At 53.9% G+C, this 66,716-nt stretch overlaps 6 protein-coding genes and 1 pseudogene across 11 annotated transcripts in view; 3 read left to right on the top strand and 4 right to left on the bottom strand.

Moving 5' to 3' along the window:
* RPS9 (ribosomal protein S9) overlaps positions 1-4,327 on the bottom strand; it is a 7,499-nt gene extending 3,172 nt beyond the window's left edge. The window contains exons 1-3 of the mRNA XM_082863565.1: positions 4,249-4,327; positions 3,877-3,992; positions 3,538-3,660 (exon numbers count right to left, since the gene is read on the bottom strand). Of these exons, the coding sequence (XP_082719691.1) occupies positions 3,538-3,660; positions 3,877-3,973 (220 nt within the window). The 5' untranslated portion in view covers positions 3,974-3,992; positions 4,249-4,327. The remainder of the gene's footprint in view (positions 1-3,537; positions 3,661-3,876; positions 3,993-4,248) is intronic.
* Positions 4,328-11,150: 6,823 nt separating this feature from the next.
* TSEN34 (tRNA splicing endonuclease subunit 34) lies at positions 11,151-17,197 on the bottom strand. Of its 2 annotated transcripts, none has more exons than XM_082863551.1 (5): positions 17,159-17,197; positions 15,791-16,037; positions 15,290-15,539; positions 14,885-15,142; positions 11,151-11,592 (listed from the first exon to the last, which is right to left on the bottom strand). In XM_082863551.1, the coding sequence occupies exons 2-5, from the start codon at positions 16,031-16,033 to the stop codon at positions 11,405-11,407; spliced, it is 939 nt and encodes a 312-aa protein (XP_082719677.1). In that variant the 5' UTR covers positions 16,034-16,037; positions 17,159-17,197; the 3' UTR covers positions 11,151-11,404. The 2 variants fall into 2 exon arrangements, with proteins under 2 accessions (XP_082719677.1, XP_082719676.1); XM_082863550.1 differs by lacking the exon at positions 17,159-17,197 and adding an exon at positions 16,886-16,968.
* A 320-nt stretch (positions 17,198-17,517) lies between these two features.
* On the top strand, positions 17,518-30,648 carry MBOAT7 (membrane bound acylglycerophosphatidylinositol O-acyltransferase MBOAT7). Of its 3 annotated transcripts, none has more exons than XM_082863539.1 (8): positions 17,518-17,608; positions 18,652-18,730; positions 18,830-18,959; positions 19,591-19,717; positions 21,601-21,760; positions 23,065-23,425; positions 25,197-25,373; positions 29,643-30,648. In XM_082863539.1, the coding sequence occupies exons 2-8, from the start codon at positions 18,655-18,657 to the stop codon at positions 30,028-30,030; spliced, it is 1,419 nt and encodes a 472-aa protein (XP_082719665.1). In that variant the 5' UTR covers positions 17,518-17,608; positions 18,652-18,654; the 3' UTR covers positions 30,031-30,648. The 3 variants fall into 3 exon arrangements, with proteins under 3 accessions (XP_082719665.1, XP_082719664.1, XP_082719666.1); XM_082863538.1 differs by lacking the exon at positions 17,518-17,608 and adding an exon at positions 17,717-17,949; XM_082863540.1 differs by lacking the exon at positions 17,518-17,608 and adding an exon at positions 18,154-18,233.
* Positions 30,649-30,927: 279 nt separating this feature from the next.
* TMC4 (transmembrane channel like 4) lies at positions 30,928-45,269 on the top strand. The gene is made up of 15 exons (XM_082863515.1): positions 30,928-31,008; positions 31,645-31,855; positions 33,758-33,903; positions 34,298-34,530; positions 34,669-34,790; positions 41,375-41,522; positions 42,052-42,219; positions 42,445-42,608; positions 42,871-42,997; positions 43,273-43,370; positions 43,702-43,885; positions 44,264-44,394; positions 44,498-44,653; positions 44,892-44,970; positions 45,077-45,269. The coding sequence occupies exons 1-15, from the start codon at positions 30,945-30,947 to the stop codon at positions 45,143-45,145; spliced, it is 2,100 nt and encodes a 699-aa protein (XP_082719641.1). The 5' UTR covers positions 30,928-30,944; the 3' UTR covers positions 45,146-45,269.
* On the bottom strand, positions 35,211-36,165 carry LOC309977076 (large ribosomal subunit protein uL22-like; annotated as a pseudogene). The gene is made up of 2 exons: positions 36,016-36,165; positions 35,211-35,893 (listed from the first exon to the last, which is right to left on the bottom strand). The product of its transcript is annotated as a large ribosomal subunit protein uL22-like (transcript).
* Positions 45,270-45,742: 473 nt separating the features above from the next.
* LENG1 (leukocyte receptor cluster member 1) lies at positions 45,743-48,846 on the top strand (the record flags this gene model as incomplete). Its single annotated transcript, XM_082863555.1, has 4 exons — positions 45,743-45,874; positions 46,833-47,015; positions 47,682-47,941; positions 48,617-48,846. 4 exons carry the CDS (start codon positions 45,743-45,745, stop codon positions 48,828-48,830), a joined length of 789 nt encoding a protein of 262 aa, XP_082719681.1. The 3' UTR covers positions 48,831-48,846.
* Positions 48,847-48,849: 3 nt separating this feature from the next.
* On the bottom strand, positions 48,850-65,713 carry CNOT3 (CCR4-NOT transcription complex subunit 3). Of its 2 annotated transcripts, none has more exons than XM_082863513.1 (18): positions 65,575-65,713; positions 60,410-60,484; positions 60,226-60,293; positions 59,884-59,958; positions 59,680-59,769; positions 59,341-59,469; positions 59,149-59,244; positions 57,737-57,959; positions 57,512-57,645; positions 56,981-57,037; positions 55,276-55,612; positions 55,075-55,198; positions 53,968-54,166; positions 52,014-52,113; positions 51,725-51,923; positions 51,392-51,524; positions 50,594-50,719; positions 48,850-49,243 (listed from the first exon to the last, which is right to left on the bottom strand). In XM_082863513.1, the coding sequence occupies exons 2-18, from the start codon at positions 60,432-60,434 to the stop codon at positions 49,145-49,147; spliced, it is 2,214 nt and encodes a 737-aa protein (XP_082719639.1). In that variant the 5' UTR covers positions 60,435-60,484; positions 65,575-65,713; the 3' UTR covers positions 48,850-49,144. The 2 variants fall into 2 exon arrangements, with proteins under 2 accessions (XP_082719639.1, XP_082719640.1); XM_082863514.1 differs by having other exon boundaries at positions 57,737-57,956.
* Between the last annotated feature and the right edge of the window lie 1,003 nt (positions 65,714-66,716).

The following is a 66,716-nucleotide window of genomic DNA, read 5'->3' as shown; positions in this document are numbered from 1 at the left end:
AGTAAGGTCCTTGACATATCTTGGAGATTATTTTTTTGGATTTGACCCTAAAGCAAAGGCTACAAAAGCAAAAATCAGGGCTTCCCTGGTGGCACAGTGGTTGAGAGTCTGCCTGCCGATGCAGGGGACGCGGGTTCGTGCCCCGGTCCGGGAGGATCCCACATGCCACGGAGCGGCTGGGCCCGTGAGCCATGGCCGCTGGGCCTGCGAGTCTGGAACCTGTGCTCTGCAACGGGAGAGACCACAGCAGTGGGAGGCCCGCGTAGCAAAAAAAAAAAAAACAAAACAAAAAAAAATCAACAAGTGGGACCACACCAAAAAAGCTTCTGCACAGCAAAAGAAATTAACGAAATGAAAAGGCAACATACAGAATGGGAGAAAATATTTGCAAATCATGTATCTAATAAGGGGTTAATACCCAAAATATGTAATGAACTCATACAACTTAAAAGCAGAAATGATGGACTTCCCTGGTGGCGCAGTGGTTAAGAATCCGCCTGCCAATGCAGGGGACACAGGTTCGAGCCCTGGTCCAGGAAGATCCCACACGCCACAACTAATCCGAGCAACTAAGCCCGTGCGCCACAACTACTGAGCCTGCACTCTAGAGCCAGCGAGCCACAACTACTGAAGCCCAAGTGTCTAGAGCCCATGCTCCGCAACGAGAGGCCACTGCGATGAGAAGTTTGCGCCCCGCAATGAAGAGTAGCCTCCGCTCCCTGCAACTAGAGAAAGCCCACGAGCAGCAATGAAGACCCAACGCAGCCAAAACTAAATAAATCTATAAAAAATTATTTTAAAAACCCAAAAAAACAAACACCTCAATTAAAAATGGGAAGATGATCTGAATAGACATTTTCCCAAAGACATACAGGTGGCCAAAAAGCACAAGAAAAGGTGCTCAACATCATTAATCATCAGGAAAATGCAACTCAAAAACACAATGAGACCTTAAAACTTCTCATCCCAAGAAAAAGTTTTATAACTATAAAACTAAGTGTACCTGAAACTAATATAATAATGAATTATAAATTATACCTCAATTTAAAACAGACATGATATTCAAATAGTAATATAAAAACCTACTCAAAAGTAAACAAAAGTGAGTTTGGGATTATCTACCAGTTTGGGACACTTCATGCCTTTTTGTCCTTACATTAGAAAATAGAAACCTGACAATAATTCAACCTGTATTACTTCAAAAGTATATTTCATATTTACTATTAAAACACCTACATCCTTAAACAATGGGGAGGGTCATCAATACAGGAAAAACCTTATGTGGTATGAAGACAAAAATAACACCCATAAACTGCATCTTCAACAGGATCATGTCCAACTACTAAAAATTGTTACATGGGCTCCATCTGGCCAAAGCATTAACAATCAATCAGTTTTCCTTTTTTTAAGACTAATTTTATCTATCTGTTTATCTATCTATCCATCTATTTACGTTTATTTGGTTGTGCCAGGTCTTAGTTGAGGCAGGCTGGCTCCTTAGCTGCAGCTCGAGGGCTCCTTAGTTGTGGCATGCAAACTCAGTCGCGGCATGCATGTGGGATCTAGTTCCCTGACCAGGGATCGAACCCAGGGCCCTGCATTGGGAGCGTGGAGTCTTAACCACTGGAAGCCCCCCAGAATCAGTTTTTTAAATGTAAAATCCAAACCAATAAATTTTTAAAAAATGTAAGCCAGTGGGCACCTCAGTGGCAAAGGGGCCCTTGTCACTATGGCATGCGGCAAGCCTGTAAGTGCCTTAGTTTCTAATGTGAAAAATGGATGTAATACCTGTCCTCCTTAAGCTGGTGTAAGGAAGGAGTTCACACCTGTAAGGGACTGAATGAACCAGTAAGTCTTTTTATCAGATGAGACTCTCACACCTTAGTGGGAAAGGCTGCAGAACGCCTGAAAGCTTGCAGGCTCCTCCTCCCCCCCCAGGAATCTAAAGAGCTTCATTCACTAGAAAGAGTGCTACCTGATGCTTCCCTCTTGCAACTTCCACCCCGGAAAACCAAATAATCCCTGGACACTGGCCTCTCACACTGCCCTATGCCATCTCTTGGTCACATGACTGCTTATCACCTAAGTTTCTCTGTGATTATCTCTATCTTCAGCAAGCTCCCCCTGAGACCAGAACCAGCTTCGGTCTGTCCCCCAGACTCGGGGATAAAGTCCCACCCAATACCAGTGTCCATGGGGGAGATTCCTCAATTATCATGAGACTGTCAAAGCAGTTTATGGGTCTAGGACAGATAAAAGTGATAAATGTGTGGTAGTTAGTTAAACACGCTCCAAGCCTTTCTCAACCTCTAATATGGATGACCACTCATGCTTAACAGCGAGGATTGTAACAGCACTTCCTTAGCCACAGTTTGGGAGAAAAATCAGACTAGCAACCCTGATTGAGAATAAAAAGTGAGGTGCCCAAGGAAGCCTGGCGGGTTTCCCAGCCCCTCCTGCTTTTCACCAGAAATCAAGATTTGCCAGGGACAGGTCAAATGCAAGTTATCAAGATGACACCTAGGCAGTGGCCAATTTTAGAGGCAACTAAAAACAAGCTGTAGACACTGAGTAAACTTCATGTTGTGTAAGTTTTATCCCAATAAAAACTGTTACAAAAAAATAAACAAGAAAAAAAAAGATACAGAACCACCTACAGCCAAACTCACATCTGTCAGAATCACAAACTGTATGTATGTATGTGTGTGTGTGTGTACATATGTATCTTCCACACCAGGATACAATGTAGAACACACTAACCAAGTCTACTGATTACATCTTACACTTAGACACTGTATCAACTTTTGGTGATGTTCTCTAAGCTTCCCCTGGAATCCTCATTCCATCCCCATCGCTGAACTCACCTGAACTCTGGAGCCTGCCCTCCAGTCCCACCTATGGTGGGAGGCCTCTGACCATTTGCTCATTTGAGGAAGTTATTATCAGTACCTGCTATGAGGCTGCTTGTGCAGATTAAATAATGTACACCAAGAGCTTAGAAAACGGCATTCAGTGACCTTTATATAATACCAGCTATCTTAATATTTTTGCCACTTGACAATCTAAGAGGTCCTACTAAAATTTGATTATGTCAATCATTCCTTCCGAAAGCCCTCCATTAACTCCCCATCTCAAAGTAGAAATTTAGAACTTTAAGAGTCTAAAAGATGATAAAATCTGTCACGTGTACCTTACCACAATTTTTTTAGTCACTGTAATTACTATACGATCTGTACCCTCTCCAAAATCACCTGGAATGTTCTTTCCTGTGGATTTCTGAAATCCTGTTCAGACCTTGAGTAAATGTCCTAGACCACCACGTTAAAGCAGGCAAGTGTACGCAGTAAAGCTCGCTCCCTGCTAGAACCATCCGACATTTCAGAAATTTCAGTCTACTCCCACCCCCAGTGAACAAGACACATAAGCAGCAGTACTGTTTTGCTACACTGTGTACAGCTAGAGCCAGGTGGCCAAGCTTGCTGAGCACTGTTAGTTCTAATCAAGAGGAAACTGAAGCCCAACGTTTCCCATACACACCTTCAAACAGACGCCGCGGGTCTTTCTCATCCAGCGTCAGCAGCTCCCGGGCAGCCTTGCGGATCTTGGCCAGGGTAAATTTGACCCTCCAGACCTCACGTTTGTTCCGGAGCCCATACTCGCCTGCAAAGAATGGGCGAACAAGTTCAGTCCCACGGACTAGTGAAAAGGATTCGTAGTTTCGGGGTACAGAAAATCTAAACAACGAACGATCCCGAATTTGGGGAAGAGGGAGGGGGACACACCGAAGGGATTCCAGTAGAATGAGCACGTGGGCAGCTTCACCCACGTGTTAGCTTCCCCGGCCCGGGAAGCAGAAACCCTGCATTAGTCACTCACCGATCAGCTTCAGCTCTTGGTCGAGGCGGGACTTCTCGAAGGGTCTCCGCGGGGTCACATAGGTTTTGCGACAAACCCAGCTCCGCGCCACCGGCATGCTGGCTCTACTTGCCCGTCTGTGCGGAATGGAGAGTGGACAGTGAGGACTCGGAACAGCGCCTGCGCAGTCCCACAACTCAGCTAGAACCTCGCGGCGCCCAGGAAAATATCGCGAGAACCGTCCCTCAAGCTTTTATAACCGATACCATTCGCACTACTCTACAACCACCTTCATCTCACCTGCATCTTCTTTAGCGAACTCATTAAAGCTCGGATGGTCCGCAAGACCCTACAACCCACACCCGGAATAAAGAACACACCACCACACCTCACCTTCGCGCCCGCTTCGGTAACCGAGAAAGAGGCGCAAGCGTCCCCCGGTCGCGCTCTTATAGCAGCGCCGCCGTCTTGTGACGTCAGCACGCGCAGCGCCCGCCTGCACCAATCAGAAAAGACGTTGGCGGGCGGAAAAAGCAATAGAGACGAGAGGTCGGGCCAGAGCGGCGTGCTAAGTTGGGAGGACCCCGTCTCTAGCTGACAAGGTGTCGGAGCATCGTCAGGTGAGAAGTGAGGACTCCTCTCCGCCCTCGGGTGGTTACTTAAGTGCCGTCAGCTAGCCTCTGAGTCGCGGTATAAAGTTGGAGTATTCACCGCCACCGCCACACTTCAGCCGGCTCCGTCTCTGTGAAAAGATCCCCAGACGGTTGGAGCTGTGCGAAATCAAAGCTCCTTCCAGAAGATAATGTTATATCCATGAATAATGAAAAAAATCATTTTTCATATCAGAATGTCAACCCGAAGCACAGCCAGAAGCCAGTCTGCCCTTTTGAACTCTAAAACAAATCCTCTACTCGTGAAGCTTTGAGCCTTAGGGGAACAGGGAAAAAATAATAATAAAGTAGATCATTTCAGAGTGGTGCTCTGAAGAAAATAAATTACTGATAATGACTGAGGGAAAATGGTACTCCAGATAGGATGGTCAGGGAAGCCTCTTTAAGAAGGTGACTGACTTTTTTTTAACTTAAGACGCAATGATTAAAAGGCTTTGTGCCTCTTTATCAAAGACAGCAGTTTACATCCTGAGGTTTCCTTTGGGTTTCCAGAACAGGGAAAGTGTTCTGACACCTCTTGTTATAAACCTGGAGCAACTTATACATTGTTTTTTGATCTCCTCAGCCAACATCTTCCTCTCAGGATTATTTCCTCTAGTCCTTTCCTCTCTGGGATAATCCCATTCACACCAATGACTTTCTTTATCTCTGTTAGATAATATTTAATGAACACTCTAAATGTGCTAGGCTTTGGGCTAAACACCTTATGGGCTTTTTGTTTTTTTGTTTTTGTTTGTTTTTGTTTTTAATTCGTGTGACCCATGATTTCCATTACTAAAAATAGTAACAGGTAACATTCTGGAATATTTACTATGTATCAGGCCCTGTTCTCAGAACTTTACATATGTTAACTTACTTAATACATATTTAAGGAGGACTCTCAGAGAAGTTGCCCTCCCTGATAGTAATACTTTTACAGATGCTTGCTTAAGGAGCACTAATACTATTATCCTATTTTATAGAGGCAGATACTGAGGCACCAAAAAGTGGTTACAGAACTTGCCCAAGACTGCACAAAGTGGAAATAAATTAAGACTGACCGGATGAGAACAAGCAAAGGCTATCTATTCAGCGTAAGGGAGTCAGTCACCATCACTCATGTTTTGGCAGAGACTCAAAGGCAGGCAGAGGTGTGGGAAAGCTATATAGCAGAAAAAAAGGAAAGGCTTCAGGTGTCCCAGATTGGGGGCTGTCGTCATGGAGAAGCTAGACATGGGCAGACTAGAAGTTAGGTACCCTATGCGATTGGTTGGGGTACATATTTGGCTTTCTTTTCTTGGTCCTAAATTGGAAGTGGGGACAAAAATTAGTAGAGTTGTGAATTACTAATCAAGTCCTGGCCCTTTTGGACCTATTGTTGTAGGGGTTATTATTTGGCCCCTTGGATTGTTACTTCCTACAAGCCTGCCTTATAGCAGCCTGGCTTCCTGAGCTGTTTTTGTTTATTGAAGTATAGTTGATTTACAATATTGTGTTAGTTTCACTTGTACAGCAAAGTGATTGAGTTATAAATACATATTTTTTTCAGATTCTTTTCCATTATAGGTTATTACAAGATATTGAATATATTTCCCTGTGCTATACAGCAAATCCTTATTTTTTTAATCCATTTTACATATAGTAGTGTGTATATGTTAATCCCAAACTCCTAATTTATCATTCCTCCCCCACATTGTCCCCTTTGGTGACCATAAGTTTGTCTTCTATGTCTGTGAATCTGTTTCTGTTTTGCAAATAAGTTCATTTTGTATCATTTTTTTAGATTCCACATATAAGTGATATCATAGAATACTTGTCTTTCTCTGTCTGACTTACTTCACTTAGTATGAAAATCTCTATGTCTATGTTGCTGCAAATGGCAATATTTCATTCTTTTTTATGGCTGAGTAACATTCCATTGTATATATACACCACATCTTCTTTATCCATTCATCTGTTGATGGACATTTAGGTTGCTTCCATGTCCTGGCTATTGTAAATAGTGCTGCAATGGACATTGGGTGCGTGTATCTTTTCGAAGTATGGTTTTCCCTGGATATGTGCCCAGGAGTGGGATTGCTAGATCATATGATAATTCTATTTTTAGTTTTTGAAGGAACCTCCATACTGTTCTCCATAGTGGCTGCACCAATTTACATTCCCACCAAGAGTGTAGGAGGGTTCCCTTTTCTTCACACCCTCTCCAGCATGTATTATTTGTAGACTTTTTGATGATGGCCATTCTGACCAGTGCTGAGCTGTTTATTACAGATAAGGGGTCTGGTTTTCTGGGCAGGCTGCTGCAGGCTGTGGATCAGAGTTCTGTTTTCATATATGATCTGGCCATTGTCTATTTGCATATTCAGTCTCTCAGCAACTAGAAGTCAGGCCAGCATTGCAGCTGGGACAGTCTGGCTCCATAGCCCATGCTCTTCACCGCTGTTTTATGCAACTGCTGTCCAGCAGACTCAGCAGTCAGTATTCCCTCCTCAGAGCAACAGTCCCACTCAATCCTTTCCTTTATGACATCACCCTGCTCTATCCAGATGCTTAGGTTCAAATTCAGCAATCCTCAATTACTAGCTCTAATACCTCAGACAAGTTTCTCAGTCATTCTGTGCCTCAGCTTCCCCATCTATAAAATGGGGGTGGCGACCACACCCACCTCATAGGGTTATCATAAGGATGAAATGATGCAATCTATGCAAATTGCTTAGGATAGTGCTTGGCACCAAGAAAGCACTCAGCGTTAGCTACCGTTATCATTATTATTCTCTCATTGTATTTCTGTATCTGTCAAACTACCTTGCTCTTTTTTGTTTTCTTGTTTACAAGTTAGCTCCCAGACAAAAAAGTTATAGGAGGGCAGGGACTTCCCTGGTGGTGCAGTGGTTAAGACTCCACACTTCCAATTCAGGGGGCCTGGGTTCGATCCCTGGTCAGGGAACTAGATCCCACGTGCATGACGCAACTAAGAGTTCGCATGCCATAACTAAGGAGCCAGCAAGCTGCAACTAAGGAGCCCGCCCAACGCAACCAAATAAATATTTTTTTAAATTTTTTAAAATAAATTTTTTTAAAAAGTCTATAGGAGGGCAGAGACCTCATCTTTCCTGTTTTTCAGTGTCTTAGCACAGGCTTAACATATAAGCTGACAGTCAAAACATTGTTAAATGTATGAATAACTTAACTATACATGCATCATTGGTGTTTCAGAGTTTCCAACAACCCCCTCCTCAGGTTCGATTCATTTGCTAGAGCAGCTTACAGAACTGAGAAACACCTTACTTACTAAAATTAGAGGTTTATTATAAAAGGATATAACCCATGAACATCCAGATGGAAGAGATGCACAGGGCAATGTATAGGGAAAGGGTGATGACCTTCCCCACTCATCATTGCTTTAATTTGCATTCCTTGATGACAGATGATGTGGAACATCTTTTCACGTGCGTATTGGCATCTTTTTATATTCTTTGGTGAGGTATCTGTTAAGGTCTCTGGTCCATTTTTTTAATCAGGTTGTTTTCTTATTGTTGGCTTTGAAGAGTTCTTTGTATATTTTGGATAACAATCCTGTATCAGTTGTGTCTTTTGCAATATTTTCTCACAGAAGTTTTTTAATTTTAACGAAGTCCAGCATATCTATTTTTTCTTTCACAGATCATGCCTTTTAGTGCCGTATCTAAAATGTCATTGATCGTACTTCCCTGGTGGCACAGTGGTAAAGAATCTGCCTGCCAATGCAGGGGACACCGGTTCCAGCCCTAGTCTGGGAAGATCCCACATGCTGAGGAGCAACTAAGCCCTTGTGCCACAACTACCGAGACTGTGCTCTAGAGCCTGTAAGCCACAACTACTGAGCCTGCGTGCCACAACTACTGAAGCCCCCCCCCCCGCCTAGAGCCCGTGCTCTGCAACGAGAAGCCACTGCAATGAGAAGCCCACTCGCCGCAACTAGAGAAAGCCCACACGCAGCAATGAAGACCCAACGCAACCAAAAATAAAAATAAATAAATGTATTAAAAAAGTAATAAATAAATAAAGTAAAATGTCATTGCCATACCCAAGGTCATCTAGGTTTTCTCCTATGTTATCTACCTGGAGTTCTATAGTTTTGCATTTTTACATTTAGGTCGATGATCCATTTTGAGTTAATTTTTGTAAAGGGTGTAAAGTCTGTATCTGGATTTTTTCTTTTTTGCTTGTGGAGGCCCTCAGAATAGTTTTTTTTTTTTTTTTTTTTTTTTTTGCAGTACGCGGGCCTCTCACTGTTGTGGCCTCTCCCGTTGCGGAGCACAGGCTCCGGACACACAGGCTCAGCGGCCATGGCTTACAGGCCCAGCCGCTCCATGGCATGTGGGATCTTCCCGGACCGGGTCACGGACCCGTGTCCCCTGCATCGGCAGGCAGACTCTCAACCACTGCGCCACCAGGGGAGCCCAGAATGGTTTTTAATGAGGAACTTTTGAGAGGGAAGACTCAGGACGCAGGTACTGAGTCATCAAAGTACCTTGTTGTAGAGAGAAGAGAGGTATTGGAGAAATTACAAAACAGGCAAAAGTATAGAGTGTTAGCCAGGCAGGAGTTAGTATCCTAGTTTAAATTAAAATCTAAGCTTAGGGAATTCCCTGGAGGTCCAGTGGTTAAGACTCCGTGCTTCCACTGCAGGGAGTGCGGGTTCTATCCCTGTTTGGGGAACTAGGATCCCACATGCCACACGGTGCGGCCAAAAATAAATAAATAAATAATCTAAGCTTGCAGGACATCAAGAGTCTATCAAGTTTATTCACCAAATAGGGCAAGAAAGAAAGAAGAAATTGGGGGAGGGGTAGAAATTGAGAACCAGAGGTGGAGACTTTCAGCCCCAGAATTTTCACCATGTGACTGTATTACAGTAACGAAATCTATGTGACCAAACAAAGCTACACATTTAAAAAATCAAGATATAGGAACTTCCCTGGTGGCGCAGTGGTTAAGAATCTGCCTGCCAATGCAGGGGACACGGGTTCGGACCCTGGTCCGGGAAGATCCCACATGCCGCGGAGCAACTAAACCCGTGCGTCACAACTACTGAAGCCCACGCTCCTAGAGCCCATGCTCCACAACAAGAGAAGTCACCCCAATGAGAAGCCCGCGCACCGCAACGAAGAGTAGCCCCCGCTCGCCGCAACTAGAGAAAGCCCATGCACAGCAACAAAGACCCAATGCAGCCAAAAATAAATAAATTTATTTAAAAAAAAAAAAAGACTTTGCCTTCTAATGCAGGGGGCACGGGTTTGATCCCCGGTTGGGAAGCTAAGATCCCACATGACTCACGGCCAAAAAACCAACACATAAAACAGAAGCAGTATTATAGCAAATTTAATAAAGACTTTAAAAATGGCTCCCCTGGTCCAGGAACTAAGATCCCACATGCTGTGGGGCTAACCAAACCCGTGTGCTGCAACTAGTGAGTCCATGGGCCACCACTAGAGGGCCAGAGCGCCGCAACTACAGAGCCCCGGCGCTCTGGAGCCCACATGCCACAACGAAAGGATCCCGCATGCCGCAACTAAGACCCAACGCAACCAAAAATAAATAAATATTAAAGATAATAATAATGTTTAAAAAACTGTTTTAAATAAATAAAAATGGTCCACGTCTAGAAAGTCTAAAAAAAATCAATGTATAAATATTGGAAGCTGGTACTGGTAACGTTCTAGTGATTTCTTAAGCAGAAAGGCGCTATATAGATCGTTTTACAAATGCATATTTCATACGTATGTGTTTTAGCTTTTGTAAAAAATTGTGGAATAGAACATACACTTAAAGGAGGATCTAGAATACAAATGTATGGTATAAAAAGTAATTCTCAGGGCTTCCCTGGTGGCGCAGTGGTTGAGAGTCTGCCTGCCGACGCAGGGGACACGGGTTTGTGCCCCGGTCCGGGAAGATCCCACATGCCGCGGAGCGGCTGGGCCCGTGAGCTATGGCCGCTGAGCCTACACGTCCGGAGCCTGTGCTCTGCAACGGGAGAGGCCACAACAGAGAGAGGCCCACGTACCGCAAAAAAAAAAGTAATTCTCCAAACACCTGAATAACACCACCCAAGGCAAGAAAAAGACCACCCCTGACATTCCCCTCCCTACTCCAAATGGCTATCCTAAAACTGCAACACTCGCTTCCTTCTTTTCTTCATGTGTTATTTTTATTTATGCCTTTGCATGCATCTGAAATGTCTTGTAAAAATGTTTTCAAAAGGAAGTTTAGTGCAGTGGAAGAGCTCAAAATTCGGTGTCAGAAAGACCAAGTTTGGGAGTCCCCCGGCGGTCCAGTAGTTAGGACTCCACACTTTCACTGCTGAGGGCCCGGGGTTCAATCCCTGGTCGGGGAACTAGGATCCCACAAGACGCGCAGTGCAGCCAAATAAATAAATTAATCAATCAATTAAAAAAGAAAGACCAGGTTTTAAATCCCAGCCCTGCTCCCTACTAGATGTGTGACCTCAGACAAGTCATTTCCCCGCCTCCAGGCCTTTTCCTCATCTGTACAAGCAGACACAAATGGCCACATTTCCCAGGACTGTCATAAGGATTCAAATCACAAACTCCACATTTATTCAACAAGTTTATTGAGACCTTTTGGGACCTAAGCCCTGTAGGAAACAGAGATGAATCAGCTTTCACACTCAAGAAACTCACAGTTGGAAATAGGTAACTATAAAAACAACACAGCCACTAAGTGCTTTGAATCAGGGAGGGACATGAGAAGGATGTAGTGTTTATAAATCTGGAATCAAAAACTAACTGCCGAGAGAGGCAGGAGGGTGGTCGAGCCTCCCACTCGGAGATGAGCTTGGGACCATCTAGAAAGGCTCTTGCCAAGGACACAGGCACGTGCCCACAGGTCTCTGGAGTTCACTGCAGGCTGGCCCACTGCAGGGATGTGTAGACCACCTTACCGTCAGGCTGCGGAGAGCAAAGCAGCAGTGTCTTTCTGACACTGGTGCCGAGGCGGCCAGCAGAAACCAGGTCCTGGAGTGGGATGGGGTCCCCGGGAGCCCAGCACTGAGCGATGTAGTGAGCATGGAAACGGAGCGGGTCGCCTGGGTGAAGGAGAGAGGCAGGTAGCACTTTCCAGTGGCAGGGAGCTGGAAGACACTGGGACGTCCACACAGAGGACATGGGGATGGTTCCAGCTATCACTACCAGTATTTTAAAAGACACCCCTGGACCTTGGAGGTGGAGCAAGTTGACACACATGTATAGCATAAGCTTATTTTAAAAAACAAAAATGAAAACAAATAATTGAATACATCGTTGTCAGTCAAAGCCATGAGGAACTCAAAAGGGTATCATGTAAATATCCAATGAGAAGTGACTCTAACAGACTAAAAGAAGTAGGAAAACAATTTACAATAGGATGGCGTAACAAAATAGATAGAAGAAAGGAGTCAACAAAATTCTTCTGAAAAGGGCCAGAGAGTAAATATTTTCAGTTTCTGTGGGCCATGCTGCCAACATTCAAATCTGCCACTCTAGCACCATAGCAGCCACAGAGCATATGTAAACAAATGGACAAGGCTGTGTTCCAATAAAACTTTGTTTAAAAAAAACCAGTCAGTGGGCCGGATTTGACCTGGGGCTATAGTTTGCCCCCCGATTAGATGAATGCTTTCAAGTAAAGTAGGACCCTGAGTAGGGCACTGTCCAGAAAACTAAGTAACAGGTAACGTAAATCTAAAAGAGCAAAGCTTCCAGCAATTCTACTCCTGGGTATTTATCTGAAAAAAATGAAAACACTAATTTGAAAAGATACACACACCTCTATGTTTACTGCAGCATTATTTACAATAGCCAAGATATGGAAGCAACCTAAATGCCCATCAATAGATGAATGAATAAAGAAGATGTGGTATTTATACACACACACACACACACACACACACACACACACACACACACGCACACATATACACATACAACGGAATACTACTCAGCCATAAAAAAGAATGAAATCTTGGGATTTTTGACAACTTGGATGGACCTCTATCAGCATAATAGAGAGTATTATGCTAAGTGAAATAAACTAGAAAAAGACAAATACTGTATGATTTTATTTATATGTGGAATCTAAAAAACAAAACAAATGAATAGACATAACTAAACAAAAACAGAGTCATAGATACAGAGAAGAAACAGGTGGTTGTCAGAGGGGAGGAGGGCTGGGGGAGGAAATAGGAAGATTAAGGAGTTCAAACTTTCAGTTACAGAATAAATGACTCACAGGTAAGAAATGTACAGTGTGGGAAATATAGTTAATAATTATGTAATGTCTTTGTATGGTGACAAATGGTAACTAGACTTATGGTGCTCGTTTTGAAATGTATAGAAATATAAAATCACGATATTGCATACCAGGAACTTACACAGTACCATAGGTCAATTATACTTCAAAAATAAACAAAGACATAGAAAAAGATCAGATTTGTGGTTACCAGCAGCAGAGGATGGAGGGAGGGGGAATTGGATGAAGGTAGTCAAAAGGTACAAACTTGCAGTTATAAGATAAATAAGTACTAGGGACGTAATGTACAACAGGATAAATATTATTAACACTGCTGTTCATTATATATAAACATTGTTAAGAGAGCAAATAAATCCTAAGGCTTCTCATCAGAAGGAAAAACTTTTTTTTTCTATTTCTTTAATTTTGTGTCTGTATGAAATGATGGATGTTCACTAAACTTACTGTAGTCAACATTTCATGATGTGTATAAGTCAAATCATTATGCTGTACCCCTTAAACTTATAGAGTGCTGTATGTCAATTATGTCTCAATAAAACGGAGGGAAAAAAATAAATAAATAAAAGAGCAAGGCTGTAAGACCTTCCATCTGAGGGGATGTCATAGCAACTATAAATCAAGGCCCTCCCTGGCAGCTGGGTTTCCAGCAAGAACCTCTCCAGGAGCCAGGCACCTCTCTGGTTGTTATGGTACCTCAGTCAACTGAGAAAGGAGCATCAAAATGCTTGAGAAGTTACCCCAAAATTGTTTTCCAAGAAACTTAGCATCTTTTAACCTCCGGAAGATTTAGAGCTAGACGTAGAAATATGTATTTAAGAGATTCAGACCTTGAATACTAATCTTCAGGAGACAAAGATTTTATGTATATTTGATACATTGAGTATTTATTGTTTTAGAAATATTGACCTATTACAAGTAACAGGTCAGCCTTGTGGTTTAGTTTCAAATGTGTGATTGAATGATTGATTTAAACTTATTTTAATCTGAAGTTTTAGTAAGTCTATTAACAGTGTAAGAATATAAACTTAAAACTCACCCCAGTTATAACTTATTAGACTTAAGTTATTGGCAAGATTCATAACCAGAAAGCTGCAGAACTTAAAAAATATATATATTAAATTTTAAAATGCAGTTTATAATGTTTGAAACTACTTAATTCCTTTTGTAAATGGGATCAAACATGAATTAATGGTCCCCGTAAAATCTGGTAGATTGAAAAAATTAAGTTTTATAAATTGAACTGAAAGCTTAGAAAAAACCTAGAAATTAGCATTTGTGTGTTTAGTCAGTTGACTATTCATTTGCAAAACCAAAATAATCTTTTTTTTTTTTTTTAGCATACAAAAATCATCCCCAAAAAACAGTAGCAAAGTAATTAAACCATGGTTACTTATAGAGAATGGGGCAGGGAAACTGTTCTCAGCTCCTAAATCAGTCAGTTAAATTTTAGTCTGAGAAGAGAATAAGCCTGTCAACTCATCTGCAGGGAACTTAGTGGACAGTCTCCAATGAATGGCTAAGATCTGACTACTTATCAGGCAGTTCTATTTGTTCTTAAGGAGAACAAACAGAGTGATTTTCTGCACTTTTTTTTTAACCTTTAAGTTACACAATAAATTCAAAAATTAACTGATTCATCAAAAGTCCCCCTTACCTATTCCTGATGCAGATTCCCTCCCAGAACTATTAACTATTTGTCTTTGGGCTGGAGCAAATCCTTTCAAGCTTTTTTCCCACTTGCTTGATAGGATTCTCTGGCTACTTAGTACTCCACTTTAAGTTCTTTTCATATTCTTTCACTAGAGCCACAATTTTTAAGACTACTTAAATAATGTGTCTGTAACTGCATAACAGTATAAAATATGATTTACTTTTTACTATACATGTTTTTTATGAGCTGTTCTTCTTTTTTGCCCCCTTTTTTCATTTACTAAACTGCCCTTCAAATGAGCACGGGTTCCCAAGTGTTTCCTGTCCTTCCATGGTTTCAGAGGCTGAGAAAATGAAACCAAAAAAAGAAAAGAAAAATGCAGAATGTAGTGGGATTGTGAAGAAATGAGTGGCAATCAGAGGTCCCAACACAAACTCACCGGGATAGACCAGGAAGTCGCCCCCGAACTTGCCAGCCGCACTGAGGAAGAAGCCTCGCTCCCACAGGTCTCTGTAGATGCTGTAGCGAAGCTCGTGGGCAGGACGGCCAGCGTGGGGCCAGTCTTTGGACTGGACACGCCAGTCCAGGGGCCTAGCCTTGATGGGCCGAGGCCTAGCAGTGGCCAGCTGGATGAGCAGAGCAGACCTGGGCAAAGGAGCCACCCCATTTGAAGGCCCTGGCTGGGGAGAGGAGGAGCCTGGTGGGGGGGGGGGATCCAAGAGAGTTTGGTGAATCCAAGGGGCAAGGTTTTCCCAGCCCCAGGGAGAACCAGCCCTAGATTCCCTGCCAAAATTCCCAAAGATCTCTTCCCTCCTTCCCCTGGTCCCTGGACTCCAACTCCCACCTTCACCCGCTTCCTCATGCTCTCCAGCAGCCTGGCCAGCACTGGCCTCATTCTCTTCTGCAGCTTGGTTCCCACCGGCCTCCTGGCTCCCGCTGGTCCCTGATTTCTGTTCCAGCTTCTGCTTCTTCGCAGCCTGGCCCTCTGCAATCTTCTCTAGGAGCTCCTGACGACGGGTCTCACGGGCCTCAGCTGCCAGAGCACTTTGCTCCTGGAAGCCCTGTTCTTGCTGGCGCTTGAAGGATGCCAATGCCTGAGAAGTAAACTTAGCTGTAATCTCAGGATTCAGGCATGCCCTGCCTTAGGAAGCTAGGAATCCTGACTCCCTGGCGCCTCCCAACCTCGGAGCGCGAACCCGGGGATCCCAGTATCCTACTCTCACAGTATTCCATAATCCAGGACTCCTAGACCCCTCCCACTTCAGGGACCTGTTGTCCCCAGCCTCTTCTCCCGCAGGCGTCCCCAGCCTCTTCTCCCGCAGGCGCCCCCAACCTGCCCCCTTACCAGGCTGTGCTGGCGGGGATCCGGGCGCGGGGCGCTGACTAGGGTTACCGCGCCGATCTCTGCCAGCAGCCGCGCCTCTTCGGGCATCAGCAGCAGCGGGAGGCCCAGGCGCGAGTTCTGGCGGGGTCCGCGGGGCAGGGCGCCGACCGTGCGGCCCCCTACTCCCAGGCGCTCCCGCAGCGCCTGCACCGCCTCGGCCCCCCAAACCAGGGAGCGGCCGTTCGCCACCTCCACCACCAGCATCCTCCTGCGGGAGGCCAGGGGCACAGCAGTCACCCACAGAGCTGCACTTCTCTCGCCGCCCGATTCGCGCCGCGGGGAGGGCTCCCACCGCCTGGCGGGGGAGGGGGGGGGACGGCCTCGGCGAAGCCCCGCCCCTGAGTCTCGGGGGTCGGAGCCTCGCTCAGTGCCGCGTTCGCCACCTGCTGAGCGGGAGGGCCAGGCTCCGCCGCCTGGGCGCGGGACTCCGCCCTCGGGCGATCCCGCCAGGCCCCGGGGCTGACAGAGACGAGGCCCCGCCCCGAGCCGAGCCGCGGGGCCCCGCTGGGGCGTCTCGGACCCCGCGGTCAACATTCTGGTCTGGGCCAACACTGCCATGCCGGCCCACGCGCCTCGGAGCAAAGCCTGCCCCAGCACGGGCCACGCCCCCTTCGAAAGATCCATTTCGGCGTCGCCCTTCGGGTGTCCCCGTCAGGTGTCAGGACCTCCAGAGGCCAAAGCCCCGCTGAGGCCACGCCCTCTTCGGGTTGCTCGGGACTTGGCTCCCCCCCTTTCCGAACCCCCGGGGTTCGGCCTCAGGTCCCCTTGCTCTGAGTCGGGCTCCTAGAATACGAAGCCCCGCCCCCGCCCGAGCGTGACCGGTCCGTAAGTTCGGGAGTCCTCGGCTCAGCCGAACCGCAGCACCGCCCCCTCCCGAACATAAGGGGTTCAGCGTTCGGGCGTCCTCGGCTCCAGTCAATCACATAGCCTGAGGCCCCGCCCCCTCCGGCCGCCCGAGCTCCCCCAGTTGGAGCTCCTGCCCCACGTTCGAACCCCACAGCCGGAAGCCCGGTCCCCTGAACACCCGCCGTCTGTTCTCCGTTCGGGCGGGCTCACCCCACTCGTGAGCGCTCCCTTCAGAATGTGGCACAGTCCTCTGATAGAACCAGCTAGTCACCTCGTAAACACCAGCTCGCAGTCCCGGCGGAGCCACCCCCTTACGTAGCGCGCCACGCGCTGCTTCCTCCACCCCCCCATGCCTACCCCCTGCGTCGATTTCGTCATGCCGCCACCTCAGCGGAGCGGGAAGTCTGGGACCCGCCCCGCAGGGCCGTATCCCTGCCTTCCCCCTAAAGTGAAACCCCCTTGAGCCCGCCCCTCGAAGCGCACCTCCTTCCTCGGTTCCGGGACTTGGAAATGGGAGGCTCCTTACGCTGGACCCGACCCCTTGGCACCACGGCCCGGGGCCCCGCCCCCTTCAGGCCGGGACGCTGTTTGCCACGCCCCCTTGGAATACTCCTGAGCCCCGCCTCTTTCGTGTTGCCTAAACCCGTGGCTCCGCCTCCCTCCTAAACATGAGACTCCGCCTTTCAGCCACCCAGGGTCACTTGTACCCGACTACCTCCGAAGGGAGCAGACGCTGTGGCCCCTCCACATCCGGCCGAAGCTCTTGGCTCCGCCTACATCCGAACAGAGACCTTCAGTAATCGACTACCTCCGAAGAAAACCGAAGCTTGTGGCCCCGCCTCCAAACCGCCTCCAGACTCTGTCCCAAGGAACCTGAAGCGGAGGCTCCACCTCATTCCGAACGCTGAGCTCCAGGCCCCGCCTCTTTCCCAGGTTCGGTCGCTTCCCTCCGTGCCCGAAGCTTCTGGCCCCACCGCTTTCCGAGCCCGAAGCCCCGCCCCTTTGCATGCTCGCAGCTCGGTAGAACCGAGTCCGTGTCCAGCTGCCGACTCGAGCTCCCTGTGCCCAGTCCGGGCTCCTTCCCTGCTCAGCCCGGAGCCTGCCGGGCGCTGCACAGCCGGCCCCGGACCGCGCAGCCCAGCCGGCGCCCCGAAAGAGGCTGGGGACGCGGAGGCGTGCTGGGCGGGGTAGGCGTGGCGGACCCGCGGTGGCCCGCGGGCCAGGACTGCTCGGCTGCTTCCTGCCCGGCGGGCGGCGCGGAGCCGCGGGCCCAGGTGGGTCTGCCACGCCTGGGCCGGGGTGCGGTGGGCGCGGAGTGCGGAGGCGCCCCGGAGACCGGGAGGGGTCTGGACAGTGTGGGGTCGCTGCGGATCGGCGGGCTGATGAGGTGCGGGGGCGGTGCCGGGAGCGCGGCCGAGCTCCCGGGTGGCGTAACCGCCTGTGGCTTTGCCCGGAGCGGATCTGACCCCGCGCTTGGTGCGCGCAACGGGAGTGGGGCTCGGGAGCGGGCCCGCTCTCTGGGTTTCAGACGGGAGAAGGAACCGGAGCTCCGAAAGAGGTGGAGGCTGGAGGCCTGGGCTCCTCTGAGGCCCTCTCGGAGAGGGGCAGGGGGACTGGAGAGAAGGGTTCTCAAAGAGGGAGAGGCTGGGGGATAAGAAGAGAGGAGCTGGATTGCTGGATACTCGAAGGAGGAGGGGGCCGGGAGGTTTGGATTCCTGGGTTCTCAAAGGAGAAGAGAGCTGGGGGCCTGCGTTCTCAAAAGAGGGGTTCTGTGGGTGGCTTCCTGTATCCTCGAAGGAGGAAGGGCCTGGAGGTCGGGATTCCTGTGTTGTCAGAGGAGAGGAGCTGAGGGTAGGACTCCTTGATCCTCGACAACTGGGGACTGGGGGGGGGGTGGATCCTTGAATCCTCGAAGGGGGAGGGGCTGGGGGCCCGGACTCCTGGGTTCTCACTGGGAACCTCTGCCCCTCCCCCAGAACATGTCGCCTGAAGAATGGACATATCTAGTGGTTCTTCTTATCTCTATCCCCATCGGCTTCCTCTTTAAGAAGGCTGGTGAGTCAGGTTCCCTCCCCAGTGGAAAATAAACGGGGGGGGGCCCGGGCTGGGGACCCCTGGAAGGTTCCACGCTTATGCTGTGCCTTCTCCCTGCAGGACCTGGGCTGAAGAGATGGGGGGCAGCAGCTGTGGGCCTAGGGCTCACCTTGTTCACCTGTGGTCCCCACACTTTGCATTCTCTGGTCACCATCCTTGGGACGTGGGCGCTCATTCAGGCCCAGCCCTGGTGAGGATTTGGTGGGGGGAGGAGGGGGAGATGGAGGGGGTGGAGGAAGCGACCTGTTTCCCCCTGGGGTCTTTCTCTGTCTCCATCTCCGGATGTCTCCTGTTTATCTCTAGATTCTCTGTGTCATTTGTCTGGTCTGTTTTTCTTCCTCTCCTGCCTTTTTCTGGGTCTTTGTCCCTGTGTGTTTGTCCTGGTCCTTTACATCCATGTCGCGGATTCAGGAGAGAGGAGGACGTTACTAGTCTGCTGGCGCTGCCACCGTTGGTATTGGTATTCTCTCTCTCTCTCTCTCTCTCTCTCTCTCTCTGTTTCTCCCTCCCTCTTTCTCTCTCCACCTCCCCTCTCTCCCTCTTCCTTCCTCCTTCCTCCCTCCCTCCCTCCCAGAAAAAATGGAGGATTGAAGGGTCTTCACCCTGAAGCCTCTCTTAACCCCCTTCTCATTTTCTTCTCTGTTGCTGCGCATTTCTGTGTGGCTGTCTCAGTCGTGCTCATTCCATACCCCCCGCCCCTCATTTTCTGTCTCTGAAGGTGGGGAGGTGGGGAAGGATTTGTAGCTGGAATCTAGGGGCGGCTGAGGCAAGATGTCCTGCACCCCTGCACCTAGCACAGCACGCCTCTTGCCTTTGCCCAGCTCCTGCCACGCCCTGGCCCTAGCCTGGACCTTCTCATATCTGCTCTTCTTCCGAGCGCTCAGCCTGCTGGGCCTGCCCACTCCCACACCCTTCACCAATGCCGTCCAGCTGCTGCTGACACTGAAGGTCAGACTCCCCTCCAGCCCTCGCTGTATGCCAGTTAACCACCCCAACTTTACCTTCTCCCAGCCACTCCTGTGGGAGGCAGAGGAAGGGGGATGGTCTCTCCCACACACCCCGCCGGGGGCGGGGCTTCACCTCTCAGCTCTTCCCCGAGGTAAAGAAGTATCCAAAGTTACGTAACTGTGGGTGCCGTGTGGTGGCTGAGCTAAAGTGCATCTTTGTAGCAAGCCATTTTTGCAAAGGACAGCCAGCTCTGGGGAGGTAGCACTTAGTTAAGGACACAAAACCAGGACACCACGTCCGGCTCTCCATGACCTGGGAAGATGGGTGAAAACAGATTCCCAGGCCCCACCCCCGGCGGGAACGTAAAGTCGTGCGTTCCTACTATGTGCTACGTATCAGTGAACAGAACGGTCATGTGAGGTGGTGAATGAGGTTTCCTCAGCATCCTGTGTTCCCAGCGGGAGCTGGAGAAAGAGCCTTTCAGGACATAGGGACCAGCGTGTGTGGAGGGGGGCAGGCTGAGTCCCATCAGCAGTGGACGAGCCACATGGACTGTCCGTCAGGAGCGGGAAAGAGCACAGGCAGCCAAGGCCGAACCATGCAGGGCCCCGTTGGCTAAGGTGAGGGGTCCCGACTTCTTCCTGTGAGGGCCCAAGATCCACTGCAAGAGGTTTTTTGATTTGTTGCCAGAAGAGGTGGTGTGACCAGATTCACAGGTTTAAACTGCGCGAGTTGAAGCAGAAAGGGCAAGATGGGGTGACGTGGGACTCTTTTATCAAAGTCCAGCTGACAAACAGTGGTGGCTTGATGCAGGCCTGTGGGGAGGTCAGTCAGGGCCCCACCAGGAAGCCCGGCATTTAGGAGAAATTGAGGGCAGGATGAGGAGAGGTCCTGGGCCCCAGGGCACGAGAGGAGGGGCAGGTAGTGGAGCTGGGAAGGAAAAAGACTTGGGTAGAGCCCCCCAGTTCAAGAAGGTTATCAAGGGTCACGGCCAGCCCAAGGTGATCTTATCAATACAAGGGAATAAAAACCCAAGCCTCACTCTTGCCTTCCTCCATCTCTGCCTGGGGCTCTGTGGCAACTAAACCCAGGGGGAAGCTGGGAGACACAGGCCTGTGGAAGTTGAGCTGGCCTGGGGTCTGTGCGGAGAAGGGTAGAGAGCAGATCTGAAGAAGGAGCCCGAACATATTCAGCCCAGTGGTGGAGGCCGAGCGAGAGGGACAGACTCCAGAGACTTCAGGGATTCGATTCGGGGAGTGAGGAAGGTTTCCAGCCTAAGCAATTAATTGGATGGTGGTGGTATTTGCTGATGGCAGAGACTAGAAGAAGACCCACTTTGGGGAGAGGCTAATACCGTGTTCTACCTTGGATGTGTTCAATTCGAGGTGCCTGGAAGATACCAAGTATTAATGACAAGAGGTAGCTTTTTTCTTTTTTTTTTTGATCTCGCCACATGGCTTGTGGGATCTTAGTTCCCCGACCAGGGATCATCAAACCTAGGCCCCAGCAGTGAAAGCACGCGTCCTAACCCCTGGACCGCCAGGGAATTCCCTAGAGGCAGCTTGATGACCAGGCTTGGGGCTTGGAGGAGAAGTCCCACCGGGTTACGCTGTGGGTGGTATCTGAAGTCACAAACTGCAGGAGAACCCAGAAAGATGGAACTCAGAGAAAAAAGACAGAGGGGTCCAGGAGTGAGCCCTGCGAGAGTCACCAAGAAGCCCTTACTCACGACTAGATGCCCAGAGCTGCCCGTGGAGTAGAGCCTCAGCGCCCATCTGCGCGGGGCTGCAGCAGCTGTTGGCTGCCCAGAGAGGTAGTGAAAGGGAGGTGGGTGAGAGGAAGCCCGGGTCTGACCTGTCCTTCCCTACACCCCTTCCTCCCAGCTGGTGAGTCTGGCCAGTGAAGTACAGGACCTGCACGTGGCCCAGAGGAAGGAAATGGCCTCAGGCTTCAGCAAGGGGCCCAGCCTGGGGCTGCTGCCTGACGTTCCCTCTCTGATGGAGACGCTCAGCTACAGCTACTGCTACGTGGGAATCATGACAGGTGAGCGTGCCCGCCCCGCAGGCCTGCCTCCGCAGCTCCTCACCCTCTGTCTCCATCCTCTGCCTGGAGTTTGGTGCCTGTTCCATGTTCCCACATTCCATTCCAGCATCTGCTGCTCTGAGGTTGAGCATCTATGCCCGAGTCCATGTCTGACTCTCCCGCCTGGTCCCAGGGCCCCTCCGGAGTAGAGACAGACTGTTCTCAGCCTCAGTGATTCCTTATAACTTTTGGGGAGCAAACAGGAGATAAAGGAGAAAGATCTACATCACCCTAACATTTCTGCTGCCCGGGCAACGAGCATTCACAGGTTATGATCCCAGTTTTAGTTTCAGAAAATATTTTTCACTAATGTTGACCTCTTAGAAGGTGTTCATTTTCATAGCAACTGTATTGAGCTATGATTACCACATTCACCTACTTGTAACCACATCCAGCTTGCTGGGTTTTAGTCTGTTCACAGAGTTGTGCAACCATCACTGCCATGTAATTTCGTCAAAACCCTGTACAAAGAGCCGTCGTCTCTCAAACCTCCGTCTGCCCCCATTCCCTGGAAACCACTAATTGACTTTCTATCTCTATATATCTGCCTATCCTGAACATTTATAAGTGGAATCATACAGTGTGTGGTCTTCTGTGACGTGTAAGACGTTTAACACTTCTGTTAACCCCACTCTGCTCCCTCCCTAGGCCAAGAACAGTCTCCTCTTTTCCAACACTGCCCCTCTGCAGCCCCTCCCTGCTCATTGGCCAGAGGGGTCTCATGAAAAGGCATAATGATAAACCAGCACTTCCCTGGTGGGAGAGCCAATACTGGTTTCCTAGCGCTTAGAACAAAACTCAAAGTCCTCATCAGATCCCCCAGGGGTCCCGCCCCTGCCACCCTCTCATTTCTTCTCACACCACTCTTCCTCTGCACATGCACTGCTGCACTTCCTGTCACTCCTTCATACCCAGCTCACCCCCAACCCCATCCCTCCAGGTCCGGTCTGTCTGTCTCCATCTGTCTCCGTGTCTCCATCCCCCTCATTCTCAGGCTCTGTGTCCCTTTCCATAAGTGTCTGTCCCTCTTTATTTCCTGCCGAGTCCCTTGTCCTCCCCTTTCTCCGCTTCCTTGTCCCTTTCTCTCTGGGTTTCATACCCCCACTCCCCTCTCTGCTTCTCTCTCTCCTTCCTCTCTCCCTGGTCCACCTCAGCTCCCGAATCTCTGGTCCATCTTCCCCGTCCCCCAACCCCGCCCCAGACTGGAGCTCTCCCCGCCCCCCACGTGTACCGTGTCTGACCAGCTGCCCTGCCTCCCGCCGCAGGCCCGTTCTTCCGCTACCGCACGTACCTGGACTGGCTGGAGCAGCCCTTCCCCGGGGCCGTGCCCAGCCTGCGGCCCCTGCTGCGGCGCGCCTGGCCGGCCCCGCTCTTCGGCCTGCTCTTCCTGCTCTCCTCCCACCTGTTCCCGCTGGAGGCCGTGCGTGAGGACGCCTTCTACGCCCGCCCGCTGCCCGCCCGCCTCTTCTACATGATCCCCGTCTTCTTCGCCTTCCGCATGCGCTTCTACGTGGCCTGGATTGCCGCCGAGTGCGGCTGCATTGCCGCCGGCTTCGGGGCCTACCCCGTGGCCGCCAAAGCCCGGGCCGGGGGCGGCCCCACCCTCCAATGCCCACCCCCCAGCAGGTCAGGCGGCGGGAGGGAGGTGTCCCAAGACCCGGCAGGCCCAATCACCGCGGGCTGGCCCTGCCCCTAGCAGGGAGGATAGCGGGGAGCAGGGGGGGGCAGGTCTCCCACCTGTTGTCAGCAGAGTATCGCCCTCAGCCACCACAGCCCGCCTTCCCCTGTCCTAAGGAAACAGTAGTCCTGATACGTACGGATTGCCCCCTGTTGCTAGCGCTTGTCCCCCCTTGGGATGGTGAATTGCTCTCTGTTGCTAGGAAAAGGAAGGTGTTACAGCAATCACACGCTGTCCCTCTGTTGCCGTGGAAGCGACACCCCAGTAACCCAGTTGTTCCTGGTTGCTCAGGGTGCCATCGTTGGGCAGTGAGGAGTAGCCCTTTGTTGCTAGGGAGAACATTCCCTAGCAACAGCACTGCCCCTTCCTGCCAGAAAGCTGCTCTTTGTTGCTACGGAAACGGCATCCCCTAAACTGCCCCTTTGTTGCTGGGAGCGAGCACGCCCCTCCCCATGGGATGTCGTCACATAACAGCCTGCTGTTGCCCTCTTTTTCTATGGAAATGGCATCCTTGACCTTGCTGTCCTCTAGCAGAGGGGAAACCATTCCTAGCAACTGCAAGTCGCCTTCCTACTGTTGCCCAGGAAATCCCCTGGTAACTATCAATTAACCTTGTTGCTGGCAAAACTAGCCCCCAGCTCCTTCATCACTAGATAAGTCACACAGCTAGTAACTACAGACCCTGTTGCTAAGGATATGTTGCTCCTGTGTTACTAGGGAAATGGCACTCCTAGCAACCAGGAATGGCCTGTCCCTCTGTCCCTAGCGGTCATGGTCAGCTTTCAGGCTGGGGCTGGGAAAGCAGCCCTTTGGTGTAAATTCTGAGCTACTCCTTCTTACAAGGGTTGGGCAATCCCCTAGTAGTCACAAAGTGCCACCCATTGCAGGGGAGGTGGCCCCCCCGCAGAGTTCCTGCCACTGCCATAGGAGAAGGTATCCCCCAGAAGATGCCAAGCAGGAATTGAAGGCTTTTCTAAACCTTCTGGGCCCCGCCCCTAATGGATGCCCCCCTTCCATTATCGGAAGCTGCCAACGGTTCAGGTGGGCCGAGGATATCCCCCACTTCTGGGGGGGGGTTGGCACCAGTGACCCAGGAACCACTGTATTACTGGAGATGACCCTTATAGAACAATCCTGGGGACCAATAGCCAGAGAAGGCCCCTTCAGGAAGCTTTTCTAAAGATCATAGGCCTTGTTGCTAAGGAATGCCCTTTCCCTAGCAACAGAGACCATCAAGGTGTCAGATGGGCCTAAAACATCTCCCTAGCAACCATGGACCACCTCATTGTTAGGGATGCTGCTTCCCTAACAACCGAAGTGTCCAACAATTTAGGATGGACTACTTGGAGGCTTCTCTGAATATGCTGAGCTTGGTTGCTAAGGAATGGCCTTTCCCTAGCATCTGAGACCATTGGCAGGTCAGGTTGCTAAGGACTCATAGCTTAGCAACCGTGGCCCTTCCAGACTTTTCCTGGTTGTTGCAGGCCCCCTTACCAAAGAGGAGAACCCTATTGCTGATGAACTGTGCACTTCCCAAAAACGCTCAGTCTCGGCTACCCTCCCCTGTTGCCCTAGCAAACGTGATAGCCAGAGAACTGTTGCCTGGCCAGGATCCCCTCCTTAGCATCCGGGGCTGGGACAGTAGCCAGAGTCAGGAGGGGGCCTGGCTGAGCTGCATGTCTGTCCCCCACCCTCATCCTCCCCCCCCCACCCCCCCAGTCCGGAGAAAGCGGCTTCCACGGAGTACGACTATGAGACCATCCGCAACATCGATTGCTATGGCACAGACTTCTGCGTGCGCGTGCGGGATGGCATGCGGTACTGGAACATGACGGTGCAGTGGTGGCTGGCGCAGTACATCTACAAGAGCGCGCCCGCGCGCTCCTACGTCTTCAGGTGAGCCCAACTGTCTCGGAGGACGGCACAGAAGTACATCTCCCAGCTGCCCCTGGGATCGCCAGCGTCTTCCCCCGCTGGGCCTCCACCCCTGAGGGTCATGGGAGTTGTAGTTTCTTGAGCCTTGCTCTGGCTCTGATTTGCGTTATTCCGGGGTCAATTCTTCCTCCTCTCTGGGCTTCCGTTTCTACCTCCTTAAAGTCAGCCCCGCTCCACAAACGTAGTCCTGTGGACTCAGTAGGTAGACTTTCCGGAATCTTAACCCTGCCAGTTACTAAGAAACCTTAAGGAGTTAGTTGACCCGTGTTTCCTCAACTTCTTCAATTTCAAAAATTCCCATACAGGCTTCTTTTTTTTAAATTCCAAATGCTAACTTTAATTACCCTTGACTAAACCTCAAGAGATACAGCCATTTACTTGGAGCCCAGCAAGATAAATTGCTTCAGCATACTGCAAGAGGAAGCCATTGAAATAATCACTCTGCTCTGTAAACCTTTATGTAACTTCTGGCTAGTAAACATAAAAATTTAAACGAACTGTGGGAGCAGGGGCCCCACCCAAACATGGACTGTAGAAATAAAAGAGGAAAAGGCAATCTCTTTCCCAAAAGCAAAATCAAACACAATTAACAATCCCCTAGCTCTTAAAGTTACCTCTTGTTTTTTTTTCTTAACATCTTTATTGAAGTATAATTGCTTTACAATGGTGTGTTAGTTTCTGCTGTATAACAAAGTGAATCAGCTATACATATACATATATCCCCATATCTCTTCCCTCTTGTGTCTCCCTCCCACCCTCCCCATATATGCATTTTTCCCCAGTTTTTTAAAATTGAAGTATAGTTGATTTACAATGATGTATTAGTTTCAGGTGTACAGCAAAGTGATTCAGTTTTTTATATATATATACACACACACACACACACACACATATTAATTCTTTTTCTTTTTTTTTTTTGGTCTCACTGAGCAGCTTGTGGGATCTTAGTTCCCCCACCAGGATTTGAACCCTGCCCTGGCAGTGAAAGCGCGGAGTCCTAATCACTGGACCACCAGTGGTTGCCTATCTATTGTTTTTCAGATTCTTTTCCCTTATAGGGTACTACAGAATATTTAGTATAGTTTCCTGTGCTATACAGTAGGTCCTGGTTGGTTATCTATTTTTTATATAGTAGTGTATATATGTTAATCCCAAACTCCTAATTTATCCCCCCCCGAACCCAGTTTCCTCAACTCTTAAATGGGGGTAATGCTGTTACCTGTTTCATAGGTTAATGTGAGGAATAAGTGAGATAAAGTGTGAAATGCACTTAATGTGAGGCCTGATTAGCTTGTATTCTCCTTCGCTCATCTGATATTTCTTGAGTGGAGACTTTCTGTAAAGATAAGATAAACTTATCTTTACAACCTTAGGAAGTAGGAGCTCTCATCATCCCCATTTTAAAGATTAAGAGACCCAGGATCCGAGGTCTGATCTTAGGCAGCCTGCCGAGTGTCACCAGATGAGGTCAGGGTACATCATGACACGTTCTTATAGTGAAGAAGTCAGTCATGGTGCCTCTGGAGCTAGACTTCCCGGGGTGTGTGATCTGATTTATGATTTAAAGATCTGCTCCGACCTTGTGTGGGAACGGCCTAAGGTGGGGGAGGGGATCAGGCCATAAAGCAGGGACTGGCCCGGTGGGCATTGATGGTATCCTAGAGTAGGGACCAGTGGCCTAGAAGTGGATGCATTTGAGAGGTGGAGGTGGGAAACAGCCCGATGCCCAGGTGATGGGTTGTGCGTGATGGTAGGGCACAGAAGGGCTGTTTCCTGAGGAGGGGAAACTGGGCAGAAGGAAGTTTCAGGAGTGGGTAGGATGAGGAAGCTAGACTTGGGTTTAGTCTCCCTGACTTTGAGGTGACTGTTAGATTTCCAGCCGGGGTTGTTGGCTAGGCAGTTAGTTGTGTGATTCTGGTGCGTAATGCAAGGGTTGGTGTAAGAAGTGGACACGTGAGCGTCAGCAGGTGTGGATGATACTTAAAGCTCTGGGGCTGAGCCTCAGGTCGAAGCACAGAGTGCGCCATCGTTTAGACCAGGGATTCTCAATGGGGGGGGAGCAATTGTGCTGCACCCCCAGGGGGCATTGGCAATGTCTGGAGACGCTTTTGTCATAATGGGGATGTGCTACTGGCATCTAGTGGGTGGAGGCCAGAGATGCTCTTAAACAATCTGCGCTGCACAGAACAGCACTCCACCTCCCCCCACTCCCCCCCCCCGCCCCGAGAAATGATCCTGCCCCAGGTGTCTGTAGTGCCAAGATTGAGAAACCCTGGTGTAGACAAGGGACCAGGAGGAGGAGCCAGCACAGATGCAGCCAGTGACATAGGGGGACAATCGGCAAAGTATTCATTCCCAGAAGGAAGCTGAGAGAAGGAACGAGGAGGGGATTGTGCGTCTGCAGGTACCAGGAGCTTCAGTGCGCTGAAGGCGAGTGTGACCACTGGGTGGGGCGTGATGGGAGGAAGCCCCTGGCAACCTTGACCGGAGGAGAGTGGAGGGCTGAGGTGAAAGCTGGATTGGAGAGGGTTCAAGAGAGGACGGAATGGGGAGCCTAGACGATTCTTTGGAGAGTGTTCACTGTGGGGGGCAGGGGGGCAGCGAAGCAGGGAGAGAAGAGTAGGTGGCGGACCGGCCAAGAGCTCAGGTGTGCACACGTGGAGGTTACAGATGCCGGGCTTGCGCTGATGTGTGTCCTACCGTCAACTGCTTTCAGTTCTGCCGACCCAGAGCATTCTCTCTCCACCAGAGGTAGAAAAGAAAGAAAACAGTTTTGTGGACTTCCCCAGCGCTCCAGTGGTTAAGACTCCGTGTTCCCACTGCCGGGGGCGTGGGTTCGATCCCTGTTCTGGGAACTATTATCCTGCATGTCTCGCGGCGTGGCCAAAAAATAGGAAAAAAAAAAAACAACAGTTATTGAATAAGCATTAAACCAGATTTCGAGGCATGGCTCAAGTAACCCACTGCTGAGATTACCAAGATTACCAAAAAAGCTCAGCCTTTTTTTTTTTTAACAGTTCATCCATCCATCCATTTTATTTTTATTTTTATTTTTTTTAATTGGGGTATAGTTGATTTACAGTGTTGTGTTAGTTTCAGGTGTACCGCAAAGTGAATCTGTTATACATATATCCACTCTTTTTTTAGCTTCTTTTCCCAAATAGGCCATTACAGAGTACTGAGTAGAATCCCCTATGCTATACAGTAGGTCCTTATTAGTTGTCTGGAAATCTCACCCTTTTTGTCTTCTCCGTCGCCACTTAGAGCCCTTTACGTAGCATGTTCTCAAGAGACACCATAACTGGTCCTCATGTCGGAGGACTCCACAAGCACTTTGCGTGCTCTCATGTTCATCCCAAGTTCACCTGGTGATTGGGGTAGCCACCCGTGCCAGTTAAGTGTCTTTATCTGAAGGAAGAATGAAACTCCTATCTCTATGACCAGCGGGTGTTTACAGCTCGGAGCTGGTACCTAGGATAAACCCTCAGAGCTGCAGGGAGACAGGCTCTATCTCCCTCCACACCTAGGCTTCAAAGAGATGGCTCCCAGGCCCTCGAGAAGAGCATTCCTGACTGTAACACTTTCTAGAGGCCTACTTTACCATTTCAGAGATTTCCATCTGTATCCAAAGGATAACGGAACGATGCTCAAACAGGTTTTCCAAGGAAATGGCCTAAGAAAAGAGAAGGAGGAAAAGATCTTCCCTGTTGGCAACAGGGAAAATTCAACCTTTTTATGGACCCTTACACCCTCTGCCCTCCCCCCCCCCCCGGAAAGGGTGGTCAGTGTCATTCTGTCATTAGGTTATTTTTGCAGTTTTAACACCCTGATGTGCCAGAGGGAAAACTTGATGCCCATGGGCAGGAACTCGGGCCACAGTCCTTGGTAAACCTGCTCTGATTTGTGGGTTCTCTGTGGAAGTGGGGATCAGAGCCTAAATTTGTGGGTCTTCAGGGGATAGCATTTGGAGTCCTTAAGGAGAAGGACCATGGCTGGAGATTTCTGAGTCTTCATGGGTCATGATTTATCTTCCTGGATCCTCAAAGAGGAAGTGGCTGGGGACCTGACTCCTGGGTCCGGAGGGAAGGTAGTGTTGGGAGGGGGTTTCTGAGGAGCGAGTAGAGAGTCCCGGGCCTGAGGGAGGAGGGGCTGGGGGCCTGGGCCCCCGGGTCTCAGGGAAGGGGGCAGGGGGCCTGCACTCCGGGTCCTGACTCCTAGCCCCTCCCCCAGGAGCGCCTGGACCATGTTACTGAGCGCCTACTGGCACGGCCTGCACCCTGGCTACTACCTGAGCTTCCTGACCATCCCGCTATGCCTGGCAGCTGAGGGCCGGCTGGAGTCGGCCTTCCGGGGGCGGCTCAGCCCCAGGGGCCAGAAAGCCTGGGACTGGGCGCACTGGTTCCTGAAGATGCGGGCCTATGACTACATGTGCATGGGCTTTGTGCTGCTGTCGCTGGGCGAAACCCTGCGGTACTGGGCCTCCGTCTACTTCTGCATCCACGTCCTGGCCCTGGTGGCCCTCGGGCTGGGGCTGGCTCTAGGTGGGGGCAGCCCCAGCCAGCGGAAGACCGCGCCCCCCGCCCCCAGCCTTGCCTCAGGAAAGCTTCGGGAGGAGTAAGCTGTCACGGCGCTCCCTCTGCCATCGGTCCAGCCGCCAAGCTTCGGCCTGGGAATTCTGTGAAGCCTGCTGCTGTCTCCTTTCCTGGAAGGAGTCCTGAATATGGCAGGGGGCCTGGAGAGGATTCCCGCTTCCCCAGCTCAGCACCGCGCCTGGAAGAGCCTCCGCCCTGAGGGCCCCGGATGATCAGTTTTCCCTCCTGTAAAAATCAAGACATGGTCCAGACAAGAATCTCCCTTTGTCCCTGCCCAGCGCCAGGTATTCACAGAGAGCTGCGTTTTCCCCCAACAGCAGGGGCCGATGGGCGACCTGGTTTCTTGGGCAAATTTCCCTTCTTTGGCTCCAGCGTGGGGTTAGGAGCTTCAGGGCAGGCTCTGGGATTGGGGGGCCTCTTTCTGGTCGCTTCCATCCTTGTCTCAGTAGGCCAGTACGGAGTATAACCCTCTTGGAACGGAGAAGCTGAGGCGCATGTGTGCAGGCCTTTGGACTATGGTTCTCATAGGTTCCATCTGAGCCATCTAAGGGTCCCAGCGCTCCTGTCACCCTCTTGTCATCCTTTGACCTAAGAGGCTCAGAATGTGTAAATCTCTCCTAATAAAGTGTCACACAAAGACTCTACGCGGGAATGTCTGTGGGTGATCAATGTGGGGGGACTCGTACCACCGCATCCCTCTGTGATGTGCTACCACCCGTCCCCCCCGGGAGCCACGCAGGCATCTGTGGACTTCAGCTCCCAGGAGACCTTTCGGAGCAGAGGCCCTGATAGTTTATGGGAAGTGCCGGGTATTTCCTCAGGCCACCTGGCGGCCAGGTATGCCCCTGTCTCAGGCTCCTCCCTCACCTGGGGCAGTCCCTGCTCTGCTGGTCCTAGAGACGGGAACAGATCCGCGGCTGGGGCCATTGAAGAGAGCCCGATGTGGGAACAGGAGGCCTGGGCCTCCTCTGGGGGATGGCCGGCACCCCGGGAGACCAGAACAGGTAGGGGAGCCCGAGGAAGGTCAGGTTCCACTCCCCTGGTTGGCAGAAGTCCTGAGGGAGGCGGAGAACGGAGGTCTGCCTCCTGGGACCCCAGGGCCGAAGGGGGAGGGGCTTCGGCTCCCGGGTCTCTGGGGGACAGGGGACCCAGAGGCTGGGACTTCTGGGTCCTGGAGACCCGGAGTCTTGGAGGAGGAGAGGGCTAGGGGCTGGAGTATCTGAGGCTATCTGAGGAATGGGAGGGGCCAGGATCACAACCTGAATTAGACGGAAAAGGAAGTTGAGGAGCGGACTCCTCAGCCCTGGGGTAGGAGGGGCCTGGAGGGGCCACACTTGGGTGCTTGGCAGGGTTATGGGGCTGGTGTCTGGGACCGGGGATTCCAAACTCCCGGATCTGACGGGGGAGGGGCTGGGGGCCTGCACCCCTGGGTCTGAGGGGGGAGGGCTGGGGGCCCGGACCCCTGGGTCTGAGGGGGGAGGGCTGGGGGCCCAGATCCCTGGGTCTGAGGGCGGAGGGCTGGGGGCCCGGACCCCTGGGTCTGAGGGGGGAGGGCTGGGGGCCCGGACCCCTGGGTCTGAGGGAGGAGGGGCTGGGGGCCTGGACGCCTGGACTCCCAGCCGCCTGTCCTCCTGCCCCAGGTCCATCGCTGTCCTCTGTGCTTAATGAGCTCCCCAGTGCTGCTACCCTTCGGTACCGAGGCCCTGGGGTGCTGCCCTGGGGGGCCCTGGAGGAGGAGGAGGACGGACAGAGGAGCATCCAGTCCGTTGCAGAAGCCACACAAAAGGAGCTGCAGGAGCCTGGCCCTTCCCGGGAACTGCCGTGGCCCATGCAGGCCAGACGGGCACACAGGTGAGGCCCACCTCCCACTTCCCAGCCAGGTGTGGACCATCCTCCCACTTGTTGGAGGCTCTGTCTCCATCTCACTCTGTCCTTCTGTCGGTCCTTGCCTCTCTCAGAGCTGCCTCTGGGCTCCTTTTTCTCCAGTCTGTGTTTGTGCTTCTCTGATTCCAAGGAGTCCTGCCTCCGGGATTCTTTCTCCTCTCTCTCTCCCAAGTTCTCGTCTCTTGTGTCTTCTGTCCCTCCAAGGCTGTCTGCCTCTATTTCTCTCTGGGTGTCTGAAACAGTCAGGTTTTTTTCCTCTCTGCTTTATGTCTGTCTCTGCCTCCCCCTCTCCAAAGCCTATCACTCTTTGATTTCTTTCTTGCCTCTCTCCCGCTACATAATTTACAGTACCCAGTGAAAGCTGAAAATGCTGGGTCTCCTGTTCCACAATTAGTACTCATCTTAAGACGGCAACAGCACAGCATTCAAACAGCACAGCAAGTGGGACGCCCTTCCGAGAACGGGGTCCTGTGTGACTCTTCAGGGAGCCCTTGAAAACTGACCCTTTTCCTTACATAATCCTGACACCGATTCCGATATGTGGAGAATTTTCCCCACACCAAGCAATGCTCTGACACTAGCTTGATGTCCAACAGCTCAACTCAATTCTGACGCTATCTACCTGGAGATATAACCTCATTAACATAAAAAAACGCACCTTTATCACTGTCACCACTTAGGAAATTCAAGGATTTAGGAACTGTGTGCCAGAAACAGGACAAAGACCGAATATATACTTCTTTTTTAAAAAATTTTTTCCAGTTTTATTTAGATACAGTTGACATACAGCATCGTGCAAGTTTAAGGTGTACAATGTGTTGATTTGATTTTTTTTTTTTTTTTTTTTTTGCGGTACGCGGGCCTCTCACTGCTGTGGCCTCTCCCGTTGTGGAGCACAGGCTCCGGACGCGCAGGCTCAGCGGCCATGGCTCACGGGCCCAGCCGCTCCACGGCATGTGGGATTTTCTGTGCCACCAGGGAAGCCCTGTACTTATATTGATATATTACAAAATGATTATCCCAGTAGTGCTAGCTAACATCTCCATCATGTCAAATAATTACTATTTCTTTTCAGTGGTCAGAACATTGACTGTCTACTCTCCTAGCAAGCTTCAAGTGTACAACACAGTATTATGAGCTACAATCACCATGCTGTACCTTAAATCCCTGGAATTTATTCATCTTATAACTGGAAGTTTGTTCTCTTTGACCAACGTCTCCATTTCCCTACCCTACCCCCACAGCCCCTGGTAAACACCATCCTACGCTCTTTTGAGTTTGGTTTGTTTGTTTGTTTTAATTTTTATTTATTTATTTTTTTGAGTTCGGTTTTTTTAGATTCCACATGTAAGATCATCATACACTACCAAATATATATTTCTTATTATAAATCACAATATCACACCTACCTTTCTTCCTTTTTTTTTCATTTTTTACTTTATGATGGTATTTGCTGACAGAAAAGTGCATGAAACGTCATGTAGAAACTTAAAGAGTTTTCCCAAAGTGAGGGTCCAGGTAAACGCCACCTAGGGCACCCCCGCTTTCTTCTTCCCAGACTTTCACTGAGGATCATTCCTTGCTTTTCTTCATAGCGTTGCCACCTGTGTGCGCAGCCCTAAAGAGAAGAGTTTAACTGTGTTTGCTCTGTGCCTTTGTGTAAATCGAACTCTGCAGTCTATTTTCTGTCTGTCTTCCTATGCCGAGCATTAGGTGTGTTTCTTTTCATTGCTATGGAGTATCCCGTGTTAGGAATATATTTCAACTAACTTCCTGGTTCAAGGATTGGGTTGTTTCTACATGTGGGTGGTTTCCATTTGGGGCCACTAAGCCCCTCCTTTTCTGTGTCTGACTCTGTTTCGCTCCCAGACAGGGCCTTGCCAGGAACCAAGTGGCTCAGGGCTCGGGGTCCAGGGCCACCCACTGGACTCTTCTGCTTCGGAGGTCCAAGGAGAAGGTGCGGGAAGGCCTGCGCTCCGTGCAGCCCTGGGATTGGACGCTGAAGAGGATTGGGGGTACCGTGGGCTTTGGTCTGGCATCTTGGGACGGGACTGGACTCCTGGGTCTGAGGGCTGAGGGGCTGGGGGCCTGGACCCCTGGGCCTGAGGGAGGAGGGGCTGGGGGCTGGACCCCTGGGTCTGAGGGAGGAGGGGCTGGGGGCTGGACTCCCGGGTCTGAGGGAGGAGGGGCTGGGGGCTGGACCCCTGGGTCTGAGGGAGGAGGAGTCTGGGGGCTGGACCCCTGGGCCTGAGGGGGGAGGGGCTGGACCCCTGGGCCTGAGGGAGGAGGGGCTGGGGGCTGGACCCTTGGGTCTGAGGGAGGAGGGGCTGGGGGCTGGACTCCCGGGTCTGAGGGAGGAGGGGTCTGGGACCAGAAAGGAGCCCGCGGCCTGTCTGCTGCCCCCTGCAGGCCAGTTTGGCGCCGGCACAGAGTCCTACTTCTCCCTGCTGCGCTTCCTGCTGCTTCTCAACGTGCTGGCCTCCGTGCTTACAGCCTGCATGATTCTGCTGCCCACCTGGTTGGAAGGGGCTCCCCCTGGTCCCCCTGCCCCTAACGCCTCCTCACCCTGCGGCTCCTACATGCCCGGCTCTCAGAGCCTGGTCACCTTCTCCACCCATCTCTTCAATTTCCTCTCCGGAGAGGTGCGTGCCTGGGTCCCTGGGAAGCCCCCGCTCTGAGCCTTGGTGCCCTCAGTGACCCCCGACCCTGATGGCCCAGCTCCCTGAACCCTGCCTCTGCCCAGCCCCGTGGTGACCCCTGCCCTGCCTTTCCTCCCCCAGGGTTTTCTAGAATGGTCTCCTCTCTTCTATGGGTTCTACCCGCCCCGCCCACACCTGGCCATCACCTACCTGTGCTCCACCTTTGCCATTTGCCTCCTCTACCTGCTGCTCATCCTGCACCGGTCAGTGACACCCCTACACCCAGGCCCCCCAGACCATAGGGGAGTAGCAGTGATAGATGCCCTCCTCCAGAATCCCGAGGCTTGCTCTGTGGTCCCTTTCTCTCCGTTTGAGTTGCAATCGAATTTTAAAATGCTTCATGATTGCTGCAGGCCAGGGCTAAAGATGAGAAGTTTCTCCCTCCTGTGACTTACAGTGTAGTGGGGAAGGTAAGATATTAAGCAAGCAAGTTAATTACATCTTTTCTGGAGGGGAGAATGCTAAACCAATAGAGGTCATTCATTCACTCATGCAACAGATATTTATTGAGCAGATACTATGGGCCGGGCATTGTTCTAGGCAGCTGGCAAAAAAGAACGAACAAACAAAAATCCAACAGTCTGGTCCTGGGGGAGCTGACATTTTAACAGGAGAGACCAGTGATAAGCAATAAGCCCTAATAAGTGGATTGCATGGCTTGTTAGAGGGTGAGCGGGTACAGGCAGAGCAGGTGAGGGGGACTGACAGTGATACTGGGCCAGGTTGCTGTTTTGTTTTGTTTTCCCCGCACCACACAGCTTGTGGGATCTTAGTTCCCTGACCAGGGATTGAACCCGGGCCCCAGCAGTGAAAGTATTGAGTCCTAACCACTAGACCGCCAGGGAACTCCCCAGGCTGTTGCGGGCTTTTTGTTTTTACTTTTTTGTGTGTTTATTTTTTGCAGCATTTATTCCCGGGCCATAAGTTTTTGTTTCGTCCGTTTCTTCTGGGACAGGTTTTTCTTCTGGGCAACCTCCTCGTCTGGTTTAGGAACAATCTGTTCTTTTTCAGTAAGGTTCATCTCAATGTGGCAGGGAGAGCTCATGTGTGGGTTGAGCCGACCGAGCAGAACTCTGTAAGTTCTGCGCTGCATCTTGGGGGCTCTGTTCACCTGGATGTGCTCAGTGACCAGAGAATCTACATCTAAGCCCTTAAGCTCAGCATTACTCTCTGCATTTTTGAGCATGCGCAGTGAAAATTCAGCACTCTTTTTGCGTCACCGACCCTGCGTCCAGCTCCGCTGTTTGGCCTGGGGACACCTACCAACTCCACCATTGTAACGACGGAATGGCACACATTGCTTTTTCTGTTTTTTTCTTTAAACATCTTTATTGGAGTATAATTGCTTTACCATGTTGTGTTAGTTTCTGCCGTATAACAAAGTGAATCAGCATCATCAAAAAATCCGCATTGCTCCTTTCAAGTGACATCCTTCAGATACTTGGCGGCTTTTCGGATCTGCATACCCTTAATGGCCTGGGCAGTTTCACAAGTGTTCTTAAAGTGAACACAAAGATTTGAACCTCTTGACTTGCATGATTTTGTGGGGTTTTCTGGGTCAAGTGAATAGCAAACCATTTCTAGAGGTCACCTCAGGCCACTTAACTGGAAAAAGGCCAGTCTGTTGTTTTTGTGTGTGTGTTTTGTTGTTGTTTTTAATTTATTTATTTTTGGCTGTGTTGGGTCTTCGTTGCTGCGCGCCGGCTCCCTCTAGCTGCGGAGAGCGGGGGCTACTCTTTGTTGTGCGCAGCTTCTCATTGCGGTGCTTCTCTTGTTGCAGAGCACGGGCTCTAGGCGCACGGGCTTCAGTAGTTGTGGCTTGTGGGCTCAGTAGTTGTGGCGCACGGGCTTAGTTGCTACGCAGCATGTGGGATCTTCCCGGACCAGGGCTCGAACCCGTGTCCCCTGCATTGGCAGGCGGATTCTTAACCACTGCACCACTAGGGAAGCCCCTAGGCTGCTGTTTTAATAGGGCGTCTGGGAAGCTTCATTGAGGACATGGTGTTTAAGCAAAGACATTGAGAAAGTGTGAGGGATTTGGTCACTCAGATACCTGGAGAAAGGAATTCCAGGCAGAGGGTGCAGCTGGAGCAAGGGAGGAGCAGGGCTGGCGTGTTTCAGGGTGCACAAGGAGGCCTGTGGGGCTGGATCAGAGAGAGGCGGGGGGCGAGTAGAGAGCGGGGAGCAGTAGGGGATGGGCCCACATTCCGTAAAGAATTGGGATTGTTTCTGAGATGGGACTCATTGCAGGTGCCTGAGCAGATCACCCTGATCTGATTTAGGTTTTAAAAGAAAAGAATCTGTGGCTCTATGGAAGAGAGGGGAGCTGGGGAGAGGAAAAGGGAGGGAGAGAGCTTAAGGGCAAGGCGGCAGCAGTAGAATAGTTACGAGATTATTGCAATCAATTGCAAAAATCACCAAGAGAGGTGGCTTGGACCAGGGTGGTGACAAGTGGTCAGTTTTGAGTTTAGTTTTTTTTTTTTCATTGAATTTCTTTTTTCCCCAGCTTTATTGAGATATAATTGACACATAACATTGTGTAGGTTGATGGCGTACACTGTGTTGGTTCGATGCCTTTATATATTGCAATATGATTACCACCATAGGTTAGCTAACACCTCCATCAAGTCAGTTACCATTTCTTTTTTTGGTGAGAACACTTAAGATCTACTTTCTTAGCAACTTTCAAGTATATAATGCAGCACTGTTAATGACAGGCAGAATATTGTACATTAGATCCCCAGAACTTACTCATTTTATAACTGGATGTTGGTACCCTTTGACCCACATCTCCCCAGTTCCTGCACCCCCCGCCCCAGCCCTGGTAACTACTGTTCTAATCTGTTTCTATGTGTTTGGCTTTTTTAGGTTCCACATATAAGTGATATCTCATACAGTATTTGTCTTTCTCTGTCTGATTTATCTCACTTAGCATAATGCCCTCAAGGTCCATCCCTGTTGTCTCAAATGGCAAGATTTCCTTCTTTTTCATGGCTGAATAATATTCCATTGTGTGTATATAAAAAATATATCATCTGTTGACAGACACTTAGGTTGTTTCCATATCTTGACTACTGTGAATGATGCTGCAGTGAACGTGCAGGGGCAGATATCACTTTGAGATCCTGTTTTCATTCTCTTTGGATAAATACCCAGAAGTGGGATTGCTGAATCATATGGTAGTTCTGCTTTTAATTTTTTTGAGGAAACTCCATACTGTTTTTTCCTTAGTGTCTGAATCAGTTTACATTCCCGTTATCAGTGCACAAGGCACAGGGTTCCTGTTTTTCCACATCCTCTCCAACATCTGTATCTCTTACCTTCTTGGTGACAGCCTTTCTTTTTTTTTTTAATTAATTAATATTTTATTTTTGGCTGCGTTGGGTCTTCGTTGCTGCATGCGGGCTTTCTCTAGTTGCGGTGAGGGGGGGCTACTCTTCATCGCAGTGTGCAGGCTTCTCATTGCGGTGGCTTCTCTTGTTGCGGAGCATGGGCTCTAGGCATGCAAGCTTCAGTAGTTGTGGCACATGGGCTCAGCAGTTGTGGCACGCAGGCTTAGTTGCTCCATGGGATCTTCCTGGACCAGGGCTCGAACCCGTGTCCCCTGAATTGGTAGGCGGATTCTTAACCACTGCGCCACCAGGGAAGTCCGGTGACAGTCTTTCTGACAGGTGTGAGGTGATAGCTCATGATTTTGATTTGCATTTCCCGGATGATTAGTGACATTGAGCACCTTTTTATATACCTGTCGGCCATCTGCTTGTCTTCTTTGAAAAAATGTCTATTCTATTGCTCTGCCCATTTTTTAATGGGGTTGTTTGGGCTGGTTGGTTGGTTGGTGTTTTGTTTTGTTCTTTTGCTATTGAGTTCTATGAATTCTTTCTATATTTTAGATATTAACCCTTTATCAGATGGATGATATGCAAGTATTTTCTCTCATTCTGTAGGTTGCCTCTTCCTTTTTTGGATTGTTTCTTTTGCTGTGTATAAGCTTTTTAGTAGCCCCATTTATTAATTTTTCCTTTGGTTACTTGTGCTTTTGGTGTCACGTCCAAAAGAACGTTGCTCAGACCAACGTCAAGGAGATTTTCTTCTGTTTTCTTCTAGGAGTTTTTCAGTTCCAGGTCTTACGCTTAAGTATTAAAGCTGTTTAGAGTTAATTTTTGTGAATGGTTTAAGGTTGGGGTCTAATGTCAGTCTTCTGCATGTGGATATCCAGTTTTCCCAACACCATTTATGGAAGAGACTATCCTTTCCTCACTGAGTGTGTGGGCTTCCTTGTCAAATATTAGTTGACCATATATATTTCTCATTAAAAATAAAAAAAATCACAGGGAATTCCCTGGTGGTCCAGTGGTTAGGATGCTGTGCTTTCACTGCTGGGGCCTGGGTTCAATCCCTGGTCGGGGAACTAAGATCCTGAAAGCTGCGTGGCAGGACAACACACACACACACACACACACACACACACACACACACACACACACACACACACACACACACACACACACACACACACACACAGAAAAATGGACAAACCAAAGTATAGATCTTGGCACATTTCCCATCCACATCTAGAACATGACTAGCTTCCAGAAGCTCCTCAATATCTCTTCAGCTTACTACATCCCCCCCCCCCCGTGCCCAACCACCATTGTTTCTATTGACACTATAGCTTGCTTTTGGCCCGTTTGTTCTTTATATAAAGGGAGACTGTATATATGTTAAGAGGAAAGCCCACAGGCTTCTCTAATAATTGCATGTGGGGTGTGGTGAATGATGGAAGTTAAGAATGACTCCAGGTGTTTGCTGTCAGTTGAGATGGGGAGGGCTGTAGAAAGAACAGGTTTTGTTGGGGAATATCCGGGGTGCAGTTTTGGACCAGTTGATTCTGGGATGCCTTTTGGACTGATGAGGGAATATTGAGTAGGCAGTTGCATACGTGGGAGTCTGGACTGAAGTTACAAACCTGAGACTCACTAGCATTCAGGCAAGCCTGGGAGATCCCAAAGGGAAGGGACTGGGATCAAGAAAGAAACCAAGAACTTAAAAAAAAACGGGGGGGGGCTTCCCTGGTGGCGCAGTGGTTGAGAGTCCGCCTGCCGATGCAGGGGACACAGGTTCGTGCCCCGGTCCGGGAAGATCCCACATGCCGCGGAGCGGCTGGGCCCGTGAGCCATGGCCGCTGAGCCTGCGCCTCCGGAGCCTGTGCTCCGCAACAGGAGAGGCCACAACAGTGAGAGGCCCGCGTACTGCAAAAAAAAAAAAAAAAAAAAAAAAAAGGAGTGTTTCCTAAATGCCAGGCACCGTGACAGGGCCCAGGAACACCAGATGGGGGTCCCCCTACCTTTATACAGCTTACAGTCGAGTAGGGGAGATAAATTTCGAGATAAGACTGTTAAATAAACAAGCAAGTCAGCAATTTGAGTTTGGGAGCTGTACTATATAGAAAACAAATGGTGGATACGATAGAGCAGGGATCAGCACAATTTTTTTTTCTGATAAAAAAATGAAGGTAGGAAATAGTTTCATCTTTGCAGGCCATGTGGTCTCTGTCTCAACTAGAGTCTGCCGGGCCAAAGCCTCTGTGGACAGGAGGAAAATGAGTGCGTGTGGCTGTGTGCCAATCAAGCTGTATTTACAAAAACAGGATTTGGTCCCAGGGTTGTAGTTTGCTGCCCCCCTGTGATAGAGAATAATGGGCGGGGACCCTCATTAGATGGAGTGGTCAGTAAAGAACTCTCTGAGGAAGTGACCTGTAGAGGAAGACAGGAATGGTGGGAGGGAGCCAGCCAGGTGAACAGCCAAGACACCAGCATTGCAGACAGAGGGGACTGTGAGTGCAAAGGCCCTGTGGTGGAAAGAGGTTGGGAAATGAAAGGTGAGGAGGAGGTTGGGGGGGTGGACAGGATTTGAGCTTGGAGAAGTAGGTGGGGGCCAGATCAGGGGGGCTATGCTATGAAGGAGCCTAGGACTCAAGAACAAAGAGAAGCTGTGACTTCCCTGGTGGTCCAGTGGTTAAGACTCTGTGCTTCCTTCCACTGCAGGGGGCGCGGGTTCCACCCCTGGTCAGGGAACTAAGATTCCACATGCCAAAAAACAAAGAGAAGCTGCGGAATAGGTTTTAAGTGGGAATGCCATCGGATCCGCGTAAAAGGAAGGCTCTACTAGCTCGGGAGCGGAGACCGGGCACACGTGTTAGCAGGGAGAGCAGGTGGGAGGCCTCTGGGCCCACTTGAGAGGCGATGGGGGCCAGAGCCGGGGCGGCGAAGGGGGGTGTGGAGCCTTCCTGCTCAGTTTTCTGTTTCTCTCCTTTTCTCTGGTTTTCTACCCCCTCCCTGGGTCTTTGTCCCCCTCTCTCCAGTCCCTTTACCTGCCCCCTCCTTTTCTGAGTCTCTGGACCCCCTGTCCCCCCCGCCTTTCTCCATCTCTTTTTCTCTGAGTCTCTGTCCCCTTTTCTTGAAATCTCTGCCCCCCTTTGGGGGTCTCAGTCTTCCCTCTAAATCTCTCTCTCCCCAGAGTCTCTGTTCTCTTCTCTCTGGAGAGCTGTCCTTATCTCTTAGGTTTCTGTCTTATCTTTTTGGGTGTCTGGCCTCCTCTGGGCCTCTCTCAATCTCTTTCTTGGTCTTTGGCGACAATGACTGTATGTGTCTCCACCAGGTAGCAGCCTCCAAATGCCCAAGGTCTTAGAGTTCATTTTCCCTGTTTGCCCCAGAAGGGGAGAAGGGTACCCCCCCGCTTGTGGCTGTCCTGCTACACCCCGTCTCTCGGATCTCCCCTCTCTTAGCTCGGTGTCTGGGCTGAAGCAGACGCTGTTGGCTGAGTCAGGGGCCGTGATCAGCTACAGCCACCGCGTGTTCTCCGCCTGGGACTTTGGCCTCAGCGGGGAGGTCCACGTGCGGCTGCGCCAGCGCAACATCCTATTTGAGTTGCAGGTGCGCTTAGGGGTGGGGGAGCCTACAACCAAATGTCACCCGAGGGGGCGGGGTTGAGAGAATGGGCGGGGCCTAGACCAGGGACCGGGCCTCCAGAGAGATGCTGGGCGGAGCTTTCTTCTAAGGAGGCGGGCCTTGGGGGAAAGGGGCCAAGGCCACTACAGGGATGCCTGAAGTCAAAGGGTACAGGAAAAAGCTAGCAGCAGGAAAGGGGCGGTACCTAAAGCTCCTCGGTTCAAAGTTAAGAGAAGGGTGTGGCCAGAAAGGGCGTGATAAAGTAGAACTGTAACTCCAAAGCACCAGGCACGAGTGCTGGGCGGGTCCTGGGAGGAGCTGGACGTGTTGGGTGGGGCCTTGGGGGCGGAGCCAGATCTCAATTGTCACCTGGAGGGCCCTGGATGGGCTGAGATAAGGATTATAGATGTTCTTGGAGGGGCGGTGCTGCCTCGGTTCACGTTGAGCCTGGGCTCTGGACCACAGGCTGCACCTAGGGTAATGGAACCCAAGTGGACGTCTCTTCCGGCCTTAGGTGGAGCTGGAGGAAGCAGCGGTGCGGCGCCAGGCTGCGGTGCGGACGCTGGGCCAACAAGCCAGGGTGTGGTCGGTGCGGTTGCTGCTCAACATGGCGGTGTTGGCACTCCTGGGGGCAGCCTTCTACGGCGTCTACTGGGCCACAGGGGCCACTGTGGAGCTGCAGGTGTGGAGGGCCCCGGGGGAGGAAAGGGCCTGGAACCTACATTTCCAGGGGTGGAGGAGACTGAGGCCTATGATTCCTGGAATTTCAGAGAGGAGGGATTGGTGTGTGTGGGGGGATTATGTTTGGACTTCAGGGTGATGAAGGAGGAAGAGGCTGGCGGAGGACGTTAAGCATGGCTCCTGCAGGACCCCAGAGCCTCCTCTCTTGGTCCACCCTCCCTCCTAGGATATGTCTTTTATCCAGGGAATGCCACTGCCGAAGCTCGTGGTGGATTACCTTCCGTCCATCTTCATCTCCGGGGTCAACTTCGTGCTGCCACCGGTGTTCAAGCTCATTGCCCCACTGGAGGGCTACACCAGGAGCCGCCAGATCGTTTTTATCCTGCTCAGGTTCTGGACTCCTGGGGTGGGCTGGGGATGATGGTGGGGCTGGTCGGGGGACATTGGTTGTAGCAAATAAGAGACTGAAATCGTCAGGATATGGGATCCAGTGGGATCTGGATTCAAATCCCGACTCTTCCTGTCACTGAGCCTCAGTCTGCTTCATCTGGGAAATGGGGAGAATTGTGAGCACGCTCCACACAGGAGAGTCCAGGCACGTGGTGGGCACTTGGTCAGTGCTGATTCCCTTTCTCTCTCTTCCCCTTGCCAGGACAGTGTTTCTCCGCCTGACCTCCCTGCTGGTCCTGCTCATCTCTCTCTGGAATCAGATCACTTGCGGGGGAGATGCGGACGCTGAGGAGTGCAAAACCTGTGGCTACAATTACAAAGAACTTCCGGTGAGGATGAGGGGTGGGGGAGGGGACGGACTCCTGGGTCCTTGAAGGAAAGGAGGAGCCCGGTGGGTCCGGACCCCTGGCTTGGGAGGAAAGGGGAGCTTGGGGTGCTAGAATACCTTCCCCTTGAGGACAGGGGTATGGATTTAAAAAAAAAACTAAAGGCCCCCAGAGAAAGTATTGATAGAATCTCATAGCTTGCAGTTTGGAGACTCAGACGTTCGGGTCTACAGGTGTCTGGGTCCTGAGGTCTTTATGACCCGTTCTTCCTTCCTCAGTGCTGGGAGACTCGCCTGGGACAGGAGATGTACAAACTCCTGCTGTTTGATCTCCTGACCGGCCTGGCAGTCACGCTGCTCATCCAGTTTCCTCGGAAGTAAGAGTCCCGCCCCTTGCTGTGGTCCCGCCCAGCACCCAGTTTTCTCTTTCGCCCCGCCCCTTTCTAGCCCTGCCTCTGACTGCCCTGCCCGCAGACCCCGCCCCTCCACGAGTTTGGTAGTCACTTCCCTGCGGCCCTGTCCCTACTGCCATGATCGCCTGCCTCTACGCCTCAAGCCCCGCCCTCTAGACACACCCCCTCCAGAACCTTGAAGGCTCCGCCCCAGCCCCAGATATGCTCACTTCCGATTGGTGGGCGGGACGGTGAAGGCGGGGAAACCCGTGGCCGGCCTGCCTCTGATTCGGCCCGGCCTCACCCCGCCCCTCAGGCTGCTGTGTGGCCTCTGTCCCGGGGCGCTGGGTCGTTTTGCGGGGACCCTGGAGTTCCAGGTGCCTGACGAAGTGCTGGGGCTCATCTACGCACAGACAGTGGTCTGGGTGGGGAGTTTTTTCTGCCCTTTACTGCCTTTGCTCAACACGGCCAAGTTCCTGCTGCTTTTCTATTTGAAGAAGGTGAGGGGTGGGGAGCACCCTTGGGTCTGAAGCGGGAGGTATTGGGGCTTGGGCTTCTGGGTCCTGGGGGGAGGAGGGGACTGAGGGATGTGACTACGGGGTCCTGTAGGGGGAGGATGCCAGGGTCGTGGACTACTAGATCCTGACGGAGGATGGGTCTGGAGGACAGATTCCTGGATGTGGGAGAAGGAGGGGTCCAGGGCATCCCAACTTTTAGGTCTGAGGGAAGCGGGGACACGGACTCCTGTGTCTGATAGTGGAAAAGAACTGGGGCTCCTGGATCCTGACTGAGGAGAAGAGGCCAGGGACCAGGGCTCCTGGATGGTGGAGAAGGAGAGTCTGGGGCTCAGATTCCCTCATCCCCCCCCCCCCCACCAGATCACCCTCTTCTCCACCTGCTCCCCGGCCTCTCGCACCTTTCGGGCCTCCACTGTGAACTTCTTCTTCCCCCTGGTCCTTCTCCTGGGTCTGGCCATCTCCACCGTTCCTGTGCTTTATAGCATCTTCCTGTAAGTGTGAGAGGCACCTGCCTCTCTCTCCCTCCCTCCTTCCTCCTTTCTCCAGGGTTCTGACTTTTGGCCATCCTTGAGCTCTGCCTGTCTTTGACTTCAGGATCCCACCTTCTAAGCTGTGTGGTCCATTCCGGGGGCAGTCGTCCATCTGGGCCGAGATCCCCGAGTCTATTTGCAAGCTCCCTCAGACTGCCCAGAAATTTCTCTTCTTCCTGGGGACCCAGGCTTTTGCTGTGCCCCTTCTGCTGATCTCCAGGTGAGAGCCCTAGACTCCTGGGTCTGAGTTTGAATGTCTGACCTGGGGTCTCGCTGCCTGCTTCCAAGAAAGAAGGGAGCTGGGGGCCCAGACTCTTGGGTCTGAGGAAAGGAGGGGGCTGGGATACTAGACTTCTTGAGTCTGAAGGAGGAGGTCCAGACTCCTGATTACTAAAGAGCCCTACGTTGAAGATATTCTAAGGGCGTTTGGGGAGTAGCTTCCATTCCGTCTCTTCTAGCATCCTGATGGCGTATACCGTGGCCCTGGCTAACTCATACGGACGCCTCATCTCTGAACTCAAACGCCAGATAGAGACGGTGAGCCAGGCCCGGTCCCTGGGAAGGGGTCCTGGGGAATATGGAAAGGGACACGGGTGGAGAGAAGATCTGTCTTATCTCCACCTCTCTTTACCCTTTACCTCAGGAGGCGCAGAATAAAGTCTTCCTGGCACAGCGCGCTGTGGCGCTGAGCTCGGCCAACCGAGCTCTTTGACCTCTCCAGCCTGGCTCAGGGTGACCTCCCACTTTCAGACCCAGACCTGCCCTCAGATCCTTTGTAAGCCTCGGCCACATCATTTGGAAAATAAGCGAACTGGAGAAGACTCCATGCTTTTCCAGCCCTGGGATCCACTGCTAAGTCCCTGACTCTCCAGTGAACCTCTTTCTAGTACCAATAAACACAGCTGAGGCTGCTGAGTGCTTTTTGAAACTCGCGTCCAGAAGGCGGGGCAAGGCATCAGCGGGACATAAACCAATCAAATGTGTTTACCTGTGGGTCGGCGCGGCGGGCTCTTCCGCGAGAGGATCTGGCGGGAGTGCCAGCCAATCAGAGGCCGCGTTCAGTAGCGTCCGGGCGGGGACACTTGTGATTGACTCAGAATCTTGATAAGAGGCGGTCGCTAGGCGACACCACGCGCAATTCCGAGCAATGGGAGGTGGGCGTCTCAGCCAATCAACTTTCGCTACAGACCCAGAGGGGCGTGCCAAATAGTCCAGGACCAATCCGTGGCCGAGACAGGGAGGGGCCATCCTCTCGCCAATCTGAAGTGCTAGAAGGCGGGCCTGCCAGTCCGTGGACAGCTACGGCGCCATGAATATCTTACCCAAGAAGAGCTGGCACGTCCGGAACAAGGACAATGTCGCCCGCGTGCGGCGTGACGAGGCCCAAGCCCGGGAGGAGGAGAAAGAGCGTGAGCGGAGGGTGCTGCTCGCTCAGCAAGAGGTAAGCTCCCAGTCCGGCCGGGCGGAGCGCCCAGGCGCCTCGGGAGGGACCGGAAGTGGGGCGGCGCGCAGGCGCAATGCACACCGTGCGGAATTAGGGGCCAGGCTCCCTGGAAGCGTGTGCGGTCTTTTGCGTATCCCACCTCGAGCTCTCCCTGGTCTTGGTTCTACCCACTCCTAGAGTAGGAGCCCATGAATAAACGAAGCCCTGGACAATTCAAGGAAACTCGGACCACTTTTTAGTTTACCTGCACAAACTCCCTATTTAGTAAGCGCCTACTCTATGCTCGCCCCGTGCAGAGCGCTTGACTTGCCAAATCTCTCAAGCACTGTTCGTTCTTAGAGAGGCTGTCATTTCCATTGTGCAGAGAAGTGAGATGGCTTCAGAGAGGAAGACACAGCGAAATGACAGTGGAACAAGCCAGTTCCGCTCTGTCGGGCGAGCCTTTTGCCTGCACCGCTGCCCACACACAAACACTACTACAGGCTCTCTTTATAACTCCTAACCTGTTTGGTTTATACCTAGCTTCCTGTCCTTTGGCTAATCTGATTGTCAACACTGGCTGGGAGGTAGTCAGGGTTTTTAAAATTCACATTTACCAGTAGAAATTGCAAATCAACAGGGATAGTGACATGGAGCCCTGCCTGGAATTCAGATCACCTGTCCTAATACACGAATTGGCTGCCTTCGTAGCTGTTTTTACTGTGTCACTCGAGATTGGGAACCCGCCTGGTTTACTGTTTGAAAGGTAGCTTACAAACCCAGGCGTTGCCTCATTCCCCCACCCTCTCCGCAGGCTGGGATAGGTGCCTCTTCTGGGCTCCCAGTGCCCCTGCTCCCTTTCTTTACAGCCCCCAGCACCACGGCCTGTGGTTTTCTGTGGTCGGCACCAGGCTCACAGTTCCTTGAGTCACATCTAGGTTCTGAATGTTCTGCCTATACCTTTCTTTTCCCCCAGGCCCGCACAGAATTCCTACGGAAGAAAGCCAGGCATCAGAACTCACTACCTGCGGCTGAAGCAGCAGCACCAGGAGCCCCAAGCAGTTCTGGCCCTGTGGATCTGTTTCGAGAGCTGCTGGAAGAAGGGAAGGGGGTGAGCAGAGGCAATAAAGAGTACGAGGAAGAGAAGAGACGAGAGAAAGTAAGTCGGTCTTGCCCTCTTCGTCAGAGTCATGGATGGAGCTGGGGGAAGGGGAGCACCTTGCCCGTCAGGTGTGACTAAGGAGTGTTTAGGGATATGGTGGGGATTAAACAAGCTAATGTGGGGAACTCAGAACCGTACCAAAACATAGCACTTAAGAGGTGTTGGTTATTGCCGGCAGCTAGGTACAGACCTCTCAGGTCTCTCACCTGCTGTCCAGAGCCTATAGATAGTTGGGAAGTGTTGAGGGGCTTTTAAATGTAGATCAGATCCTGTCAGTCACCTGCTCTCAGGGACTTCCCATCAAACTCTGAACTTGCCTCCTCCCCCCACCTCAGTCATTCCTCTTCCTTGCTTGCTTCTCTCAGGTTTTTCTTCAGTTGTCTCCCCAAAGATGCCTGCCTTTGAACCCTAACCTAAACCAGTTCCACCCTGTCCCCTCCTTCCTGTGCTTTTTGTTTCTGAAGCTGCCATTGTGCCCATTGTGCCCCCGGAGCAGGAGCCCCATACGTACTGGTCTGTTGTGTCCCCAGCACCTGGCAGAGGTGGCTCATGACAGGCCTGTTGGCTCAATGTCTGGTTCTGCCTCGGGAACCTTGGGTGTCCCTGGGTTCCCCAAGGGGAGACACACTTGACATTCTCACTTCCACATTTTGTCTTCCTCAGGAGATGCAAGAGAAGGCTCTGGGCATCCTGACGTACCTGGGCCAGAGTGCAGCGGAAGCCCAGACTCAGCTCCCTTGGTACCAGCTCCCCCCAAATCGGGGCGGCCCCCCGTCTGGTCCAGGACCAGATGAGAAGATCAAGAACAGCCTGGACCCTCTGGGGGAGATGCAGAAACATTTGGGGAAGAAGAGAAAGCACAGTGGTGACAATGGCAGTCACAGCAGAAAGGAAAAGGAGGGACCCGAGAAACGACCCAAAGAGTAAGGAGCCTGGGCCTTGGGGGTTGGCCATGGCCATGCGGGCGCCATGGAAGCTCTCTCTGGTTGGGACGGGAGGGCTCTGGGGTCTAGATACGTGTTCTCAACACGTGGTCCAGGGACCCCGGGGGTCCCGACACCCCTTCACGGGGTCTGCGAAGTCAAGCCTATTTTCGTAACATCATTTAACTTTTTAACTCTCGTTCTCGGGGTCCCCAGAGGCTACATGATATGAGACGACACCACTGATGTGGCTGGTGGGACATTCGCTTGTGTTAAGATTTCTCATTTTGTATATGCAAGAGATTGACAGATAAAATCCACTGAAACAAAGCTCTCTGAGGTTCAGTTTTTGAGACCAGAGTGTGAGAACCACGGGGCTAGAATAAAAGCAGGTTTGTGTCCCTAGGATGCAGACCCCTGAGTGTAGATCGGGTATACCGACCCGTCTCCTTTCTCCCACAGATGAGGGAATGGGGAGGGCCAGGCTGTGCTCAGTGCCATCCAGCCGCTTAGTGGTGGAGGGGCACCCACCTGTAGAGGTGGTGAGGCCAGCTTCAGGGTCCCAGCACCAGTCTGCTTCCCTCCCAGGTGGCAGCTCCCTCCCAGAGGACAATGGGGGAGGGCGGGGCCTCCTGGGACTACCAGCTTTCTGAACCGACTCTCATCTCCTCCCAGACCCCCGTCCCTGGACCAGCTTCGAGCTGAACGTCTCCAGCGGGAAGCGGCCGAGAGGGCTCGGGCACAGGCCCTGCTGGCCCGGATTGGAGGCACGGCAGCCCAGGAGGATCAGCCAGAAGAGGTGGACGATCGGCGGAGGCGGTACAACTCCCAGTTCAACCCCCAGCTGGCCCGGCGCCCCCGCCAGCAGGAACGCCCCCTGGCTCACTGACTCAGGGGGTACAGGAGAGGCCGCTGCTGCCAGCCGTCATATAAAACTATTTATTCATAAATATTTTCCAAAATGAAAATAGGTTTACCAAAAAAAGTCCCTCACTGGGGAGGGGAGGAGGGGGCAGCCCTCGCCCCCGGGCCCCCAGGGTGGGGCTGAGAGAAAGAGAAAGCCTCCCAGCCCCCTCCCTGCTTCCTGGGGGAGGGGGCTGCCCTATGGCCTGGGGCCTCCCCCCAGTCTTCCAGGGCAGGGCCCTCACCTGGGCAGGGGGATCAGCATGCGGGGGGAGGGAAGGGTGGAGGGAGGGGCCGGTGTCACTGGAGGTCCCGGTCCTCCAGGTAGCGGTACTCAAAGGTGAAGCCTTCCTTCTTCCGCTGGCCCCACTTCTCGTAGTCAAAGTAGATGTAGGTGCCCTGGCCGGGGGAGAAGGCGGTCAGTGAGTGGACGAGGTGGTCGGGGGAGCCGGCAGAGGGACAGGTCTTAGGGCCATGGAGGAGCCAGGCACCAGGCCAACTGCCCTGCATGCACACGCCATCTCACTCCACCCTCACAAGGCTCTTCTCAGGTGGGAAACGTTATCACTCCTGCTTCAGAGGAAGCAGAGGGAGGCGCAGGGAGGTCACATGCCAGAGCCGGGCCTCGACCCCGGGCACGTGTGCCAAACATCCTATTGCTTCTCTCGATGGCTTTGGCTTTCCAAGCACTGATCGAGTGCTGAGTACGTGATGTATGTCCTAGGGTTTAGTCTTCACAAAACCCCTGAGGCCATGGGACAGGCTTGGAGTCTACATACATCCAGGCACGCTGCCAGGACAGACGTTTTACTGGCAACAGCGGTGGTGTGGGAACTTCTGAAGGACTGATGCCTGGAAATACACTAACTTAGAGGATTACTTGGGACCAAACCGGGAGGGAACAGGATGTCTGTAGTTAGTGTCCAAGATGACACAGTGGGAATGGGGCCGGGTTCTGAATGAATGGTGGAAATGCTTCAAAGGACCTGAAGGAATGGAGGGGAGGAAGTTCCCTGAGGACAAGGCCCTTGTTCAGTGCTTGGCATCAGGTAAAGATCTGGTGGAAAAAAACCACTGTGGAACATACCAACTAAAAGTTGAAATAAAGTCCAGTACGCCCATGACACTACATAGCAGGCACCATTTAGTACTTACACGTTATTAACTCATTTAATCCTCATAACAACTGCATAAAGGTAGGTGCTGTTACCCCGTTTTTACAGATAAGGAAATAGAGACAGATGTTCAAGTGAATTGTCCACGGTCACCAGCTAGAGCTGGGTTCCAAACCAGGTAGTCTGGCTCCAGAGTGTTTTGCAAGTGGGAGGTCCCAATCAATCAATTACGAGAACAACAAAAGAGCTTCCCCATCCGTGTTTGCTGAGCCCCTCTGCTGGGTGCTGGGGACTGTCAAGGTCCCCGAGCAGTGCAGCCCATGGTCTTGGGTGGGAGACACCACATCCCCCCACCGTGCCAGAGGAGGGGCGGAGGCACAGGCTGTGTGTGTGCCTGGGGAAGGCTCCTCTGAGGAAGGACATGGAGGCTGGGACCTCTGGGGTGACCGCGAGCTGGCCAGTGAGGAAGGGGACAGTGTCCCAGGCAAGGCAGATGGCCTGAGGGACCGAGCTGGCTGAAGGTGGTGGCAAAGGGAGCGGGCAGCAGGGCTGCCAGTCTGCGTGTGGAGTGGGGACTCTACCCGGACTCAGCCAGCGGGACCAGAGTGGACAGGGCACAGGGAGGGGCCCTCACCTGCTCGAACTCGTCAGTGATGGTCTTGGGCTCCTCGTGCCTCTGGAACCACATCATGTACTTGGTGTGGAATCGCCATGACTGCTTCTTTAGGGCCTTGGCTGCCAAGTACTGTGCCTTAGTGCCCTGAGGAATGAAGCATGGAACGGGGGATCAGGGGGCCTCGCAACTGGGTGGGGGCCAGGTGGACGGGGCAGGGCGACAGGGCTGACCCCAGGCCCCGCCACAGACCGAGGTTGGGCCGGACAATCCAAGTACGGATGGGCTGGGGCACAAGACGTACCAATGCTGGTCAGGAGAAGGAAAATGAGACGGGAGGTGGAAATTGCTTTCAGAGAAGCTTTGAGAAGGAAGAGAAACTAATCGTGATGAGAGCTGAGAGGAGGCAGTTTAGAAACTTTCTCAAGGCTGGATGAGGGAGGGGGTCACTGGTGACACACTGGGTTACGCAGAGGTTGGACAGTTCCCTAGCGGGTCCCCAGGGAGGCCCGAGTACGTGCCAGCGAGCAGCGTGCTGGCACAGTGAGAGTTATCGGGACGGGCACTGTGGGGCTGGGCTCCCTGGGTGCTGCGCTAGACCAACCCAGCCCTCAGCCTCAACTGACCTGACACCTCAGCACTGGAGTGGGGACAGGGAGGGGTCTGGTTGGGGGGGGGGGCAGGACTGGGGGAGGGGGAGGGGGTGCGGTCCCGGTGGCCGCAGTGGGGCACCCACCTCACCCCTCCAGCCCGAGGGGGGACGGCGGCGGTGGCGGCGAAGCCGGGGGGCCCGAGGCTGCCCCGGGGGCCCTGCTGTACCTCCAGATAGTAGAAGATGAAGAAGAGCGTCTCGGTCGACAGCCGCTGGTAGAACTCCACAGTGTCCGAGTGCGGGGGCGGCATCTGGTGGTGGTAGGGGGGCGTCGGGCAGGGGTTCCGGGGGAGGTACTGCCTGTGGGGGGACAGGATGGTCAGTGCCGGTGCGCGGCAGCCCCCGGCCTCCCTGCCTTCTCTCCTCTCGTGGATCAAAGGGAGCGTCTCAGGCACCACATCACCCAGCATTACCACCTGAGTCCCTGTGTCCTGTGGGGAGCCCAGGTCAAGGCTCCCTCGGATTCAGGGGCCCCGCACCCACCCCACGTGGCCCCTCACCGGATGCGCTCAGAGTCTGAGGGGTGGGGCATGTGATGCCAGGCGGCCTCTTCCATGGCCTGCTGGTAGAGCTGCTCCTTGGTGAGGGGCACAGGCCCCAGGGGACACACACCCAGCGACAGCGGTATGTTCACCTCCGACAGCTGCAGGGCCGGCTGGGCCGAGGCCGGGGGAGCTGACGTGCTGCTCAGGATGATGTCTGCGGGGAGGGCAGAGGTGGGGCCGGCGAGCGGTGAGGCTGGTGCATCCGGCCCCTCCTGGACGGCCCGCCCCACCCCTGGAAGCTCACCTCGCTCAGTCAGGTGCAGCGTGGGGACGGGGTCCTCGATGCCGGAGCTGATGGCTGCCCGCTCCGCCATGGACTTCAAAGAGCTCAGAGGCTCAGGGGCCTGGGGAGGGAAGAGGTGCCTGGCCTGAGGTCCAGGGCCGAGGGCTGGCACTGGGTCCTCGTGGGCCCCGGCACCCTCGCCTGCTCCGGTGGGGCTTCAGCTAAGCCAAGGCCGTTAGTGTAAGAGCACGTCCACTGCAGCACCTAACAGCGGGGAGAAAACCTGGACACGACCAAGTGTCCACTGACAGAGGGGTGCCTAGCACGTGTGGACCCTGCTGTGCAGCCCCGTGACAGTAACACACCAGCGGAGAGCCCGCGCGCCACCGCCGTCACAGAACCGGCAGCAGCTCCCACTTGTCTGCACGCCTACACGCTGGGAGGAGCCCGCCCACTGCCGGCTGCCCCACGTGCGTCCCTAAGACCCCCTGCCCCTCTCCGCGGCCACCGGCCACCGCTGGCCACTGGCAGTTGCCTTCCACTCCTCTCGCCACCCCACTCCCCACGCCCTTCAGTCACCGAGGTCTCTCTTCCCTCGGAGGCACCTGCACTGCCGCCCCACACCGTCCTGGTCTCACAGGCCCCCGAGGGACCTTTCCAGCCATGTCTTTCTCTGTCATTTTTCTACTCAAAACCTTTCCACCACTCACCCAGTAATTAAAAAAAAAAAAATGTTGTGGACCTGTTTTGAGAATCTCAAGGCTCATTTCTTCCCCCAGAAAAATGCATACACTGAACTTCCTGTCCGTTGTATTTCTAAACTTTGGGTGCTCACTGGGAGCCAGAAACTCTCCTGAGAGCTTTATGAGGACTATTCCCAAGCATCCTATCATATTTGAGGAGTGACTGCAATTACTTTCACTTTCCAGATGAAGGCAGGTACAGGAGGCAATGCAGGGCTTGGACCCCGACAGTGGGGCCCTCCTCGCCCTGCCTCCTGCGGAAGTGAAGTTAAGACACACTGGCCCAGGGACTTCCCTGGCAGTCCAGGGGTTAGGATTCCACACTTTCACTGCAGAGGGCCTGGGTTCAATCCCTGGTCAGGGAACTAAGACCCTGCAAGAAGTGTGGTGCGGCCAAAAAAAAAAAAAAACCAAAATAAACCCCGAAACACACTGCCCCAGATGGTCACCTCACATCCTGCTGCTGCCCTTTCAGACTCTGGCCCTGCAGCCAGCCTGCACCCCGTTCCTCTCGCCTCCGCTGAACCCTGCTTCCCAGCCTTCTAACTACAGCTCTGGCAGCAGCCCCCCATAGAACTCCAGCCCGGGGGGGGGGGGGGGTGGGGCGCTTCTCCCTGTCAGCCCCGCCTGCCACTGTGACCCCACACAACCTGGCCCTGGTTCCACCTCACAAACGTTGCTGGGCTGCCTCCCCAGGTTAAGTCAGATACGCACGTGGGTCCACAGCACCCCGGCCCCCACCCCACCCAGACATGCGCGCCATACAGTCCCACTCTGCTCCCTGTACGGAAGGTGGGAAGTGGCTACATTTAGCCAGCACGAAGTGGCTCAGAGCAGACGTCAAGTGTTTTCTGGACTTAAATGTTTTTGTAGAAGGCAAGAGGGTGGTAAGCTCCGGATGGTGGGTCATGTGAAGTAATACGTCTTACAGGGAGAGTCGACCGAGGGCTGGAAGGAGGGCGATGACAGTGGACACCCGGGGAGCGAGCGAGCACAGTCAGGAGCAAGGAAAGCACCCAGAGGGACAGAGACCCCGGTGGGGGGGCAGAGAAGCCCGGAGATGATGTGAGCGCGCACGTGTGCCAGGCGAGAGAAGCCAGAGCGACACAGCGAGGGCTGGAGGTGGAGATGGCAGGTAGAGACCTGGAGCCAGGGGACAGCGACCATCTGCAGTGGAGACACAGGGCCAGGACAGAAAGGCTCGGGGCCCGCCGGGGATGTGCGGGGCCCACCTTGATCTCCGGGGCAGCGCTGAACTGTGGAGGTCCATTGAGCAGGGCGCCGGCTGCCTTGGCCTCACTGAAGCTGGGTGTCGGGGAGCTGGGAGGGTTCACAGGTAGTGGCACCAGGAGACTGGGTCCCCCCGAGTTGTTCCCTGAGCCTGGGGCCACGCCCCCAGCCCCCGTTGGGGCTGTCGCATTGGGTTCCTTCCTGGGGAGGGGTACAAAGGGTTGGAGGCTCAGAGGAGGGTCCCCAAAGGCGGGACGGACAAGAAGACTTGGGTGATCGGGGAAAGGAGTCAAAAAGGGAGAATGCACAGAACATGGGGCCAGCTGAGGGACGCAGACAGGAGAGAAGCTCTCTGGGCGAAGGGAGAACCCCACCCCTTGCCATCACTTCCCAGTAAAGAAGGGCTGCGGATGTGGGAACAAGCATTCTCAGGACGCTCCCAGAGACCACACGCCTAAACGTTCTCTAGGAAGCAGGTGGGACCACTTCTTACACGGAGTGGCCCGTGGAGAAAGGGGTGGGAAAGAGCCACACAACAGAGCAGCCCACCTAGAGCCCAGGGGTGAGGCACCCGGGGAGGAGGGAGGGAGGGAGGGAGGGATCCGGGGGGTCTTCCCCATTCCCACAGAGGACGCTGCGCTCTCTCTTGGGCCACTCTTCTGGGAAATGGTCTGACCTACGATCTGGAGAGGTGGCTGGGGAGAGGACGGACTGGGACCCTTCACTGTAAGAAGTGGACGCTGAGCCCCTGACGGAGTGAGGAAGGCCCTGGGGCAGGACACAGAAAAGGGAGGAGGCGGCAGGGCACGAGACTCCTGCAGGAAAGGGAGAGCCAGAGCGTTCCAACGGGTCCCCAGGGGGCTCTGAGAACAATCCCACTTAGGCGAGGAATGTTCTAGGGCAGAGCTGGGGGACACACGTATACGATACCCCAGCTGGGAAGAAGTCGGGACTCAGCACCTAAGCGGGTGGGAGAGAGCTCTGGGGGAAGTCCCCACTGGCAAGGGCAGGGCCCGGATCTGCACCATGTGGCAACCGTGTGGGCGGCCCCGTGCCTCCTCGTGCCAAAGGCTGCCTGTCCCCAGCCCTGCCCGAGGCCGGACACTCACGAGGTGCTGGGAGGTGGGTTGTGGGGGCCAGACGGGGGGCCCAGGGCCTGGCTGTTGGCACTGCTGCCCCCGCCGCTGCTGAGAGCCACCTCTGCCGGGCTGTCTGCCACTACTGAGCTGTAACCTGGGGGAAGGAAGAGGGGCTGAAAGGGGCCTGCGGCAGCCACCCCAGGACCCCCCACCCGGCCGCCTCCCACTTACTGGTGGCGCCGTTCTGCTTGCCTCCGCCTCCGCCTCCGCCTCCGCCGGGCTGCACGCTGGGGGGCCGGGGCTGCGCGGGGCTGGGCCCACTGGAAGCTGGCGGGGCCACAGCCTGGGCGTAGGGGGCGGGCGTGCCCGAGCTGTGGCTGGGAGCTGGGCTGGCCTTGGCGCCCAGGGCGCTTGGGGGTGCTGCCGGGGCAGGGGCCCCGTTGTTGCCAGGGGCGGTGCTCAGGGCAGAGGCGGCGGGCGGGGGGCCGGAGGGGTAGCTTGGCGGCACAGCTGGGGACTGAGGGTGCTGGCTGCTGTGGACAGGCTTGGAGCCGTTTTTGGCTGGAGACTGCAGGTGGGAGGGAGGAGAGGGTCAGGACACAGTGGGCCGCAGGTCTCGCCAGCCTCCCGCACACCCCTCCCCGGAACAAGGCTCCATCCTCGGTGCTGGCCTTGCTGCCCCTCCCTGGGGACCCAGATGACCCCCATTCGCCCTCATGGCTTCAACCTCCACCTTCATGCGCACAACACTCGTGCATTTCTAGCCTGCATCCAGCTTGCCGTGTCCTGCCTGGACATCCCCACGATGTCCCACAGGGATCTGAGACACCACTTGGGTGTAAGAGAAACCCATCCACCTGATGACAGGGCAGTAGTGGGAAACACATCAATGTCCTCAGTATGAGGTTAGCTGGACCCAGCCAGAAGTCCAAGGGGAGAAGAGAGGACAGCTGAAAATAGGATAGTAATTCTGAATGTCACTTAAAGGGTCCCAAAAGCAACTCAAGGGGCCGTTAATGACCAATACCCCACAAAGCACGTGGGGTAACGTGCGCCTGACAGCCCGCGGCTGAGCTGCTGACCACCCCTCTCAAGCCTACCCGGCAGCCGTCCTCGCCGCTTCCTGGACCCACCCTGAGGCCCCACGGGCACCTCACGCTCACTCCGCACCAAGCAGGACTTGCGATCAACTCCTTCCCGACACCACGCATGGTCACCCGGGTCCCACACCAGCCTCATCAACTCTGCCCTCAGGCTCTCCCTCGGGACCAGCCCTCCCACGAGCCCACAGAGGGGTTTCAGGCTCACTTTCCTCCTGCCTAAAGATAGCATTCCGGTGCAGCAGCATTTCCTAAAGTGTGCTGCTGCCCTGGGACACGTGAGCAGAATCCACAGGGTGCACTAAGGAGAAAAAACTCTCGGAGGCACTTCCCCTCTTGGAAACTTGTGATGTACACCATCTGCGCAGCCAAGGCCCAGAGCACGCCCAAGAAAAGAAACCTATGTGGTTTCTGACCTATCATTTCTGGGGCTTGCTGGGCCCTTTCAGAGCTGGTCCACCCGGTGTGGGCCCCCCAGCCCGACAATCTAAGGTCCTGCGCTCGCGGTCAGCCCAGTGGACCTGGCTGGGCTCACCTCTCCACACTTCCACGTCCACCACGACTGGCCTATGTCTCCTGTCGCTGCCCCACACGGGAATGTATCTTCCTCTAATGCCCAGGGCAGACGCCCTTCCCAAGAAGCATCTCCCAACCACAGCACCAGCCACGCACCTGTCTGCCTGCCCATCAGTACTGCAGGCCTCCCTCAGGGCAGCCTGACCCACCGCGTCCCCAAAGCCCAGCATGGGGGCCACACTCAGGCCTCAGTAAGCCTCTGGAAACCAGCGAAGGAGCGAGTGCTGGGCCCATCAACGTCCGACGCCCATCGGACCCACCTGGCTGATTTCACTATCCGTCGAGCGTCCCCTCTTCTTGTCATCTTCAGAGTTTTCCTGAGGTTTGAGAGGTGCAGTCAGAAACCTGTGTGTCTCTAGGGACCCGACAGAGACACCAATCTCCGAACCCCCGGATCTGAACCCAGCTGACCTACCTTCCAGACCCAGAGCTGTTCAAGCCCCTATGATCTTCATCTCACCGGGGAACCTACCTAAACCCTGCCCCTTAGGGTGCTTGTCTTCTGGGGGCCAGCACCACGTGCCAGGCTCTTAAGGGTCCAGGAACCTGCTCTCCTTCGAGTATCCAACCCTCCATCCCTTCCCAGGTGTCCAGTGCCCAGGCTCCTCGGCACCCCAGGCACCAGCCTCCCTCCTCCACACTCAGGACCCACGTGTGGCCCTAACCGCCCTACCGGCAATCTATAGCCCTTGGGGCCCAGACCCTGGATACCGAGGTTCCCCTCCTGCAGGACATTTCCTCAGCCCCCGGCCCCTGTGCCCTCTGTGGAGACTCAGACCCACAGGCCTCACCGTGGTGCAGTTGGCCGGGCTGGGCGGGATGGGCGAGCTGGAGGTGGTCGAAGTGGGCGTGCTGCTTGACTGGTTGAAGATCTCATCCTCCATGTGACTGTGGCTGGGCGGGGAGGTGGCGACCAGCGCCTGTGCTGTGGGGGCGTGGAGGCTGTATGAGCTGGTGGGGACGCCTTCCCCCAGGCCTCCACCGCCCTTCACCCGCAGGCCAAGCCCGGGCCTCACGAATGTCCTCGAGGTCCAGGTCGTCGTAGAGGAACTCGTTCTCCTCGAAGTCGGGGTCCTGGGACGAGTCCACGTAGTACTCGACGTCGTCCTTGATCTTGCGGATGGCGTCCACGAGGATGGAGTCATTGTCCAGCATGCGCAGGATGGTCTCCAGCATGCGCACGTGGTAGCGGTGCTTCTCAATGTGCCGCTTCAGGCCCTCGATCCGGTCCTGCTTCTGCTGGCGAGCCCAGGGCCAGGCTCAGGGGCTGCAGGGCCTGCCCTGCCCCTCCTGCCCCCACAGAACCCGTCCTCAGTCCCTGACCCTGGTGGAGACCCAGAGGCCCCACTCCAGCCCCTCCGGGGTCTGCCCGCCTTGACCCCTCAGGGATCCCGCAGCTCCTCCCACCCCGACATCCCTGGAAACTGCTGAAGGAGCCAGGGATCCCGGCGTCTCCCCTACAACGTGGCCCGATCTGCACCCCGCCTGACCGTCCAGCCCACCCACCAGCTCCGACCACCTTCTGGAATACAGGAGCACAGCCGCCCCTGTCTTGCTCTAACAGTAATAATGGCAATCCCCGTTTGGGGGAAGCTTGTTGTTTACAACTCTGAGCATCTGTCACCACCATGACCCCCACCCCCAACCACGTGTCCCTAAGAGGAAGCCCAGGTTCAGAGGCCTGTCTCCTAGGCTCCCTCCCAAGGCCCCACTCCCTTTAGGATTTGACATCCTAGCCCCAGTTCCAAATCCCTCCTGCCTGCAAGGACCTCCCTCCAAGCCCACGGTTCCAGACCCCTCAGTCTCAGACACCCAACTCTGGCACACCGCCGCCCCCAGCTTCCCGAAGAGCCAGCTCTCTGTCCCCCGTACTTCCTGGGTCAATACGCAGAGAGAGTCTGCAGCCCTAGGAACTCGGACCCTACAACCCTGGCTTTCTGGAATCTGGGTCCTGAGCCCTGACTTTGTCTCAGACCACTCTTCTCCTCAGCCTCAATGAGCCGCTCCTCCATGCCCCGCCTTGTCCACACCTGCTGTCCTCTCCTTAGGACCCGGGCCCTCTAGGTGCTGTGAGGCCGCAGCCACAGCTCCTCAACCTCCCCGCCCTGGGCGGCCCTCGGGTCTCACACTTACTCTGCGACCCAAGCAGAGCTCAGCATCTTCCCCCAAAGGGCTCCTCTTCTTGTCGGCTCCAATGTTTACCCAGACACCCAGGTGGGACCCTGGAGTCTGCCTCATCTGTTCCCTGCACGCCCCACCCTCCAGTCAGCTGCTAAGCCCTCCCCATCCCACCCCTTGACCCCCTAATCCTAGCTGCCAGCCCTGTCTGCCTCAGGAGCCCAGGCCCTGACTCCCGCAGCCCGGAAAGCCGGCCTCTCCTGATCGCCAGCCCATCTCTGTCCTCTGGGCACAGGGGCCCCCCACTCACATCCTTGTCGCCCTTCTTCTTGCGTGTTTGCACCGACAGTGACTCCACTTCACTCTCAAACTGGTCCACCTGCATGTTTAGGGTGTCGATGGTATTCTGAGGGTGGGAGGGGAAAGGCAAGCGGTCAGCCAGAGTCCTCTCATACAGCCAGGGTCCGGGCCCCAGGTCCCCTCCTCCTCTACCCTGACTCACCGTGAGCCACTGGCCGACCTCCTCCTTTTCCTTCTGGGCAGGGTCCACCTTCTGTGCCAGGCCCAGGCCCTCCTTGCTATAGGCTTTGGTCTTGGTCTCTCGCTCCACAACTTTGAACCGTTCCATTTGCTGTGGAGAGCAGAGTTGGAAGGGGGATCCCAAAGGTGGGAGAGCAGCTGACTCAGGGCCACTGGACACTCAAACCGGAGCCCCACTCTCAGGTTCCCAGCCCTTTGCCTCCCACCTTCCCCAGGTACAGAGACCTCACTCTTCTCAGGACCTCTGGGGACCCAGGAATCCGACCACCCACCTCTCAGGTAGCAGACTCTGGGCTCCTACCGTCTCAATGAGCTTGCGGTTGTCTATAAGCTGCCTCTTGTCCTTGATCTCATTGGATGCGACCCAAGTCTTGATCTGGTCCCTCAGCCGCTGGAGGTGGGAACAGCAGGACACTCAGGACCCGGGCGCCGAGGCCCCCGCCCCCTCCTCTCCCTGTTCCCCCCGCCCTCAGGACACAGGAGTCCGGGCCCCCAGCCCCCTCACTTGAAGCTTCTTAATCTCCTTCTTTAGATCAGCCTCATACTTTTCTTTCTGGTTCGCGTTGGCTGCATTGTGGAGCTGAGGGATGGAGAGAATCCAGGAGTTTGTGTGGTGCTGGCTGCCCTACTGCCCACTCCAGTGGTAAAACTCCAGTCTCTCTCTGCGGGCTGGGGACTCTGGGGACAACCCCCCCAGGACCAATCCATCTCAGAGCTGCTTCTCTGAGGTCCTTGGCACCTGGACATGCAGGCCCTCTCCCTGGTTGACACTCAGGAACTCCTCAACTTTGTTCTGTTCTCTCCTCCCTAGAGACCCACCCAGATTTTTAGGGGCCAGCCCCTGTACCTTCTGCCAAATATCTTCAAACTGCTCCACGCCCTCGGACACCTTCTTGAGGCAGCGATCAATCTCACCTGGCCAGGGAGGAAGGCAGGCTGTTAGCATCCTGCCAAGGCAGCAGGGATCCAAAGAGGAGTTCCGAGGAGAGTGAGCACGTGGCCACACAGGCAGCAGGCAGTGGACCTAGTACCTTGGAGTTTGCGCTTGTCCGCCATCTTCCCTGCCCTACAGACGCACTCTCTTCATACTCTCTTGGAGAAGGACGCTGCTGGGAGAGATTGGGAAGGAATACACATTTACTCCCTGGCTGGTCCAAACCCAGAGACATGAACGAGGTTGGGCATAGGGTGCATGGGATGGAAAGGGGAAGATGCATTTACTATCTGATGACAGAGACTGGGCCCAGTTCTCCTTTTGCTGCCTTGACTGCCCAGCACAGGGTCTGGTCCAGAAAAGGACTCTGGAAGTTTGCTGAAAGAAGGAAATAGATATACTTTTTGGGACTTCCCTGGTGGCACAGTGGTTGAGAACCCACCTGCCAATGCAGGGGACACGGGTTCGAGCCCTGGTCCAGGAAGATCCCACATGCCGCAGAGCAACTAAGCCCGTGCGCCACAACTACTGAGCCTGCACTCTAGAGCCCACGTGCCTAGAGCCCGTGCTCCGCAACAAGAGAAGCCACCGCAGTGAGAAGCCCGCGCACTGAAATGAAGAGTAACCCCTGCTCGCCACAACTAGAGAAAAAGCCCGCGTGCAGCAAGGAAGACCCACCACGGCCAAAAATAAATAAATACATAAATAAACAAATAAGATATACTTTTTGTGTGCCTCTGACCCAGGAAGTGGAAAACTCCTAGAGCATGGAGCACTTTCTCCCCAGATGATACTCAAAAGGATTTTTTAGAGCAGAAAAATGTCATGCAGCACACAGCTGCCTGCTAGGGACAAAGGCCTTAGACCTGGAGACCACAATTCCCATAGAGAAGTCAAGCACACAGGTGACCAGAATCCTAACACAGGGAGAGGTTACTCCTCAGACAAGTCAGGAGACAAAGAATTTTGCATCCCATGGAGAAGGGCATGATACCATTTATATGTGTATCAGTTGTAAGGAACAAAGGGGAAGTGCAGTGGGGGGACACGGAAGATGCCTACAACTGTGAAAGCTAAACCCACCCACACAGACATGGCTGGATCCCAAGTAGAAGAGGGCTTTAGACCTCTGACAAGTTTATTCCAGAGAGGGATCCTTAAACCAAAGGAGATAATACTCCTAACCCAAAGAGGGTAATACCAAAAAGGGTTACAGGTTTGGGGGCAGAACGCATCACTCGAGAGAAGAGCAGGAGAAGAGAGAACTCTTACGAAGATGAGAGGATGAAAGGGAACCTGAACTGGGAGGGAGCTATCGGCACACACGAAGGAATTGCATGTCAAGTGCACTACTGGTAATGTAGACTCAGGGAAACATAAACCCTCAGACAAGCACCCAATACTTAGAGACACTTCCATCCTAAAGGAAGTTACATGCAACCCAGAGGGGACTGAGGTCAAAGGGCAGTCACCAGAAGCTTTCGCCAGGGCCCGACACCAAGACCAGGAGAGATGGGGAGCCTTGGGGAGGAAGAGCTATGCCTGTGCTGCAGGAGGTCCCCACTCCCAGCGAGGGGGCCTCTACTGAAAAGCATGGCTTCCTGAGACCTGGGGAGTGCCCACTCAACAGGCCTAAGGCAGGGTGCCCCAGAGCAGCCCCAACTGCCCAGGCAGAAAGAGCCCTACACGGAGGACTCAGAGCCTTAACCCAGAGGGAAGTCACAGCAAGAGGGCCCCCACCCACTGGGAAGGGAACGCAAAGAAGAGTCCGGCCCAACAGAACCTTCCACAGTGACAGAAACGTTCTGTATCTGTGCCACTGAACGCTCGACAGCTCCAAACGTGGCTAGTGCAACACAGAATGGAATGAAAAATTTTTCTGCTAACTAGTTAAAATTTAAATCACACGTGGCTAGCAACTACCGGTGGCACAGGGTATCAGAGAGCACGCCTTAGAACCAGAACCCCACGTGACGGGGCTGGCCCTCAACCTCAGAGCAGCGTCCTCCACAGGGACCCACTTGCATGACGGCAGACCTCTGACTTGGGGGAGCGTGGATCTCCCCCGTAAAGGAGCAAGAGGAATGGCAGCACCCTTGGCCCAGGGCTGGCTGACATGCCAAGGTGGGGCGCAATCCCAACACGGGAAGTTCCAGCTCCAGGAAGGCGAAGCCGCCAGAACAAGGATTCAGGAGAGGGCTGCACAGAAGGGACTCAGACTGAGGCGGGGCAAGAGCCTCTGGCCCGGGAGCCCGCGCAGGGCCTGGCCACACCGAGGTGCGCGGGAGGGTGTCTGCTCCAGCACCCCGACGCCGAAAAGCCTTACTGCCCAGGGCTGGGGGTGGGCACAGGGAGCTCAGACAGGCGCTTACACTCCCGGCCTCTGTCCCAGGAGCCCAATGCTGGGGCACGGCCGGGTGGTCCAGCCCAAAGGGACAGGACGCCCAGTTTACACCCCTGAACAAGGCACTGCGCGCTTTAGGGAGGGGAGGCTTTCTCCAGGTCCCCACACTGAGTGGGCTGGGACACCCAGCCCAGCTGAGGAGTTGATACCCTGCAGAGGGGGCAACAGACGGTGGCAGCAGGACGTCCTGAAGGAGTCGGAAGCAAGGTGCCAAGGGAACAAGAGCCCCAGCCAGGAGAGTGGGGTTTCAGACAGAACCTCAAAGTGGGCAACAGCTGAGACCGGGAGACCTGCCCCGAGGAAGGCAGCTCCTCCAGAGAAGGGCAAGTACGCCAGGCTCTCCACAGAAAAACCCCACAGCAAAAGGGTGCCTGTACCTTAGATCCCCAGCAAAGGACCAGAAAGGAAGCTGGGGCCTGAGTCCTGAAGTGGAGATGCCCCCACAGAAGAGTCCCATGCTTAGAGGGCTGGGAGCCCCAGCGCTCTGGGAGGGTCCACCAAGATGCTCCAGGGAAGGTAACCATGGCAGGCCCACTCTGAGACAGGCAGGCATCTCAGGGAGAGGACCTGGTGTCCTCACCGCATGGAGTCTCAAACGGCACCGAGGAATCTGGGAACCTTGGCCCCGGAGACTTAACCAAAAGACTCTGTCCGAGAAGGCACATCCCCACGAGTAAGGAGCCTACACTGAGCGGGTGGGTAGGGTGAGCCGTGTGCCAGACCCACAAGAGCCAACACCATAAAGTGAGGGGCTGAAAGTAACAAAGAGCCCCCAACGGCACCCCAGGGGAGACGACACTGCCACACGGAGCGGCCTGGTGAGGAGTGGGGCAGGAGGAGCAGAAAGCTTAGTCCTGGGGAACCAAGCCAAGCGGTCCCCGATCCTGGGGCTGTCACGTGCCGATACACAGCAGCCGTGTACCGTGGGAGAGGAGATCGGGCCTGCTGGGAAGTGACTCTGGAAGGCCATCCTGAACTTGGGAGGCTGCTGACGCTGTCACACAGAGATCTGAGAGGCCGGAAGGTGGATGTATTAGGTCCTGGGGCGGAGGGAGTTATCTCCCCACGCGAGGCCCAGTACCAAGGGTGGGGGACTGGAAATCCCACCTTGGAAAGGTTACACCAGAGGAATCTTTAGTCCTGGGGAAGGTGACAACAGTGGGGTCGCCCCTCAAGTCTCGGGGATCTCACACCCCCACGTCAAGGAACCTGTGCCTCAGGAGAGGGCAGAAGCCTAGTCCCACCCAGTGGGACATCACAAGCAGGGGCTGAAGCATTAGCCCTGGGCACCAACACCTGAGAGGGTCCTTAGTCCCACAGGAGGGGACACACAGAAAGGCAGAGACACCTCAAATCCAAGAGTGGCCAATACAGGCAGGAACCTTACCCCTGGAGGAGGCAACACTGAGAGGCTCCTCGTCTTGGAAAAAGGCACCACTCCAGCCCCAAAACCCCACACCTCACAGTACAAGAACCTCAAATCTAAGAAGTCTCACACTCCTAGGGGGTTCTAGCAGGGTGGGCATGGGTAGGGATGAGCCCTGGTTCTACGACTGTTACACCAAGAGGGTTCTCTAGTGCCGGGAAGCTCACACACCCACAATGAGGAGCCCTAGAGGAGCACCGAGGGGGTGGGATCCTTGACCCCTGGAAAGACGATACCCCAGTGGAGGAACTGATGTGAATGCAGATAGAAGCCTCAGACTGAGGGAAGCGACAGCCTACACGCTGAGGGCAGTGGAGGAAGGTGTCAAAAAAAACAGTACCGAAAGGACAGAAGCATCAACCCCGGGGGGAGGTGACAGCCCCTGAGCTAACAGGCAGGTCCTGCTTAGACACAGGGGTGCTGGCGCTGCCCACAACAGGAGATCATTAACAACGTGGAGAAAGCAGGAACCTGGGAGGTACCACCAAGAGAGAACCAGGTCCCTGAGACCCAGGGGAGCTCAAGAGCCCCACCAAAAGGACCCCGAGGCGGGAGTGACATCGAGAGGAAGCCCACACCGGGAGGGAGGTGGGCAGAGTCTGGATTCAGGCAGAGCTCACAACCAACAAGCCAGAGCTCACATCCAACAAGCCAGAGACCGATACCCAGACCCAAGAAGTAAGAGCGCAGGCCTGAGCGGGTGACGCCGAGAACAATCCTGACTCTCCAAGGAGTAAGGCCTGGGCTGTGGGATGCGGAAGCCTTAGACCTGGGGAACTTTTCACTACAGAGGCGTAAACTTGGGCTGAGGCTCCAACTCCTGGAGGTGGCATCTTCACTCCAGGGGAGTTCATCCCCCCCATCCCCAAAGAGGAGAGTAGCGCCCACGGTGGGAGGGGAGCGGAGAGAGGAGCGCTGGCCCCGGGAAGGCTGACCCCCTCTCGCCACGGGGGTCCTCAACCAGGGGACTCGCAGCCCCACAACCCACGCGGAGGGGGCAGCCTCGCCCGGAGACCGCTCCCCAGCACAGGGGCTGCTGCCGAGGGGGGCAGGCACCTGAGCCCCGAGAGGGCGGGCACCTGCGGCCAAGGCGCCTCCATCCTTCCAGCTCCTCCCGACGCGGAGAGGGGCGGGCACCTCGCACCCTCACACCCCACGGGGGCTCGACGCGGACGCCGCGCGGGGCCGGGGTCGCGGGAGGACCCCCGGGCGCCGCCGAGGGGCGTGGAGGAGGGAGCGGGGGCGGGGGAGCCGCGCACCGCCGGGCCGACGGCGAGCGCCGGGGCCGCGCGGTGGCGGGGGCGCCGCGCCGGGGGCGGCCATATCGCGACAGGCGGCGGGGTCGCAGGGGCGGGAGGCGGCGGGGAAGGCGGCCGACGGCGCCGGGGGAGGAGGGGAAGGGGTCCGGCCCAGTCGAGCCTGACGCTCTCACCACAGGAGCTGGCGCCGCCGCTGAGGAGCGTATCGCGACAGGCGGGGGAGGCGAGCGCCCGCCGCCTTTTTCTCGCGCCCCGGGCCCGGGCGCTATCGCGATAGCGGCGCGAAGCGGAAGTGGGGTGGGGGGAAGTGGGCCCGGGGTTGTTCTGACGACGGGGGTCGGGGCTCAAGGGAGGCCGCGGCGTCTGCCGATGGCTCCGCGGAAGCTGACCGGGCCCGGTCCAAGATGGCGGCGGCGGAGGAGGCCTCCCCTCCTCTCTTCTCGTCTCTGGCGCCGACCCGCCCCCGAGCCCCGAATATAGGCCTGTCATTGCTCCGGCCGCACGTCGCTCTTGCCCCTCGGACGCGCTCTATTGGTTCTTGGCGGGGATGCGGCCGGCCCCCTCTCTCCGATCGGACAATCTCTCCAAGGCGCGGCGTTCGATTGGCCTCCTGCGCGGGCTGCTAGGATTGGCTCAGGTTTTCTTCCCCGCTCCTCCGCCTCCTCCCGCCTCGGGGCACAACACGCCAGCGCGAGGACTCGTGCGTCAATCCAGAGACCTGTGTCGTGCTGATTGGATACACCCGCCCCCTTTCTCTTAAACCAATTGGTCGGAGGGAGGAGCTAGGCTGATCAGGGGCGGGAAGTCTTCCGTCAAGTTTGGAGCCGTTTTCAATTGGCCGTGGGGGGGGGGGCATTCTGCCCTGAAGTCATTGGCTGGTCCAGGAAGTGGGTGGGGAAAGCGAAGGAAGGCATGGAGAGTGGGCGATAGAGGCCGCGTACCTAACGGGAGAAAGACAGGTGCCTTCAAAGCGGGGGCCGGGCTGAAGTCATCTGCCAATGAAGACAGCCCCTGGGCTGGTAGGGGGGAGCCGGGAAAGAGGGTCCAGCCCTCTTCTTCGTTGGCCCTGTTATCGTTCCTCCCAGAGTGTCCAATAGTTTGGCGAGTGGGCGGTAACCGCTCCTAAGGCGTGTGAAACGGGGCGTAGCAGGCAGGCTTGGAACCTGGGAGCATCCTTCCACCTCCCTTGGGTCCTGGCCGGGCAGGCCGGTCCCTGTCTGTGAGCTGCACAGTCTTCAAGTGCCTGTATTTGGCATATCTTTGAGACACAGAGGAAGGGAGAAAAGGAAGGAAGCAGGAGACGATGCCCCAAGTC

The sequence above is a fragment of the Leucopleurus acutus genome (assembly GCF_964270905.1).
Source record: "Leucopleurus acutus genome assembly, chromosome: 20".
NCBI classification, from domain to species: Eukaryota; Metazoa; Chordata; class Mammalia; order Artiodactyla; family Delphinidae; genus Leucopleurus; species Leucopleurus acutus.
This window is presented reverse-complemented; position numbering and strand designations above follow the sequence as displayed.

Bases quoted from the DNA above. Each gene is read 5' to 3' on its own strand.
- TSEN34 (XM_082863551.1), bottom strand. From the start codon at position 16,033: ATGCTGGTGGTGGAGGTGGCGAACGGCCGCTCCCTGGTTTGGGGGGCC. The intron at 15,540-15,790 runs GTAAGGGGGCAG...TTTACTTCTCAG, and splicing joins ATCCCCGCCAGCACAGCCTG to GCATTGGCATCCTTCAAGCG. The intron at 15,143-15,289 runs GTGGGAGTTGGA...CCCCCCCACCAG, and splicing joins GCATGAGGAAGCGGGTGAAG to GCTCCTCCTCTCCCCAGCCA.
- MBOAT7 (XM_082863539.1), top strand. From the start codon at position 18,655: ATGTCGCCTGAAGAATGGACATATCTAGTGGTTCTTCTTATCTCTATC. The intron at 18,960-19,590 runs GTGAGGATTTGG...GCCTTTGCCCAG, and splicing joins CTCATTCAGGCCCAGCCCTG to CTCCTGCCACGCCCTGGCCC. The intron at 19,718-21,600 runs GTCAGACTCCCC...CCTTCCTCCCAG, and splicing joins AGCTGCTGCTGACACTGAAG to CTGGTGAGTCTGGCCAGTGA.
- TMC4 (XM_082863515.1), top strand. From the start codon at position 30,945: ATGTGGGAACAGGAGGCCTGGGCCTCCTCTGGGGGATGGCCGGCACCC. The intron at 42,998-43,272 runs GTGAGGATGAGG...TTCCTTCCTCAG, and splicing joins ACAATTACAAAGAACTTCCG to TGCTGGGAGACTCGCCTGGG. The intron at 43,371-43,701 runs GTAAGAGTCCCG...CCCGCCCCTCAG, and splicing joins CTCATCCAGTTTCCTCGGAA to GCTGCTGTGTGGCCTCTGTC.
- CNOT3 (XM_082863513.1), bottom strand. From the start codon at position 60,434: ATGGCGGACAAGCGCAAACTCCAAG. The intron at 60,294-60,409 runs GTACTAGGTCCA...CTCCCTGGCCAG, and splicing joins GGACAAGCGCAAACTCCAAG to GTGAGATTGATCGCTGCCTC. The intron at 59,470-59,679 runs GTAGGAGCCCAG...TGCTCTCCACAG, and splicing joins ACCGCAAGCTCATTGAGACG to CAAATGGAACGGTTCAAAGT.